Source organism: Arachis duranensis, chromosome 2 (genome assembly GCF_000817695.3).
Source record: "Arachis duranensis cultivar V14167 chromosome 2, aradu.V14167.gnm2.J7QH, whole genome shotgun sequence".
In the NCBI taxonomy this organism is placed as follows: Eukaryota; Viridiplantae; Streptophyta; class Magnoliopsida; order Fabales; family Fabaceae; genus Arachis; species Arachis duranensis.
This window is the reverse complement of record NC_029773.3, coordinates 27900981-27965061: the sequence shown is the minus strand read 5'-3', so window position 1 is coordinate 27965061 and position 64081 is coordinate 27900981. Positions and strand designations below refer to the sequence as shown.

At 36.2% G+C, this 64081-nt stretch overlaps 4 protein-coding genes, 1 long non-coding RNA gene and 1 other non-coding gene across 7 annotated transcripts; 1 reads left to right on the top strand and 5 right to left on the bottom strand.

Moving 5' to 3' along the window:
- Positions 1–29916: 29916 nt before the first annotated feature.
- On the bottom strand, positions 29917–30024 carry LOC127745398 (small nucleolar RNA R71). Its single transcript, XR_008006587.1, has one exon. It is a non-coding gene; the product is annotated as a small nucleolar RNA R71 (small nucleolar RNA).
- A 4172-nt stretch (positions 30025–34196) lies between these two features.
- On the bottom strand, positions 34197–35874 carry LOC107474115 (uncharacterized). The gene is made up of 4 exons (XM_052257794.1): positions 35864–35874; positions 35522–35702; positions 35367–35420; positions 34197–34474 (listed from the first exon to the last, which is right to left on the bottom strand). Exons 1-4 carry the CDS (start codon positions 35872–35874, stop codon positions 34355–34357), a joined length of 366 nt encoding a protein of 121 aa, XP_052113754.1. The 3' UTR covers positions 34197–34354.
- Positions 35875–38879: 3005 nt separating this feature from the next.
- LOC127744923 (uncharacterized) lies at positions 38880–40074 on the bottom strand. The gene is made up of 2 exons (XM_052257793.1): positions 38992–40074; positions 38880–38906 (listed from the first exon to the last, which is right to left on the bottom strand). The coding sequence occupies exons 1-2, from the start codon at positions 40072–40074 to the stop codon at positions 38880–38882; spliced, it is 1110 nt and encodes a 369-aa protein (XP_052113753.1).
- Positions 40075–40920: 846 nt separating this feature from the next.
- On the bottom strand, positions 40921–43316 carry LOC107474127 (uncharacterized). Its single transcript, XR_001589185.3, has 4 exons — positions 43145–43316; positions 42990–43043; positions 42765–42902; positions 40921–41110 (listed from the first exon to the last, which is right to left on the bottom strand). It is a non-coding gene; the product is annotated as an uncharacterized LOC107474127 (long non-coding RNA).
- A 2933-nt stretch (positions 43317–46249) lies between these two features.
- On the top strand, positions 46250–49857 carry LOC107474117 (uncharacterized). The gene is made up of 3 exons (XM_016093708.3): positions 46250–46515; positions 47829–47896; positions 47988–49857. Exons 1-3 carry the CDS (start codon positions 46377–46379, stop codon positions 48576–48578), a joined length of 798 nt encoding a protein of 265 aa, XP_015949194.1. The 5' UTR covers positions 46250–46376; the 3' UTR covers positions 48579–49857.
- A 1057-nt stretch (positions 49858–50914) lies between these two features.
- LOC107474116 (ABC transporter G family member 24) lies at positions 50915–61277 on the bottom strand. Of its 2 annotated transcripts, XM_016093705.3 has the most exons (14): positions 60726–61277; positions 59668–59744; positions 59092–59364; positions 58676–58739; positions 58436–58582; positions 57756–57790; positions 57571–57644; positions 56141–57063; positions 55671–55967; positions 54411–54899; positions 54021–54169; positions 52508–52797; positions 52256–52389; positions 50915–51265 (listed from the first exon to the last, which is right to left on the bottom strand). In XM_016093705.3, exons 1-14 carry the CDS (start codon positions 60941–60943, stop codon positions 51109–51111), a joined length of 3327 nt encoding a protein of 1108 aa, XP_015949191.1. In that variant the 5' UTR covers positions 60944–61277; the 3' UTR covers positions 50915–51108. The 2 variants fall into 2 exon arrangements, with proteins under 2 accessions (XP_015949191.1, XP_052113111.1); XM_052257151.1 differs by lacking the exons at positions 50915–51265; positions 52256–52389 and having other exon boundaries at positions 52627–52797; positions 54025–54169.
- Between the last annotated feature and the right edge of the window lie 2804 nt (positions 61278–64081).

Sequence of the window (64081 nt, the reverse complement as noted above, 5' to 3'; positions counted from 1 at the left end):
ATGGACGTCCACTGGCCTCCAATGAGTTCCCCAATGAGGAGCCATGGGAATCTGAGGCTCAAAATGAGACCATAGAGATTCCATTAGACTTACTTATGCCATTCATGAGCTCTGATGAGTATTCTTCCTCTGAAGAGGATGAGTATGTCACTGAAGAGTAAGTTGCTAAATACCTTGGAGCAATCATGAAGATAAATGACAAGTTATTTGGAAATGAGTCTTTGGAGGATGAACCCCCTTGCTCACCAAAGAACTGGATGACTTGTCTAGGCAGAAACTGCCTCAAAAGAGACAGGATCCTGGGAAGTTTTCAATACCTTGTACCATAGGCACCATGACCTCCAAGAAGGCCTTGTGTGACCTAGGGTCAAGTGTAAACCTCATGCCTCTCTCTGTAATGGAGAAGTTAGGGATCTTTGAGGTGCAAGCTACAAAAATCTCACTAGAGATGGCAGATAACTCAAGAAAACAAGCTTATGGACTTGTAGAGGATGTTCTGGTAAAGGTTGAAGACCATTACATCCCTGCTGATTTCATAGTCCTAGAGACTGGGAAGTGCATGGATGAATCCATCATCCTTGGCAGACCCTTCCTAGCCACAGCAAGGGCTGTGATTGATGTTGATAGAGGAGAATTGATCATTGAAGTGAATGAAGAATCCTTTGTGTTTAAGACTCAAGGATATCCCTCTGTCACCATGGAGAGGAAGCATGAAGAGCTTCTCTCAAAACAGAGCCAAACAGAGCCCCCACAATCAAACTCTAAGTTTGGTGTTGGGAGGCCACAACCAACTTCTAAGTTTGGTGTTGAACCCCCACATTCAAACTCTAAGTTTGGTGTTGGGAGGTTCCAACATTGCTCTGAGCATTTGTGAGGCTCCATGAGAGTCCACTGTCAAGCTACTGACATTAAAGAAGCGCTTGTTGGGAGGCAACCCAATGTTATCTTTTATCTATTTTCCTTTGTTATTTTATGTTTTCTGTAGGTTGATGATCATGAGAAGTCACAAAATCAATTGAAAAATCAAAAACAGAATGAAAAATAGAAAGAAAAACAGCACACCCTGGAGGAGAATTTGCTGGCGTTTAAACGCCAGTAAGGGTAGCAGTTGGGCGTTTAACGCCCAGTCTGGCACCATTGTGGGTGTTTAACGCCAGAAAGGGGCACCAGACTGGCATTAAACGCCAGAAAAAGGCAAGCACCTGGCGTTAAACGCCAGAAATGGGCACCAGCCCGGCGTTTAACGCCAGAATTGGCAAAAGGGTGCATTTTTGCACGCCACTTGGTGCAGGGTTGAATTTTCCTTGACACCTCAGGATCTGTGGACCCCACAGGATCCCTACCTACCCCACCACACTCTCTCTCTTCTTCACCCATTCACCAATCACCTCAACACCTCTTCCCCAAAAACCCTTCACCTATCAAATCCCATCTTTCTCTTCACCACTCACATCCATCCTTCATAAAACCCCACCATTCAAATTCAAACCACTTTCCCTCCCAAACCCACCCATACATGACCGAACCTTCACCTTCCCCCACCCCTATATAAACCCATCTTCACTCCTTCATTTTCACACAATCTAAACACTACTTCTCCCCCTTTGGCCGAACTACAAAGCCATTTCCATCTCCTTCATTTCTTCTTCTTCTACTCTCTTCTTTTCTCTTTTGCTCGAGGACGAGCAAACCTTTTAAGTTTGGTGTGGTAAAAGCATTGCTTTTTGTTTTTCCATAACCAATTATGGCATCCAAGGCCGGAGAAACCTCTAGAAAGAGGAAAGGGAAGGCAAAAGCTTCCACCTCCGAGTCATGGCAGATGGAGAGATTCATCTCAAGGGTGCATCAAGACCACTTCTATGAAGTTGTGGCCTTGAAGAAGGTGATCCCCGAGGTCCCTTTCAAGCTCAAAAAGAGTGAATATCTGGAGATCCGACATGAGATCCGAAGAAAATGTTGGGAAGTTCTTACAGATGAGCATCCTTACACTAGAAGGGTCAACTTTGATCAAAGGTTGGACCAAGTCCTCACAGTCATTTGTGAAGAGGGCGCCCAATGAAAGAGAGATTCAAGAGGAAAGCTGGTTCAATTGAGAAGGCATGACCTCAAACCCGTGGCTAGGGGATGGTTGGAGTTTATCCAACGCTCAGTCATTCCCACTATCAACCGGTCCGAAGTTACTATAGACCGGGCCATCATGATCCATAGCATCATGATTGGAGAAGAAATAGAAGTTCATGAGGTGATATCACAAGAACTTTATAAGGTGGCGGACAAGTCCTCTACCTTGGCAAGGTTAGCCTTTCCTCATCTCATTTGTCACCTCTGTTATTCAGTGGGAGTTGACATAGAGGGAGACATCCCCATTGATGAGGATAAGCCCATCACTAAGAAGAGGATGGAGCAAATAAGAGACCCCTCTCATCATCAAGTCCCTGAGATGCCTCAAGGGATGCACTTTCCTCCACAAAACTATTAGGAGCAACTAAACACCTCCCTAGGAGAATTGAGTTCCAACATGGGACAACTAAGGGTGGAGCACCAAGAACATTCTATTCTCCTCCATGAAATTAGAGAAGATCAAAGAATCATGAGAGAGGAGCAACAAAGACAAGGAAGAGACATTGAGGAGCTCAAGCACTCCATAGGATCTTCAAGAGGAAAAACAAGCCGCCATCACTAAGGTGGACTCGTTCTTTAATTTCCTTGTTCTTTATTTTTCTGTTTTTCGAAAATTGTGCTTATGTTTATCTATGTTTGTGTCTTGTGATCATTAGTGTCTTAGTGTCTATGTCTTAAAGTTATGAATGTCCTATGAATCCATCACCTCTCTTAAATGGAAAAAAAATGTTCTTAATTGAAAAAGAGAAGAATTGCATGAATTTTGAATTTTATAACAGTTTAATTACTTTGATGTGGTGGCGATACTTTTGTTTTCTGAATGTATGCTTAAACAGTGCATATGTATCTTGAAGTTGTGGTTCATGAATGTTGGCTCTTGAAAGAATGATGAAAAAGGAGACATGTTACTGAGGATCTGAAAAATCATAAAAATGATTCTTGAAGCAAGAAAAAGCAGTGAATACAAAAAAAAGAAGGAGAAAAACAAAAAAAAGGAGAAGAGAAAACGAAAAAAAAAAGAAAAGAAAAGAAAGAAATAAAGTTGTGATCCAAGGCAAAAAGAGTGTGCTTAAGAACCCTGGATACCTCTAATTGGGGACTCTAGCAAAGCTAAGTCACAATCTGAAAAGGTTCACCCAATTAAGTGTCTGTGGCATGTATGTATCCGGTGGTAATACTGGAAGACAGAGTGCTTTGGGCCACGGCCAAGACTCATAAAGTAGCTGTGTTCAAGAATCATCATACTTAACTAGGAGAATCAATGACACTATCTGGATTCTGAGTTCCTAAAGAAGCCAATCATTCTGAATTTCAAAGGATAGAGTGAGATGCCAAAACTGTTCAGAGGCAAAAAGCTAAAAGCCCCGCTCATCTAATTAATGCTGATCTTCATAGATGTTTTTGGAATTCATTGCATATTCTCTTCTTTTTATCTTATTTCATTTTCAGTTGCTTGAGGACAAGCAACAATTTAAGATTGGTGTTGTGATGAGCGGATAATTTGTACGCTTTTTGGCATTGTTTTTAGTATGTTTTTAGTGTGATCTAGTCAGTTTTTAGTATATTTTTATTAGTTTTTAGTTACAATTCACTTTTCTGGACTTTACTATAAGTTTGTGTTTTTTTCTGTGATTTCAGGTATTTTCTGGCTGAAATTGAGGGACCTGAGCAAAAATCTTATTCAGAGACTAAAAAGGACTGCAGATGCTGTTGGATTCTGACCTCCCTGCACTCGAAGTGGATTTTCTGGAGCTACAAAAGGCCAATTGGCGCGCTCTCAACGTCGTTGGAAAGTAGACATTCTGGACTTTCCAGCAATATATGATAGTCCATACTTTGCTCGAGATTTGATGGCCCAAACCGGCGTTCAAAGTCACCATCAGAATTCCCAGCGTTAAACGCCGGAACTGGCACAAGGATGGGAGTTAAATGCCCAAACTGGCATAAAAGCTGGCGTTTAACTCTAAAAAGAGTCTCTACACGAAAATTACTTCAATACTCAGCCCAAGCACACACCAAGTGGGCCTGGAAGTGGATTTTTATGTCATTTACTCATTTCTGTAAACCCTAGGCTACTAGTTCTCTATAAGTAGGACCTTTTACTATTGTATTATCATCTTGGTAGCTATCTTTATTCTTATGCTATCTTAGATCATTGGGAGGCTGGCCTCACGGCCATGCCTAGACCTTGTTCTTATGTATTTTCAACGGTGGAGTTTCTACACACCATAGATTAAGGTGTGGAGCTCTGCTGTACCTCGAGTATTAATGCAATTACTATTATTCTTCTATTCAATTCAGCTTGTTCTTGTTCCAAGATATCACTTGTTCTTCAACTTGATGAATGTGATGATCCGTGACACTCATCATCATTCTCACCTATGAACGTGTGACTGACAACCACCTCCGTTCTACCTTAGATTGGGTGAATATCTCTTGGATTCCTGATGCACGACGCATGGTTGATCGCCTGACAACCGAGCGCTCGCCTGACAACCGAGCCAGCCATTCCGTGAGATCAGAGTCTTCGTGGTATAGGCTAGAACTGATGGCGGCATTCAAGAGAATCCGGAAGGTCTAAACCTTGTCTGTGGTATTCTGAGTAGGATTCAATGATTGAATGACTGTGACGAGCTTCAAACTCGCGATTGTGGGGCGTTAGTGACAGACGCAAAAGAATCACTGGATTCTATTCCGACACGATCGAGAACCGACAGCTGGATAGCCGTGCCGTGACAGGGTGCGTTGAACATTTCCAATGAGAGGATGGGAGGTAGCCACTAACAACGGTGAAACCCTTGCATACAGCTTGCCATGGAAAGGAGTAAGAAGGATTGGATGAAGACAGTAGGAAAGCAGAGAGACAGAAGGGACCAAGCATCTTCATACGCTTATCTGAAATTCCCACCAATGAATTACATAAGTATCTCTATCTTTATCTTTATGTTTTAATCATCATATATACCCATTTGAGTCTGCCTGACTAAGATTTACAAGGTGACCATAGCTTGCTTCATACCAACAATCTATGTGGGATCGACCCTTACTCGCGTAAGGTTTATTACTTGGACGACCCAGTACACTTGCTGGTTAGTTGTGCGAAGTTGTGTTTATGCCATGGTATTGAACACCAAGTTTTGGGATTCATTATCGGAGATTATTTGAGTTGTGAAAAGTATTGATCACAATTTCGTGCACCATGTATATATAATGGTTAGTGAATTTGAAGTTGTTGTTGTTGGTACTATATTGGTGGTGAAGTTGATATTGTATTTGATATAAATAATTGATGAAATAATTATTTGAATGAATATTAATGATATTTGATGAGTGAATATGAGATTGAAATAAGTGTGATGCTGATGATTGAAATTGGTGGATATGTATGAGGGTTAGTAATGTTGCGATGTGTATTAATGTATGTGAAGGGTTGAACCATGTATTGATAAGTATATTGTGTTGAACTATTGTGAAATAGTTGAGTTCGTGAATAATGGCATGAGAAAGTTGATGACGGTGGGTAAACTCTGTGTGTGTGTGTGTGTGTGTGTGTGTGTGTGTGTGTGTGTGTGTAGAAGTGGATGACTATGTATGATGTTGTTTGGATATTAAATATTGCGTGAAGTGATTATAATTGTGAATTGGTTTTTCGTGGAATAATTAAGGGGTGTTCAGAAATTTTGGGACTTGGTTTGATGTGGTTTGGTAATTTTTAAAAAGGGTTGGAATTGAATTGCTGTGAAAATTGAGGTTTAGCAATCTTTGAGGATTTTTGTGAAAATCTTATTTTTGTCCGAATAATCGGCTTCCGGATCTCCAAATTCTTTCAAACTTATCTCATATGAAAATTGGATCCGTGAAGTTTACACCGTTCGATTGAGTGTATGTGTGTGTGTGTGTGTGTGTGTGTGTGTGTATGTGTGTGTGATGTTGTTTGGATATGAAATATTGCATGAAGTGATTATAATTGTGAATTGGTTTTTCGTGGAGTAATTAAGGGGTGTTGAAAAATTTTGGGACTTGGTTTGATGTGGTTTGGTAATTTTTAAAAAGGGTTGGAATTGAATTGTTGTGAAAATTGAGGTTTAGCAATATTTGAAGATTTTTGTGAAAATCTGATTTTTGCCCGAATTTCGACGAGCCATAACTCGGCTTTCGGATCCCTAAATTCTTTCAAACTTATCTCATATGAAAATTGGGTCCGTGAAGTTTACACTGTTCGAAGAACAGATGAAAAATGTTTTAAAACGAGAAATTTTCAAGTTGGTCACATCGTATGCAGGTGGTCACGTACGGGAACAAGGAAAAAACTCACCCACGCATACGTGTGACCCTGTTTTCAACAAAATTGTATTTCTACAATCTTAACATGCTTTTGAATCTCTAAACCTCTAATTTTACTTCTTTAAACCCTAAATATTAGTTTTAAGTATAGTGAGGAGATTAAGTCATAATAAGAGAGTACTTGGAGGTGAGGAAAAGCTTGTGACATGTTGAATTATGAATGGGAAGTGTAGGAATAGGGTATTATGAGGTATTTTAGCCTTAATGAAATCGAATGAATGAATGTAAGTAAAGATGAATAAAGAAGTATTACTGAAATATGATTGATGATTAAATGATTATGATAAATTGAGGAAGCGTGAAAATGTGGCGAGTATGCCAGAGATGCATATATAAGTAATGAATGAATGTAGTAAATGAATCATGAATAGAAAATGCTGGATGTGAGTATACTTGTATTTTCCTTCTATTTGTAAGGGTGACAGGGCACAGATACCATCTAATGGTGACAGGGCACAGATATCCTCTAATGGTGACAGGGCACATATACCCTCTAATGGTGACAGGGCACGGATCCCCTCTAATGGTATTTATGTGCAACAGAGAAACTGTGCCCAGGTTAGCTACCGGACATGTCGGGTTCGCTTGATAATCAACAGATGATATCATCAGCTATAGGGCAGGCATGCATCATATGCATCTATGTGTTTGTTTGGTGTACTTTATTTGGAATGCCTAACAGATTGCATAAACTACTTGCTACCTGTTTATCTGTTGTATCTATAATAATTGTGATTTCCTTACATGTAATAATTATGTTTGAAACAAATGAATCCTGTGAAGGTTGGGAGGTTCGAAAGAGTTGAAAAGGGGAGTATTAGATAGAACGAAGATCCTTAGTTAGTTGCCTTACTTATGTTTGGTTTAGTTATGTTTTTATAAGATTAAATCATATGCCGGAAGTTCTAGAATTGCCTTTGACTTTTCCGAGACATTATATGTTAGAGATGTGGGCATTGTTGCCATGCTGAAAACCTTTTATTCTCACCCCATACATATTTTGTGGTTTTCAAATGCAAGACGTGAGGCACCTCGCTGAGGCATTCTGGGAGCTCCTTATAGCGAAGATATTTTGCATTTTGGGACTTTATATTGGTTATGTTTATATATGTAGATACTTATTATCTCCACTACTTATGTATATATATATATATATATATATATACTTATGTGCTCTAACCGGTTTATCTTCTCAAGCTGAGTCTTGAGCAACTCTTTAGTATATAACCATGTTTAGCTTACTCTTATCTTGTTTCGGTTACGCTATCATTGACGTGAGTGTTGCGTCTTTTTTATTTAACGCTTTTGTCTTGAACTTTTCTTTAAAGGCTCCTAGATATATATCTCTTTTTCAACTATATTATATATATAATCTTACTTTTAGAGGTTGTAATACCTCTCCACCTCCATCTTATGACTTAAGAATAAGATTCTGTGTGGTAGGGTATTACAATCTCTAGCTCACTTTTTTCTATTTTTTAATCAAAAACAACTTTTAAACCAAGATATATATGGTGACCGAGTCTTCATCACAAGTTTGGAAAGGAATTTCTCACCTTTTTCAAGTGAAAATGGATGGATTCTTGCTCCCTCTTAAACAGGAGTTTCTAAGCAAGAACATAAAAAATATCAAATTTTTCTATGGTTTTAGCATGGCTGAACCATCAAGAGGAGCATACAACAGAAATATTTCAACTCACCTCGATAAATCTCATATGGGTGTGAAGAAGTAGAAGAGATGAATATTTTAATCAATTTATAATTTTTATCGAAGTTTTAGAACCAAAAGGGTCGAACCTTGAAAGCTTGGCGATTATGAAGTCTTTTCAACTTTTTCCTCTTATTCTTCTCTCTCAAAGTCATATACGGAAAAAAGAAAGTAGGAGATAGTTCTCAAGGTCAAGTATGAAGAAGAGAAAAGAAGTAGGAGGTGGCTGGAATCAAGGCTGGCCGAATTTCGAGGGTGGTTAGTCACCAAAATTCATTAATAAAATATCATTAAGGAGATAATTACTAAAACTAGATATATTAGATCATAAGTAATTATACTCCTAGAGTAAATATATGAGCTATTAATATAAATGATTCTAGTAACATGATTATCTCAAATATAAAAGATCTATGATGATACATTTACATAGTTAGGCTCATCAAAAAATGCTAGCATTAATTCATGTCGGTAGATTTGGGCTCAATTATTATATTATAAAACTTATATCCAGTTTAATTAAAGCAGGTAAAATAATAATGTAATAATATTGTTATTCTTATTTTTGTTCTCTTGAGATTCGGATTTGGCTCGTCGAAATGAGTCTCACCACGAAAATCAAAATTTTAAAATTTCTAGTTGAAGTGGCTCGTAAACGCAATCTTTGCTAGTTTAGTAGCTGATTACGCAGCGAGGTGCTTGCTTTACTGTAATTTCAAAAAATTCCGTTTCTTCATAAAAAGGTTCTATTTTGCCAAAAAATAAGCCGTTACAAATCACCATTGATTTTGCCACTTTTCATGAAATGTGTATCCCATTGTCTTAATTAAAGAATGATTAACTCCTCACTTTACCACTTTACCAACTTTTTCACTTTAGAAGATTTTGATCTTGAAATTTAGGATTGTGAAGAGTAGAAAGGGCAATTGAGTCGGGTTGGGCACATTCTATATTTATTTTTTTAGTTCTACTAGGGAACTAACAAGAGGTGTCAATTGCAGCTAACTATCAATTTTTTTTCTTTTGAACTTTTTTAGAAGGAACGTGAATTTAAATTATTATGAGAAACATCTAAAATTTCATGAAAAAATTCAAAAAGTAAAAAAAAATTATCTAAATTCTAATAATAACAAACATAAAAAATCATTATAAAATAATTTTTGAAATTTGTTTTAAATATTTCAAAATCATTTTGAAAAATCTAAAATTTGTTTTAAACATTCAAAATTATTTTAGAAATTCCAAAATTCATTTAAGAATTCCAAAATTATTTTCAAAACCATTTTTAAAATTCCAAATTTTATTTTAAAATTTTAAAATCATCTTACAAATTTCAAAATTTATTTTAAAAAAATCTAATAAAAAAATCCAAAACGTAACAAAAAGAAGCACCCAAAATCTAACAAAAAAAGATATCCAAAATTAATTTTAAAATTCCAAAATCTAATAAAACAAGACATCTAAAAATACTAAAAAAAGAATATCCAAAAACTAAGAAAAGATCATCTAAACTATTAATGAAAGGTTTAATTACTATATTGGTCACTATAGTTTCGCGAAATTTTTAATTAGATCCCTATACTTTTTTTTATTGAATTCTTGCGCCAAATTTTTTTTTAATTGGGTTCCTACAATTTTTTTTTTTTATTTAGGTCTCTATACCAATTCTTTTTTTTTTAGTTGGGTCCTTATAAAATTAAGTCAATTACTACTAAGAGGGACTTAATTGAAAAAAAATTTAGTGCATAGACCCAATTAATAAGAAAAAAAGTATAGGGACCTAATTAAAAATTTTACGAAATTATAGAGACCAACAGAATAATTAAACCTTAAAGAAATCATTCAAAAACTAATAAAACATCCAAGAACATAACAAAAAGAAACTTTCAAAATTTAGGAAAAACAACCTCCAAAACCAAACAAAAGAAGGAGGAGGAGGAGTGGAGGAGGGAAGCTTTGCACGTCGTGACAGAGGGATATGCGACATTGCGCGACGCGAGGAGAGAGTCGCGGTGGTCGGTTGGGCTGCGTGACGCAAGGGAGGGAGCAGTAGTGGTCAAAGCGGGAGCCGATTAGTGCAACGAAGGTGACACAATGGAGATACGACAGTGGGTCGATGACACGGGAGAAGGCAGACGTCGAAGGTATTGTAGGAGAGAGAGAGAGAGAGAGTACAAGAGTGAGGAATAGTTTGTAGCTTAAAGTTGTACAACGCATATATAGAGAGCGCATTGTGCTGAGTCTTTGTGTATTCTATAGTTCAACAAAAAACTATAGGTGTGCAACCACCGACCTTGCCCGTCTCAATTCCGACAAAGCCCGCAGATAAAATGGTGTGCGTTAAACATGCATTTTTTTGCGGTCCCAAATGTTTAATCTATTCTGTATTTTTTAGTGAGTTAACTCTCGGTTGTTTGCTACCCTTAGATTTCATCAGTGCAAATTATGAATTTGATGATAGATTTTTTGGTGGTTTTATTTGTGAGTTTGTGAAAATTTAATTTCTAGATTTATGGTGAACTTTTGAAGAGGGTATACTTCCAATAAAGGAACTATATTAATTAAATCACAGTATTCCTTGTTTCCGTAATGGGGTAAGTAATGGTTATCACCGTATCACCAACTATCACAGTGCTACTTTCGAAGGTTTGAAGTGCAAAATCACCATATACAGTATTTCGGCAACCCTTCTCTTAACTAATATGCCACTATAAAGAACAACTAAGCTTTTGGCAGATATACACACATTAGTTACATTTCCGAATCAAAACTCCTTTGTTTTTGCAAGTCATGTACTTAATTTATTTTATTATATTTATGTATGATTTGTGTATAAAAAGATCAATATATATTTATTTAGTATACAAATAAATTAAGTGATTAATTTCTTTTGTTATATTAATATTTAATCTGATTAAAAAATCTATATATATATATAAATTGGCGTGGTTAATCTTTTTTAATATTTTAGTTTATACTAATTTGTATATTTTTAAGAAATTCTTTTTTCAATTGGAAAATGTTTGAAGCACATTTTAACTAAATTTATAAAAAAATAAATAGATAAATTTAGAGTTAAGTACGATTTTGGTCCTTAAGGTAAGGGCTGAAAATTTTTTTCGTCTCCAAATTTTTTTTGCTTACAAAATCATTTCTAAGGTTTAATTTAATTTTAAAATTGTTGTTCGAACGAAAATACCCTTTCCATTTCTTTCCTAAAATCAACCAGATACAGAACCAGAAGCTGAAGCTGAAAAAAAAAGCAAAAGCAGAAACAACACTACCAATGAAATAACAACAACCAGAAGCAGAAGAACAACAACAATGGATAATGAAATCAGAAGAACAACATTAGAAAATCGTCATCATCATCATCATCATCATCATCATCATCATCATCATCATCATCATCATCATCATCATCATCATCATCATCATCATCATCATCATCATCATCATCATCAAAAAACAATAACTCAGAATTCAGAAAAACAATAACCCAAAACTTAGAAAAATAAGAAAATAATCATCATCATCGTCGTCGAAACTAAGAACCATTAACAAAATTCAGAACTAAAATTCTTCCTCTTTCATTAACAACAAAACAAAAAATTTATTCATTTATTAAAATCATGACCTTCACATTTAACATGATTTATTAGCATCTTAACAGAAATTACATAGCTTGTTGCTTAACTGAAATTGATTGAAAATAAAGTTATAAAAATAATCTATAGTTTTTTGGTCTGTAAATACATAAGTTCATGGAAACAAAAAGTCAAAGAATTGTCTTCAACCTTCTATTACTTTTATAAGTCTAATAACATATACAAACCTATAACTTGTCTTTGGTGTGACCTACAAATACATATTATCAATCAAACCTAAGCATAACATACATATTAGTATATTACTATCTAAATACCTAAACTTCTAAGTTATCATTTCGTAGTTCATGCTTTTAGGCTAAATTTATTTTAATTAGAATGACTCAATTTCAGAGTAATAATACTACTACTTAGTATAATAAAACAATAAAACTCAAAACACTTAAAAAATAATAACAACAAAGAACACACAATGTTCCTAAAAATCAAAAGTAAAATAAACACACATTCATGAAGTAAGATAAGCAAAAAGTATTTATCTAAGACCCTCACTAACAAAGTGAGAAATATAGGAGATTACCCTACATACTGTCTGCTTTTCTATCATTGAAGAAGCAAGTTTTCATTTCTTAAATTTGGTCATCTTATTCATTTGCTAGAATTTTTGTACTCCTATTACAGCAAATGTTGTGGCTTCAGCTCGTTTTACTTTCTCCATTTTATTATTATTATTATTATTATTATTATTATTATTATCATTATTATTATTATTATTATTATTATTATTATTATTATTTATCTTTTATGTACCATAATCTTTTATTTTTGTGCCATTGCCTGATTTATTTTTGTCTATCAGCATATGAAGGTTATAACGTTTTATATTAAGTGATAGACATAACACAAGTAATACCAAAGTTTTGTTTCCTATATGATTCACTACAAGAAAATAAAATATTTGTAACAAAAATTTTGTATCAATTTTTAAATTATTACAAATTGTTATTTTTTTAACAAAAATTAATTATAGTTACAAAATAAAAAATTTTTGTAACAACATGACAATTTGTTACAAAATGTTTAATATTTTGTAATAACATAATTTATTTTGTTATAAATTGCGTTGGTTCTTATTACAAAATAGTATTTTGTTGCAAAAATTTAAAATATTTTATAACAAAAAATTAATTTGTCAAAAAATTTAATATTAAAAGATTTTTTGTAACTAAAAAAGATTTTGTTACAAAATTTAAAATTTTTTTGTAACTAAAAAAGATTTTGTTTCGAGATGTTGAAACCTTTAGTGTTGGAAAAAATTTATTTATATAATTTATTGCATGATAATTTTTTTTTCAAAACTTTAGTTTTTCTAAAAAATTGATTTTGATAATTAAGTATTTTTATAAAATATTAAAAACTAAATTATTAATTTTAAAAAATTGTAAAAATTATTTTTTAATCTTTTAAAAGAAATTAATATATTTAATCCTTATTAATAATCAATTTTTTAAAAAATTAATATATCTAATATCTATTAGGAATCAACTTTGAATTCTTATTAGAAATTGATTTCTCAAATAAAAAATATTTAAAAGTAAAATATATTTGTTGATAATTTTATTTACAGAAAATTATTTTTTTAAAAGTAATTAAATTGAATTTTATGATATTTTGAGTTCAAAATTTATTAGGATTTATAAAATTTTTTAAATAATTGAGTATTTTTATATTAGGAATTTAAAGTTTTAGTAATTAAAAATAATGAGAGTTTTATACAATTTAAATTGAATAATTGGAAGTTTTGATTAATTTTATGAACTAAAAAGAATTTATTTATTTATCTCTAATTTTAAATTAAAATATTTAATTAAAAATAATTTGTAAATTTAAAAAATAAATACTATTTTTAAAATTAATTATATTAAATTAAATTTAATTTTTAATTAATACTTTAACCAAACCCTAGTCCCCAAATTAAAATCCTAATTTTATCTCATCTTAACAACCCTCACATCTCTTCTTTCCACAACCCCCACACACACACACGGAAATAACAAAGAAAGAAAGGGAAGAGAGTGAACTGCGACAGAAGAGAAGAGGGGAGGCGGCTGTCCCGCGTCGGCGTAGCGCCTCACTGTTCGAAGCCAAGCGTCTTTGTCTCACTGCCGCCGTGCCCGTCGAGGAGACAGAGAGCAAGCACGAGGAGGGAGCTGTCATTGCGTTGCGCCATCACCGCCGCTGAAAGTCCGTTGCCATCGCCGTTCATTTCAGCCATCATCGCTGCCGTTCGTGCCTCTATTTCAGGTCGTTGTGACTCCCATCACCGCCGGATCTGTTACTATCGTTGGACCTGTCGCCGTCGCCATGCGCACCATCCATAACATTCCGAATTTTTAAACATTTGAATGTTTTTTAATTTTTAACACAAACACAAACCTCAATTAGCTCCTCAAGAACACTAAAATCCAGTGATATGGTATTTTCATAATAGAATCTGCTTCTGAGAAAAATTTTGTGATGTAAACATTTCTATCAGTATCAAACACCAAACCTATAAATCAAAATAAGTATAGATCAAATAAGACAATTATCAGAGGCCAAAATCCAAATATGAAATTTTGATTCAGCATAATTTAGTTGGCTATCACCTAGTGAAAGAAATTTTCAGCTTCAATTATATTTTTAAAACAAAGTAAAATAAATAGAAAATAAAAAATAAAACAATGAATATCAGAAAAATAAAATAAATTATTAATTATATCATCCTGAAAAGAAACCAAAAATAATAACAAAAAGCTAACTTAAAATAGCAATACCATTTCAAACAAAAATTAAGACATTGACTAAGTGATGCCAGGGCATCTTAGGCTAGTTTCACTAGCCTTTTTCTTTGTTTTTAATAGGTTTTATATACTTTCTTGAGTTATAAGTAAGCAAATTGGGTAGAAATTCATGCATACCTAGATTCATTCAATCATGATTAATTTGATGTAATTTCATGAGAATTATGCTATAATTACGTGTATGCTAAGAATGATGAGAATTCTCATGACTTAAGCAAGGCTTTGATGCATGTATTAGTTGATGATAGGTGAAGAAAATTATGGAGGAAGGTTGAAGAAGGAACCTAGAAAAGATTAAGAGGAAGCAACGTTGGTGGCCAAGTTGGCCCACCAACGTTGGCTCAAATGTTGGAAGAAAGGCATAGCAGTCCTCTGCATGTGTGCTGGTGTTCACGTTTGAGGGAGCGTTGGACATCCAACGTTACCCCCAACGTTGTAATGAAAAACTCAATTCTGGAGCTAAATAAATTTTGAGTGACGTGTACGCGTAGCAAAACTTCTTTATCCACGTGCAAGCATGCGTCACGCGCACGCGTGGAATGGCAAAAATGACCATCCACGCGTATGCGTGGATCACGCGTACGCGTCACAAAGCGAATGTTGGAGGTCCAACGTTGCCTCAAATGTTCCCTCCAATGTCCGCGATGCCAAGCCCAGAATTTGGAATTGAAAAACTTGAATCCATGCGTACGCGACAATGACGCGTACGCGTCGATAAGAAAAAGGGCAACTGACGCGAAAGCATAGTGTACGCGCACGTGTAAAGAAGCAAAATCTCAGCTTTCACGCGTGAGCGTGATGCACGCGTACGCGTGAACAAGCAAAATTTTAGATTTCACGCCTTAGCGTAAAGCACATGTACGCGTGGGTAATCAGAACGTTGGCCCTCCAACGTTGAGTCAAACGCCAGTGACAGCAAGCTTTCTGGTTTTTCTGGTTTTGTTCTAAATGGCATTTGAGTCAACATTGGCCATCAAACGTTGACTCCAACGTGAAGTACCAGAACGCACAATTCAAACAGATCTCTTCTCAATAGCAATTGAAACCAATTGGAGCCACTCTCAACCCAATTCCAACAAGGCCAAAATCCTATTTCAGAGATTGAAGATTGATAAACTCATATTTTGTGATATAATTTGTGCTGAATCTGAGTGTTTTATTCAATCCTTTACCCACTTATGCATGTGAAACTGTATGCTTTTACTTTCCCTTTCTTATTATGTGATGTATGTGAAAAACATATTTTATAGACTTTAAAAATATTAATTTTAATTATCTTTTATTGCCATTTGATGCCATGATTTGTGTGTTGAGTAATTTCAGATATTCTAAGGCAGGAATGGCTTAAAGGATGGAAAGGAAACATACAAAAATGGAAGGAAATCATAAAACGGAGTTTGTGAAGAAACTGGCAGCGACGCGACCGCATGGACGATGCGGCCGTATGCCAAGCACGAAGAAGCAGCGACGCGGCCGCATGACTGATGCGACCGCGCGCCTAAAAAAGAACACCTATGACGCGGCCGCATGACTGACGCGACCACGCGACAAGGAAAACTCCAATTGACGCGACCGCATGACCCACGCGGACGCATGACAGAGGCCACGCACCATAAATTGCAGAAAACGCTCATAGCAAATTCTGAAGCCCTTTTTGGCCCAAATCCAAGTCCAGAAGGCATAGACCAGAGGTTATGAAGTGAGGGAATGCATCCATTCGAAGGAGAGTCTCCAATTTTAGTCACTTTCCATGATTTAAGTTTAGTTGGAGAGAGGTTCTCTCCTCTCTCTTTAGGATTAGGATTTAGATTTAGGATTTTATTTGCTTTAAGGATTATCTTTTTATTAGGTTCAATATTCCTTTTTCATTACTTGCTTTCTCAATTTAGTTTATGAATTCTTCTATGTTACAGATTACTCTTTCGAATTAATGTTATTTGAGGTATTTCAGTTTATTGTTGCTTTCTTTTATTTATGTTACTGTTGCTTCCCATATGAAGGCATTTTTATTCCAATAGATTTACTTTTCCCCTTTTTGGTCTTGGTTAAGAAATCAGTAACTCAGAAGTTATCAAACTCAAACATGCTTGATAATTGTTATCTTTGCTAATTGAATTGTTCTTTAATAATCTCAATCTTTTCTCCGGAAATAAATAGGATCCGAAGATCAGACTAATTAATTCCTTGACCTTCTTTTGCCTTAGTAAGGGTTAACAAAGTGGAATTAAGATTCAATTTTCATCATTATTGATAAGGATAACTAAGACTGGACTTCCAATTTCTCATACCTTGCCAAAAGTCTATTTTACAGTTATTTATTTATTTTAATTGCCATTTAATTTACTCGTCATTAAATTACTTGTTCCTCATTCTTGAAACCCCAAATTTACAATCTCCATAACCAATAATAAGAACATACTTCCCTGCAGTTCCATGAGAAGACGACCCGAGGTTTGAATACTTTGGTTATTAATTTATTTAGGGGTTTGTTACTTGTGACAACCAAAACGTTTGCAAGAAAGGTTGATTGCTTGGTTTAGTAACTATACTTGCAACGAGAGTTTACCATAACTTTTAAACCATCAATCTTCCGTTCTTCAAAATGTCGCCGTTGCCGGGGAATTGCAAACGTGTGCCTTATTATTGGTTATTGTAAATATTTTTCAAAAAAAATATATTTTTCTTTTACTTGTTTATTTGTTCTTTCCCTTCCCTCTTATTTCTGATAGCTACTATGAATTCTCACCCCTCTCGTTTTGAGTTTGGTTCTAATTTTGTTGCAAGGAATGGAAACTATAATAGGACTATGCATCAAGGTCTAAGCAATCAAAGATGGATGGAGCCACGAGGATCTGATCAACCCTTTTAGGCAACAACATCCTCCTAGATATCATGGACAAAGACCATTTTACAATGCATGCCCAATTGATAGATTTGGTGGACCACCTTGTAGCTACCAACAAGCCCCACCCTGTGCTCAGAGACCATCCCTTCAACACAACCTCAATCCACCATACTCACAAGCTTCTTTTCACCATTCACTACCACATGATCCTTATCCACCCCAACGCCAATCCAATTACTCCCAAGAACCACCACTCCCCTATACACCATGTCCATGTCCATCAAGCCCAGAATCACAGGTTCACCTCGAAGAATCAGTAAAACAATTTAATGCAACCCTTCATCAACTGGAGCAAGCAATAAATCAATTATCTTCCAGACGTTTGGACACTCAACAAACTCCCATGGCTTCATGTGGAGAATCTAACGAAGAATGTATTGTGAAGAAGACACAAGAAACTCCAATGGACAGCATAGAGCAAAACTTCGTACTGGAACAAACAGAGGAAGCTGTCATTGTAGAAGAAGAAGAGTTGGTTGAAGATTTAAGAGATGCCGAACCGCCACCTGAATCCAGAATTGTGGAGAATTCCGTCAAGGAGAGTTGCGCTGAAGCGACGCTGGAATTGTGCGTTTCGCACGATTTCCAGCGACGCGATCGCGTCGCCTACGCGATCGCGCCATTCATTATTTACCAAACCCATGCGATCGCGTCAGCCAAGCAATCGCGTCAACCCCCATTTCACCCCGGCCATGCGACCGCATGCCCCACGCAATCGCGTGGATTCAAATTTACTAAACCCCCAGTCACGCGAACCCGCCAGATGCCACCACCACTATCCCCCAATCACCTCTCTGCCCCACTCTCCTTAATTCGCCTACCAGGTTCCGACGAACGCCACCCATCTATCATTCATAGTTAATTTCATATTTTTCTATTTATATTCATCATTAGGTTAGTTAGATATGCATGTGATAGTGGATTTTAGGTTGTTAGGTAGCCTAGGATGTGGTTAGTGGATTTAGGCCTGATAATTGCGCTGTTCGTGTTTCTTGCTTTATGATTTTCGCAATTCTGATGTTTCTGTGATGTTGCTATTGCTCATATGCTGTACTTTCTTGTTTCATGCTGTTTTTTACATTGCCTTTTCATGTTCATACTCCTTATATGTGATTGCAGCTATGTTTTAATTTTCATTCATATGAACTGTTTTGTTGCTGTTTATTTTCCGAGACAATCCAATTTTAGCTGGAATGCTGTCCAAATTTCTATAAAATATTTCCATTCTTGTCTTGGTTTTGGCATTTTCAACTGTGCTTTCCTTAGATTACCCCAAACCAATTCATGAATTCCAGGGCACGCATTTTTATTCTCTTTGATCTCCTGGTTCATAAATTGCATTTTTGATGTTTGATTCTAATTTTTGCTATTTCTATATCTATCTGAATCAACATCAACCTGTTTTCCTTGTTTGGTTATGAGTTACCTGTAGCTTCTAATTATGAATGCTTGTTACTTAGAAACTTATCCTTATGCCACTTACCTTAACCCATTTTTCACTAACTCACTAATTTTAACTTCCTAAACACTTTTTCAATTCTAACCAAACTAACCTTTTAAAATATTTCTTCTGGTTTTTCACTTTCTTTTAACCTTCTAACCATGGCATACTGATAGTTTTTCCTAATTAACATGCCTTCTATTACATTTTGGATTGTCAAATATTCCTTTCGAACTTTTAACTCCTATACAATCCTTAATGCACATTTACTTAACTCATTTTCCTCATTCTATTTCTCCTTTGCCACTTTATGTTTCTTTTGACTATTTGCCTATTTGTTTTCCTGTTTCTATTATATCCTGGTTTTCTATTTTTCAGGATGTCTGCCTCCCAGAGAAAGAGAAAAGCAAAGGCAACTACTGGCAAACGTAAAAGAGGAAAACCTTCTATATCTATCATAGATCTCATGCATGATGCCTCCTAGCGGGAGAAACACTTTACCGCGCAGAAGAAGGCTGACTAGCTACTCCTTGCTACTGATCCCATAAAGTTTGCAAACCGATACTGCGAGTTGAAATATTCGGTGTTTGCAACCTCCATGAACCTGTACTTAGAGCGGACTCTGAAAATCCCAAAAGAACTTCAGCAGCACACCTCTGATCAGATCAAAGAAAGATGCTGGTTCTTCCTGGAGAGAAAACTTACAAAGGTCAATACATCTTGGGTAAGGGAATTTTACTGCAATTACTTCAAAACTTCCCTAGATGCAGTGATCCTAAGAGGGAAGCAGATTCTGGTCACTGAAGAGGCCATTGAGGATATTTTGCAGCTTTCGCATAAATCCGATCAGCCTGATGGGTACAAGAAGGCTGAGGAGGACATGCGTTTCATGCAGTTTGATTGGGATGCTGTCAAGGCAAGGATAACCCTTGACCCGACTGTTCCATGGGAAATGGGTCAAGACACCACCATGCCTAAGAGAATCAAGCGGATTTACTTAAATGATGAGGCTCAGCTATGGCATCAGATCTTAAGCAACTATGTTATGCCGAGTACCCATGAGACAGAGATACCGGCCGCTATGATCACCCTCCTTTGGTGTGTGATGGAGGGTAAGGACCTGTACCTCCACGTTTTATCCGGTCCTACATGGCCAGGGTCCACATCTGAGGCACTCTCCCCTTTTCGTATCTGATTACCCAGCTCGGACTTCGAGCTGACATACCGTGGGAGGATGCTGATGAGAGGCCACCTGCTGCAGAATGCAGGAAGATTATCCCTCACAGCAGGAACTTTCTGGCCTTGGGCTACAGACCTAATTTCCTTACTCCTTCAGATGAGACAGCCACACCTTCAGCTGCCCCCTCTTCTTCCACTGCTGCACCTACCCCACCCACTGCTTCTCCAGCTACTCATGAGCCTATTTACCATTTGGTGCATCGACTGTTCGCCCACTTGGACCGTATGGAGCGTCGCAGCAAGCGACGCTATGAGCACCTCAAGTTGATGATCCGGTCCGGCTGCGACATCCCCTCTGAGCCTGACACCCCTTCTGATACATCTGAGGCGAAGGCATTCGATCATGAGGAGCCGGCACCCACACAAGCTGAGCAGGCAGGCCCGGAGCAGGCTATGTCACACACTGAGGTGCCACACCGGATACAGGCCACAGATCCTGAGATTCCTATCCAGTCAGATCCTCCTCTGCGCAAACAGATCCTCATACCCTCATCCAGTCTGCAGATCCTCATACCACCACCACAGAGACTCCGGGTACCCATCCTTCCAGTGATGACACCCCTTCACACCCTGCTTGAGTGAGCATCGAGGACGATGCTTTATTTTAAGTGTGGGGAGGTCGCCATCTCTGGCGTATTTTTTGGTGAACCACTACAAACCCTTCTATTTTATTTTGGCTATTTTTCTGTATTTTTCTCTTTATTTTTATTTTTTTCGGTACTTATACATTACTCTTTTCATGTATTTCTACTCTGTTTCTGCATTTTGCACTTTAGTTCATATTTTTGCCATTTAGTTTAGTTTGCAATTCTAACTTATTAGTTATAGAAATTGTGGATTAATTAATATAGTTTACCCTTTTTAGCATAAGACAGCTTAGTTTAAATTGAAAAATTTAAAAAGGAAGTAAACTAGAGACTTGAACATAACAGAATCAAATCCATACACCTTGTATATATAGCATTACATGTTAGTTACTTAACAACATTTCATCAAGGAGAAACACTAGAACTTTAAAGCCACCTTAAGTTTTACATTGAGAATAATGGGAATTTTTAACTAAACCTGCATGACATATATGAATGATATATGCTTTTTGAGTTAGAGAACACGCAGCCTGTGAGTTTTGAGCTTCATTGTATGGTTACATTTAAGCCATAATATTTTATTCCTGTGTGTTTCGCCCTTCTTATTTATTCTGGTGTTCTTTACTTTGTTTTAATCTATATGTCCGATTATAGAATATAGATACATGCCAAGAAAGTGATTGAGGCCATTGTTTGATTTTAGCTCACTTATCCCAAATAAATCCTACCTTTTACATCACCTTTGTTAGCCCCCTTGAGCCTTTAAATCCCATCTTGTTTTATAAACATATTACTAGCCTTAAGCAGAAAAACAAAATAAAAATCCCAAGTTGAATCCTTGGTTAGCTTAAGATAGAAATTGTGTATTGTTTAAGTGTGGAGAAACCTATTGGGAACATGGATGATGAAAAACAGGGTAGAAAGTTGAAAAGAATAAAGATGTTCCAAATTAAGAATTTTTGGAAAACATGCTCATGTGAAATTAAAGTAATTAAATTACTATGTACATTAAAAAAATATTTATTTTATTTAAAGAAAGGGGATACAAGAGAATTCCCCAATTGCAAAATGAAAACAATGCATAGGATAAAAATTAAAATAAGGCATGAGCATGTAACATCAAAAGTGAAAAAAATATGGGAAAATAGGTGAAGAAGCTTTACTTTAGAAAGTATGTATGTTAGGCGAGATCTTAGACTAATTAAGGATTCACTTATTAGCTCACTTAGCCTTATACATATACCCCTACCTTTACCTTGACCCCATTATGAGAGTAACACAATATCCAGTGAGGGTTCAATAGCTTATTAACATATATCTCTGCTTAAATTATTAATTGTCTTGCAAGTTTATAAAATATTTTTTTCTCCCATCTCAATTGTAAAAGTGCTTTATCATTATCTAATGTTTGGCTATATATATATATTCCTTGAGAATGTGAATTAATTTAACTATATGTAAGCTTTATATACAAGTGAATAACAAATTAGAATTTCATGATACATCATTCATTTAGTTAGTTGCATTTAGATTAAATTGCATTGCATGACATTCCACCACTTTAACTTTACTCTTTATCTTGGATTTAGCATGAGGACATGCTATTGTTTAAGTGTGGGGAGGTTAATAAACCCATATTTTGTGATATAATTTGTGCTGAATCTGAGTGTTTTATTCAATCCTTTACCCACTTATGCATGTGAAACTGTATGTTTTTACTTTTCCTTCCTTATTATGTGATGTATGTGAAAAACATGTTTTCTAGACTTTAAAAATATTAATTTTAATTATCTTTTACTGCCATTCGATACCGTGATTTGTGTGTTGAGTAATTTCAGATATTCTAAGGCAGGAGTGGCTTAAAGGATGGAAAGAAAACATACAAAAATGGAAGGAAAGCATAAAACGGAATTTGTGAAGAAACTGGCAGCGACGCGACCGCATGGACGATACGGCCACATGCCAAGCGCGAAGAAGCAGCGACACGGCCGCATGACTGACGCGACCGCGTGCCTAAAGAAAAACATCTATGATGCGGCCGCATGACTGACGTGACCGCGCGACAAGCAAAACTCCAATTGACACGACCGCGTGACCCACGCGGACGCGTGACAGAGGCCACACACCAGAAATTGCAGAAAATGCTCATAGCGAATTCTGAAGCCCTTTTTGGCCCAAATCCAAGTCCAGAAGGCATAGACCAGAGGTTATGAAGTGAGGAAATGCATCCATTCGAAGGAGAGTCTCCAATTTTAGTCATTTTCCATTATTTAGATTTAGTTGGAGAGAGGTTCTCTCCTCTCTCTTTAGGATTAGGATTTAGATTTAGGATTTTATTTGCTTTAAGGATTATCTTTTTATTAGGTTCAATATTCCTTTTTCATTACTTGCTTTCTCAATTTAGTTTATGAATTCTTCTATGTTACAGATTATTCTTTCGAATTAATGTTATTTGAGGTATTTCAGTTTATTGTTGCTTTCTTTTATTTATGTTACTGTTGCTTCCCATCTGAAGGCATTTTTATTCCAGTAGATTTACTTTTCCCCTTTTTGGTCTTGGTTAAGAAATCAGTAACTCAGAAGTTATCAAACTCAAACATGCTTGATAATTGTTATCTTTGCTAATTGAATTGTTCTTCAATAATCCCAATCTTTTCTCCGGAAATAAATAGGATCCGAAGATCAGACTAATTAATCCCTTGACCTTTCTTTGCCTTTGTAAGGGTTAACAAAGTGGAATTAAGATTCAATTTTCATCATCATTGATGAGGATAACTAAGACTGGACTTCCAATTTCTCATACCTTGCCAAAAGTCTATTTGGCAAAATTGTGTATGAGAGTGTATGATGTGAATGTAAAATAATAATATGTAGTTTGGTATGTTTTGATGTTGTTTGAAACTAGGAGTGCAGGTTTGAGTTGGAAAATGTGGTAAAAATAGAGGTTGGTATTTTATATGAAAAACTTGATTTTAACGAACTTGGCTATCCATAACTGGAGCCTCGAATTTTGGATTGGAATGAAATTTGTTTCAAATTAAAGATATACATTTATATACCAAATTTCAATACCGAAACACGTATAAACAAGGGATTTACTAGGGGTTTGAGGGTCCTTACCTTAACCATACCTCAAGCTAATAAAAATCCACTAATTCCTCAAGCTATTCGGATCCTATAACATCAAAAATCAAAGATCTCAACACCTCACAACATTGAATTTTTGAAATTGGGGAGGAGAAGATTGAAAATAAAATTGTGACTTTCTTATCAAATTGAGTACCGGACTTTGTAGAGCTCAACACTGCAGTCGCATGGCCATAAACGATGTGGCGATCGGAACTCAGAGTTGAAAGAGATGTGGATTTGAATGGGAAATAAGGGTTTGGGAACTTTTCTTCTCTTCCTTTATGTGTTCCAATGTGAAACAGCAAGGAAGGAGGAAGGAATGAGCTAGCTCATTCGGTTAAGTGAACTAGCTGGGCCTTTGGGCCCGTTGTGGGTTCGGTCAACCGGTTCGGCTTACTTGGTCCAATCTCGAGTCAAATTTTTTCAAATTAGTGTCAAAATTCGTATTTTAATTAATTCTTCCTCATTAAACTATAAAATTCTATTTTCTAATTTTTTTATTAATATTTAATTTATTGACTAATTATTTGTTAATTATGCGGGATTTACACACAACAAATATTATATTCAAAGAAATTTTTTCAAACCTAAAATGATATGCTATTTTTTATTACTACTATTTGTTATTTTTCTCATTTATTGTTTTTTATTCTACATTACAATTAAACATTTTAGATATTTTTATTATTTTTTATTATAGTTAATATTGGTCTAAATATACCCGTAATTTTTCACAGACAAAAATACTAGTAATAACTATATCTAAAAGGCCATTACATTATAAATGTTATTATTTATATATCTAAATTTCTAAGATATTTGATACCAAATAAATTTAGAAAAATATTTCTATGATAAAAAAATCTATTTTATATCGCTAACTGTGGTAGCCCAAGTAACCTCGACTACTATAGTATGTTGTGTAATATTATAACCATTGAGTTTCAAAAGTTTTTAAAAAATATGAATAGAATACTTGGATTTGTTAAGATATTTTTTCTTATTACAAAACAAATACATTAAAAATTTAATTTTTTGTTTTTCTAATAAAAAATTTTTAATTTTGTAATCTTAACATGTGCCCTTAAACCCTGTAAGCTGCAAAGTATTAGAGGCTGTACAATGAAATTTTGTAAATGATCCACGTTAACTTTGTGGTTGACCATGATTTCCAAATTTGACTTTATAAATAACTTGATTCGCATTATATACAATTTCTAAAATGTTGCATTCATAAAAATTTACACAAATATTGTTAATTGTTTATGTGAAAAATTTTATATCAAACAAAAATTTTTGTATTTCTTCAAACAAGTTTGGATGATTTTTTTCTTCATTATTAAAGAATGATCATTGAATATAATATTTATAAATTAAAATAAATTAGATTAAATTAATATTTTGCATGGTCAAAAATCAAATATAAGTAATAGGACTGGTAATTGGTAGGGTAGGGTACCCTAATCTTATTTGCGGGTTGAAAATTTTATTAAAATTCTATCATATTCTACTCGCAGGTTGAGAATCTCTCAACCCTAACCCTATCCGTACTCTAAAGTTTTAAACCCTACCTTACCTTATTCTATCCGCAAAAATATCAAATTTAAAGTAAATATAAAATTCAATCATTCCGAATTTCATACATATTAATAAATGCTTTAAATTACTAAATTAACTTACTAGTTTAGTAGCTGCTCACTTATTGTAAGTCATTACATACTCGGACTGATTTCTATCCAATCCGCAACGAATTGGGTGCCAGTAGATAGAGTATGTATTGTCAACTTTAATAAGTTTCTTTATTTTAAGTTAGTTAATACATAAAAAATATTAATTTAGAAATTATTTTAAAAATTTTTTGTATATATAAATAATAAAATTTGAGATAAATAAGCTGCAAACAACCCTCACATCTTTTCTTTCCACAACCCCCACACACACACACGGAAATAACAAAGAAAGAAAGGGAAGAGAGTGAACTGCGACAGAAGAGAAGAGGGGAGGCGGCTGTCCCGCGTCGGCGTAGCGCCTCACTGTTCGTGAAGCCAAGCATCTTCGTCTCACCGCCGCCGTGCCCGTCGAGGAGACAGAGAGCAAGCACGGGGAGGGAGCTGTCATTATGTTGCGCCATCACCGCCGCTGAAAGTCCGTTGCCATCGCCGTTCATTTCAGCCATCATCGCTGCCGTTCGTGCCTCTGTTTTGGGTCGCTGTGACTCCCATCACCGCCAGATCTGTTACTATCGTTGGACCTGTCGCCGTCACCATCCGTACCGTCTACAACATTCCGAATTTTTAAAAATTAAATAATTAGCTATTTATAAGTTATTATATTAAAGATAAAAGAAAGATGAATTACCATGTAAATTGGAGCTTCACGTTAATAGTAAAAGTCATTGCAATGAGAATATCTATTTTAATAGGCCATAAATCAAATTTCTATATATCAATGATAGATTAGATGACTAAAACTTACATAAAATATCTTGTACGGACAGCAAAAAATGCAACAAATACAATAAGACATGACCTAATTCGCATTTCCTGTAAAATGCAAAAATATTCATATATATATATATATAAACATTTGAATGTTTTTTAATTTTCAACACAAACACAAACTTCAATTAGCTCCTCAAGAACACTAAATTCTAGTGATATGGCATTTTCATAATAGAATCTGCTTCTGAGAAAAATTTTGTCATGTAAACATTTCTATTAGTATCAAACACCAAACCTATAAATCAAAATAAGTATAGATCAAATAAGACAATTATCAGAGGCCAAAATCCAAATATGAAATTTTGATTCAGCATAATTTAGTTGGCTATCACCTAGTGAAAGAAATTTTCAGCTTCAATTATATTTTTAAAACAAAGTAAAATAAATAGAAAATAAAAAATAAGACAATGAATATTAGCAAAATAAAATAAATTATTAATTATATCATCCTGAAAACAAACCAAAAATAATAACAAAAAGCTAACTTAAAATAGCAATACCATTTCAAACAAAAATTAAGACATTGACTAAGTGATGCCAGGGCATCTTAGGCTAGTTTCACTAGCCTTTTTCTTTGTTTTTAATAGGTTTTATGTACTTTCTTGAGTTATAAGTAAGCAAATTGGGTAGAAATTCATGCATACCTAGATTCATTCAATCATGATTAATTTGATGTAATTTCATGAGAATTATGCTATAATTACGTGTATGCTAAGAATGATGAGAATTATCATGACTTAAGCAAGGCTTTGATGCATGTATTAGTTGATGATAGGTGAAGAAAAGCATGGAGGAAGGTTGAAGAAGGAGCCTGGAAAAGATGAAGAGGAAGCAACGTTGGTGGCCAAGTTGGCCCACCAACGTTGGAAGAAAGGCATAGCAGTCCTCTGCATGTGTGCTGGTGTTCACGTTTGAGGGAGCGTTGGACATTCAACGTTACCCCCAACGTTGTAATGAAAAATTCAATTCTGGAGCTAAATAAATTTTGAGTGACGCGTACGCATAGCAAAACTTCTTTATCCACGCGCAAGCGTGCGTCGCGCGCACGCGTGGAATGGCAAAAATGACCATCCACGCGTATGCGTGGATCACACGTACGCGTCACAAAGTGAATGTTGGAGGTCCAACGTTGCCTCAAATGTTCCCTCCAACATCCGCAATGCCAAGCTCAGAATTTGGAATTGAAAAACTTGAATCCATGCGTACGCGACAATGACGCGTACGCGTCGATAAGAAAAAGGGCAACTGACGCGAAAGCATGGTGTACGTGCACGTGTAAAGAAGCAAAATCTCAACCTTCACGCATGAGTGTGGTGCACGCGTATGCGTGAACAAGCAAAATTTTAGATTTCACGCCTTAGCGTAAAGCACACGTACACGTGGGTAAGCAGAACGTTGGCCCTCCAACGTTGAGTCAAACGCCAGTGACAGCAAGCTTTCTGGTTTTTCTGGTTTTGTTCTAAATGGCATTTGAGTCAACGTTGGCTATCAAATGTTGACTCCAACGTGAAGTACCGGAACTCACAATTTAAACAGATCTCTTCTCAATAGCAATTGAAACCAATTGGAGCCACTCTCAACCCAATTCCAACAAGGCCAAAATCCTATTTCAGAGATTGAAGATCAATGGAAAAAAGTGTATAAATAGCTTAGAATTTGAGTTAGAAAAGACCCTTTTCTGATTTTTTTCAATCTTTACACTTACTGCACTTTCGTTTTTCGGAATTCAGAATGTATCTTTTAATTCCAATTTCTATTTTGAGAGCTATGAACAACTAAACCCCTTTCATTGGGTTAGGGAGCTCTATTGTAATTCAATGGATCAATAGTAGTTTTCAACTTCTTCTTCTTTCTTTTCTCTTGATTTTTGTTAGAAAGCTTTCGGTCTTAATGCAATTGGATAGTTGTCTTAAGAAAGAAGCTACCCATAATTGGAATTCTTCGGATCCTTGAGAGAGGGATGAAGAATTCATGCTAGAATTGCTTTCTCACGTTGGATTAGATTGGGGGTTGGATGGATATAGTGACATGTAATCCTACCAATACTTTGATCTATGAATTTGTGTGGTATAATCAGTGACCGAACTTCAACTCTTCTCATGAGCAATTAAATCAAGACATTGGGCATTTGTTCATGCTTAGAGAGATTGGTATGCCAAGACATTGGGATCCATTCATCTAAGATTGCCAAGCAATGTCAATGAATGCATTGATTGAGGAAGAGGCGAAAATGATTTGATCCGGAGAATTCAATATCTCCTGAAACCCAATGAATCTCTATCTTTGATCTTACCCATTCTATTTACATTCTACTTCTTTAATTTTCATGCTAATTCTTCATTCCCATTTAATTTCTTGCAATTTAAGCTTCTGTCATTTAATTTCCAGCAATTTAATTTCTATTCATTTACTTTCTTGCAATTTAAGTTTCCCACAAATTTTACTTTCGTCATATTTCAATTCAATTCCTATTTTGCTCAACTAGAACAATTCACCAATTATAATTGATCGATCTACCAATCCATGTGGGATTCGACCTCACTCTATTGTGAGTTTTTACTTGACGACGAACCAGTGCACTTACCGATAGGAAATTTGTTGAGAGGCAAATTTTAGCGTATCAAGTTTATAGCGTCGTTGCCAGGGATTGGTTTTGTATTGATAATTACTAAATTGAAGGATAACTAGATTGAGCACTTTTCTTTTCTTTTGATTAATTGAGTTTTAATTTCAGTTGTTCATTTTAATTTTTCTGCAATTTTATTTGTTTTTCTTTAATTTCTTCATTCTCTTTTACTTTCCAGGAAGCTAACCCACTAACTATTTGATAAATTACTCTAACCAAGCTAACTATACTCTGTTTTAGTGGACTCTGCATTTGCTGTTTCTTGTACTTGTTCATTATATGATAGGTAGAAGAGTGGCCTCAATCTCATTTGATAGTGAACCAGAAAGAACCTTCTTGAGATTAAGGAAGGAAGCAAGAGAAAAGAGGGCTGTTAGTGCAGAAGAAGAGGAGAAAGATTTGGATATAACCATAGAGGATGATATGGAAAACCATTATAAAGGAGAGGTGAATAACCATGCCAGAAGAGGTGGAGCCAACCCTGCTGGACAAGAGAGGAGAGTTATGGAATCATACATCAATCCAAACCTAGGAAACTGTGTTAGCAGCATTCAAAGGCCAACTATCAATGTCAATAACTTCAAATTGAAACCCCAGCTCATAACTCTTGTCCAAAAGAACTGCTTTTTTGGAGGGAGTGCCCAAGAGGATCCTAATAAGCATCTCACTAAATTCCAAAGGATATGTGACACTGTTAAATCTAATGGTGTTCATCCTGACACCAATAGATTGCTACTATTTCTATTTTCCTTGAGGGACAAAGCATCAAAATGGCTGGAATCATTTCCCAAGGAAAGCTTGACCACCTGGGAAGATGTAATGAGCAGATTCTTGACAAGGTTCTACACTCCACAAAAAGTAAACAGGCTGAGAACGGAACTACAAACATTCAGACAGCAGAATGGTGAGACTCTTTATGAAGCTTGGAAGAGATTCAAGGATTTGACAAGGAAATGCCCCCCTAATATGTTTAATGAGTGGGTGCAAATTCATATCTTCTATGAAGGGCTAAATCATGAATTGTAGAAAGCTGTAGACCACTCATCTGGAGGTTCCCTCAACAAAAAGAAGACCATTGTAGAAGCCATTGATGTGATAGAAACAGTGGCTGATAACGAGTACTTTTATGCCTCAGACAAAGCAACAACCGGAGAGTCCTAGAATTAAACCAAATGGATGTAATCCTGGCTCAGAACAAGATGATCACCATGCAATTAGCTGAATTGACCAAGCAAATGGAGAAGAATCAGGCCGCAGCAATCCCCACTCAACCATCACCTCAAGAAGAGTTGGAGACAGAAGAAGAAGTTAACTGGGAGGAAGCTAATTACCTTGGAAATTCATCTAGGCAAGCTAATGATCCATATTCTAAAACTTATAACTCTGGTTGGAGAAACCATCCAAATTTTGGGTGGAGGAACCAACAAAGCCAAGGCAAAGACCACAAACCTCAAAACCCAACCCAGTATAACAACTCTACTCACCAAAACTCCAACCAAAGACCATACCATGCCACACAAAACACTTATCCATAGCCACCATACCAAAACCATAATAACCACCTTCAACATCCTAATCACAACCAAACATCACCACATGATGAAGACATATTGGCCAGAATGGAAGCTATGATTGCTAATCTCTGCAAAGATTCTGAAGCCATGAAAAAATTCAGGGAAGAAGTAACATCAAATATGCAAAATTAAGATGCTGCTTGAAGCACAAGTTGAATACCTATCCAAACAAGCCTCTGGCTATAGTTCCAGTAATGCCACCAAGACAACTTCAAGAGAGGAATGCAAAGCTATTACCTTCAGATGTGGAAGGGAATTGAAAGAGAAGTCAAGGGAGACTAAAGAGGAGAAAGAGGAGGATAGTTCAAATGACAAGAAAGAAGTACAAACACCTACTTCAAGTTCATCAGAAGAAAAAGAAGTCCTAAAGCCATATATCCCACATGCTCCTTACCCTCAATGCCTAATGAAGAATGCAAAGGATGGCCAATTCTCAAAATTTTTGGAGATTTTCAAGAAACTTCAGATCAACATTCCCTTTGCAGAAGCACTAGAACAAATGCCACTTTATGCTAAGTTTATGAAGGAATTGATGACCAAAAAGAGAAGCTGGAGGAATGAGAAAACTGTGGTATTAACTGAGGAATGTAGTGCTATCATCTAACACAAGCTGCCTCAAAAGTTGAAGGACCCAGGAAGCTTCCAAATTCCCTGTATTATAGGGGAAATAAAAGTTGAAAAAGCCTTATGTGACTTGAGAGCTAGTATAAATTTGATGTCCTTAACAATGATGAAAAGAATGAAGATTGAAGAAGCCAAACCAACAAGAATGGCCCTCTAATTAGCAGATCGGTCATTCAAATTTTCTCATGGAATAGTAGAGGACTTGTTAGTGAAAGTGGAGGACTTCATCTTCCCTGCTGACTTTGTGATCTTGGATATGGAGGAAGAAGCTAAGGCTTCAATAATTTTGGGGAGGCCATTTTTAGTTACCGCTGGAGCCATCATTGATGTTCAAAAGGGTGAACTTACCGTTAGGCTACATGATGAGAAAATGGTGTTCAATGTATTCAAAGCCATGAGCTATCCACCAGAGTCACTAAGAGAGTATATGAGGCTAGATGCAGTGGAAACTGTGGTGCAAGAAACCTTTGAAGAAGCACTTGAAAGATTGACAGAGGGTGAGTCCATGTTAAATGTTGAGGTTGCTAATGTTAATTCAGTTGAAATGCCTATTCTAAGCACATTGGAGGAGAGGAAAAAGGCAAAAGAAGCACCCAAACTGGAGCTGAAAGCATTGCCTCCTACTCTCAAATATGCGTACTTGGGAAGCGATGGAAGTTACCCAGTGATCATCAACTTTTCCCTTAGTCAAGAGTAGGAAGATGAATTAATCAAGGTGTTGCAAAAGCACCAAGATGCCATTGGATGGACCCTTGCTGACTTAAAAGGGATAAGCTTATCCATATGCATGCATAAGATCTTGTTGGAAGATGATGCCATGCCCTCCATTCAAGCCCAAAAAAGATTGAATTCAGTCATGAAAGAAGTGGTTCAAAAAGAAATTAATAAGCTATGGCAGGCAGGAGTGATCTACCCCATTTCCGACAGCACATGGGTGAGCCCTGTCCATGTGGTTCCAAAGAAAGGAGGGATCACAGTTGCACCTAATGAGAAGAACGAACACATCCCCACAAGAACAGTAATAGGTTGGAGGATGTGCATTGACTATAGGAAACTCAATGAGGCAACTAGAAAAGATCATTTCCCACTGCCTTTTATGGACTAGATGCTGGAGAGATTGGCAGGACATACATATTACTGTTTTCTTGATGGATATTCGGGTTATAATCAAATAGTGGTTGATCCAAGAGATTAAGAAAAGACGTCATTTACCTGTCCATATGGAGTTTTTGCTTACAGGCGCATGCCTTTTGGATTGTGCAATGCCCCTGCAACTTTCCAAATATGCATGTTGTCTATTTTCTCAAACATGATTGAAAAATTCATTGAAGTCTTCATGGATGTTTTTTCAGTTTTTGGAGATTCCTTTCCTAATTGCCTTAATCAACTTGCCTTAGTGTTAAATAGGTGCCAAGAGACAAACCTAGTTCTAAACTGGTGATGAGCGGATAATTTATACGCTTTTTGGCATTATTTTTAGGAAGTTTTTAATACATTTTAGTTACTTTTTATTATATTTTTATTAGTTTCTATGCAAAAATCACATTTCTGGACTTTACTATGAGTTGGTGTTTTTTCGATAATTTCAAGTATTTTCTGGCTGAAATTGAGGAACCTGAGCAAAAATCTTATTCAGAGGCTGAGAAAGGACTGCCGATGCTGTTGGATTCTGACCCTCTTGAACTCGAAGTGCATTTTCTGGAGCTACAGAAGCCCAATTGGAGCGATCTTAATTGCGTTGGAAAGTAGACATCTTGGGCTTTCCAGCAATCTCTAATAGTTCATACTTTGTCAGAGACCCTTTTCTGGCGTAAAACGCCAGAACTGGCACCAAAACTGGAGTTAAACGCCCAAACTGGCACCCAAGATGGCGTTTAACTCCAAGAATGGTCTATGCACGTAAAATCTTCAAATCTCAGCCTAAACACTCACCAAGTGGACCTTAGAAGTGGATTTCTGCACTATCTGCACTTAGTTACTCATTTTCTGTAAAACTAGGTTACTAGTTTAGTATAAAAACTACTTTTAGAGATTTATTTTGTAACTCATGACATTTTACATCTCATATTGTATCTTCTACGGCATGAGTCTCTAAACCCCATAGGTGGGGGTGAGGAGCTCTGTTGTGTCTCAATGGATTAATGCAATTACTATTGTTTTCTATTCAATCACGCTTGATTCTATTCTAAGATACTCAATCGTACTTCAAAATAGAGAATATGATGATCCGTGACACTCATCATTATCCTCAACTTTATGAACGCATGACTGACAACCACTCCCAATCTATCTAAGTTCAACGTAGTCATTAGGCGACAGCTTGAGTGTGTATCTCTTGGGTCTCTGATCCATGGACCGAGTCCGTGAGATTACAACCTTCGTGGTAGAGGCTAGCACTAATTGGCAGCATTCCTGAGATCTGAAAAGTCTAAACTTTGTCTGTGGTATTTTGAGTAGGATTTGGAAGGAGATGACTGTGACGAGTTTCAAACTTACGAATGTTGGGCGCAGTGACAGTGTGCAAAAGGATAGAGAGATCCTATTTTGACACAAGTAAGAACCGACAGATGATTAGCCGTGCGGTAGCTATGCCTTGTATTTTTGGTGTTGAAGGCTTGTGACCTTATCAATTTGGGTATTTTTGGCTTAGGAAAGAAATCGGCTAAGGCATGGTTTTGGTTTCTCGTATGTAATATGTAACACCCTACTACACAGTGTTTTACGCTTAAGTCATAGAACAGAGGTAGTGTGGTATTACAGACCTCTAATAGTAAAGATATACATATAATACTGAAAAAAAATATACTAGGAGCCTTGAAACAAAGTGGGTAAATAAGAATCGCAAAACAAAAAGCGCAACGCTCAAGGAATAGGATTACTTGTGTGCCGAGAAACCTAATAGGAACATGATAAAACAATAAACGAAGGGATAAAGAAAAGTCAAGGAACAACATAACTAGCCTCTGACTCAGCCTGCGAAGCTAAGGCTGGCCGGAGGATACATATATACATATAAACATACATAAGTGTCCCCAAAATATACCAAAATACCAAAGTAAACTCCTATCTCTCCCTCAACCTCTAAGAGGAGCAGCATACATAAGTTACTTGGAGAGTGAGCTACATATATATATACATATATACAAATAGAAACCAAAATACACCCAAGAACTACTTCGCTTTCCAGAATCCAGACGCCTAGCGAGGAGCCTCTCGACCTGCATCTGAAAAACAACAAAACAATACGGAATGAGAACCGGAGGTTCTCAGCATGGTAAAAGTGCCACGCGCATAAGAAATACGGTCCTGAGAATGCTGTCCTATGGCTGATGGGGCCCATCTGTCGGTTATCCAGCCAACCCGACAAGTCCGAAAACCTTAGACTGTCCCTCGTCGTGCATCCCCAAGAGTCTATGCATAGAGTTCACATTCAATTATCATATCATCGCTCAATGGGGATATCCATACCCGGGAATTTATACGTGCCCGGTCACCCTTACGACGTAGGGTCAACAGAGTATCGAGATTCAACCTGGAACACGTGGGTTCACACACAATATTCCATCAACATATTACCAATCCATTAATGCCATCATCAACTCTCATACATGCGTTAAACCATCAATTCACATAACAATTTTTCAAGAACAAACATCAACCATAATCATCAATCTATACCAACACCAACACAATGCTTCATAAGCAAGTCCAAGGGCATAAAATTAATAACCTCAAGGCCTCCTATTCCCAATATATGTTCACCAAAAATTATACTAACAACAATACCAAGCTACTCATTAATGTCATTAACAATTCAACTTATCCTATGGTTCTTCTAACCTAAGTTTTCATAATACTGTAAATATTAAACGTGCGAAACTTAAACCATACCTTGGCCGATCACTTAGTTCACCCAAGGCAGCCTCACAACTCAAAATTACAGCCCCTCCAAACTCAATCAAACAGCCCCAAACCAAGCTTGATCACCAACAAGCCTCCAACAAGTATCAACATCCACATACACATTACCTAAACCACAATTAACATATCCAACATAACAACTCAATACCCAAATGCCTAAATTCAGAAATTTTATTAGGGTTTGAGATCTCTTACCTTTACCCACTGATCCTTGGGCAATACCCACAAGAAATCAAGTCTAGTGAACCCCTAAAACATAAAAAAATCATAAAGGGATTGAGTTTCTCAAACCTTAAACTCGAAATTCATATACCAGCAGAAATGAAGCTAGGAAAAACCGATTCACTTACTGTTTTGTTTGGATAAAATTGAAAAGCTCGACAAGCCCGACGCGTGGCCGCAAACGGTGCGGCGATCGGAGCCCGGATGAGAAAGTTATGGTAGTTGGAAGGAATGGTGAGGGTTTGTGAATCTCCTCTCCCTCCCTTGCTGTAATGGCGTCGCAGCAGCTTGTGAGGAAGAAAAGAGCTGCTGCCTCATTTAAGTGTTTGGGTCCGGTTGGACCCACGGGCCGGTTTGGGCCCCGGTTCAACCGGTTTGGCCCTTTCGGTCCGTTTTTGGGCCAAATTTTCGAAATTGGTATCAAAATTTTCGTTTCGACGAGCCCTATCCTATTTTGATATTAGTTTTGCATTTTTAGCATTCCTAACTAAAATTCAATTTATTAACTAATAATTTACCGATTTTAGCGGGGTTTACATCCTACCCACCTAATTAGGAATTTTGTCCTCAAAATTTAGAGGGAATTACCTGAAAAGAGGTGTGGGTAGTCCTTTCGCATCTCTGATTCAAGCTCCCAGGTATGTTCTTCAATACCAGCCCGACTCCAAGCTACTTTCACCAAATAAACTTCCTTTCCGCGGAGACGTTTGGTGCTGGTATCATCAATCCTAACCGGAGTTACTGGAAGCGTCAGGTCTTCTCTCACTTGGACTGATTCCGGCTCTAGGACATGACTAGGATCAAAAGTGTATTTACGAAGCTGCGATACGTGGAACACGTCATGCAGGTTCGAAAGATGTGGTGGTAACGCGATCTTATATGCCACTGGTCCAATTCTCTTCAGGATTTCGAATGGCCCAATGTAGCGGGGATTTAACTTCTTGGTTTTGATGGACCTCCCTATTCCAGTGGTCGGAGTAACTTTCAAGAAAACGTGTTCTCCTTCCTCGAATTCTAAGGGCTTTCGTCTTCGGTCAGCATAGCTCTTCTGACGGTTTTGAGCTTCAAGCATTCGACTCCGAATTCTCTTTATTTGTTCAGTGGTTTCACTTACCATTTCCGGTCCTATCAAGCTCTTTTCTCTTGCTTCGTACCAACATAATGGAGACTGGCATTTTCTTCCATACAAAGCCTCATATGGAGCCATTCCAATACTCGCATGATAGCTATTGTTATAAGCAAATTCTACTAGAGGCATATATCGATCCCAGCTCATCGGTTGATCCAAAACACAAGCTCTTAACATGTCTTCCAAGGTTTGTATTGTTCTTTTTGATTGGCCATCCGTCTGAGGATGATAGGCAGTGCTTAGGCTTAATTGGGTGCCAAAAGCTCGCTGAAAAGCACTCCAGAACCGTGATGTAAAGCGAGGATCTCTATCCGATACAATGGTGGAAGGTACGCCATGTAACCTCACAATTTCCTTTATATATAAGCGTGCTAACTCCTCCATAGAACAATTTATCCGAATAGGTAGAAAATGAGCTGACTTGGTCAGTCGGTCTATAACCACCCAAATAGCATCACAACCGGTCCGAGTTCTTGGTAAGCCCAATACAAAATCCATAGCAATGCTCTCCCATTTCCACTGTGGAATCTCCAAAGGTTGAAGGGTTCCTGCTGGCTTTTGGTGTTCAATCTTAACTTTCTGACAAGTTAGGCATTTAGAAACATGTAACGCCACATCATTTTTCATTCCTGGCCACCAGAACATCGTTTTTAAGTCTTGGTACATCTTAGTGCTTCCAGGATGAATGGAGAACCCGCTCTTATGTGCTTCCTCCAATATGTTCTGTCGCAAATCCCCGATATCTGGCACAATTATTCGGCCCTTGAACCTCCACAACCCATCTTTATCTTCTGACACTCTCCATTGCTTGCCTTTCTCAATCGCCGGCAAAATCTTATACAATTCTTGGTTATTCTGATGAGCCTTTATCAGTTCAGCCTTGAAGTCACTTGAGATCTGTAACTGGCTTAGGCATAAAGTCCCAAACTCCTCTCTGATTCCCAGTTTCAATCCTTGGAAGGCTCTCAACAACTCTTCCTCTCTTAGCATCATCCAAGCAGCACATAGGGATTTCCTACTCAAGGCATCCGCCACTACATTCGCCTTTCCTGGATGATAGTTTAGCTCGAAGTCATAATCCTTTAGAAGTTCCATCCACCTCCTCTGACGCATATTCAATTCTTTTTGCTCAAACAGATACTTTAGACTCTTATGGTCAGAGAAGACTTGAAATTTCACTCCATAGAGATAATGCCTCCAAATCTTCAAGGCAAAGACAATGGCCGCAAGTTCCAGATCATGAGTTGGATAGTTTCTTTCATGAGGTCTTAATTGACGTGAGGCATAAGCTACAACCTTATGATGTTGCATGAACACGCATCCTAAACCTTTCAAGGACGCATCACAGTACACCTCGAATGGTTCTCTCGGGTCAGGCAACACTAATACAGGGGCGGTAGTCAATCTCTGCTTTAAGGCAAGGAAACTCTCCTCGCACTCAGGAGTCCACACAAAAGGAACATCCTTCCTGGTTAGCTTAGTCAAGGGTAAAGCGAGCTGTGAAAATCCTTTAATGAACCTCCGATAATAACCCGCCAAACCTAAGAAACTCCTGATTTCCGTCACTGAAGTTGGTCGCTCCCAATTCATCACCGCCTCAACCTTAGCAGGATCTACTGCTATTCCATGCTTACTCACCACATGACCAAGGAACTTCACTTCAGACTTCCAGAACTCACACTTGGATAGCTTGGCATACAACTTCCTATCCTTCAGAATTTGTAGCACTGTTCGCAAGTGTTCTGCATGTTCATCCTCGGTCTTAGAATAGATAAGAATGTCGTCAATAAACACAACAACAAATTTATCCAGATATGGATGGAAAATTCTGTTCATATAATCCATGAATATAGCCGGAGCGTTAGTTAGTCCGAAGGACATAACGGTATATTCATAGTGACCATAGCGCGTTCTGAAGGCAGTTTTGGGAATGTCCTCATCTCTGACCCTTATCTGGTGGTATCCGGATCGTAGATCAATTTTAGAGAACACACCGGCTCCTTGTAATTGGTCCATCAAGTCATCAATCCTTGGCAACGGATATTTATTCTTCACTGTAACTTTATTTAGCTGCCTATAGTCAACACATAAGCGCATGCTTCCATCTTTCTTTTTCACCAGTAATACTGGCGCACCCCACGGAGATACACTTGGTTGGATAAAATTTTTACCCAACAGATCCTCCAGTTGAGATTTTAATTCGGCCATCTCCAGAGGCGACATCCTGTAAGGAGCACTCGAGATTGGTCCGGCCCCAGGTACTAAATCAATAGCAAACTCAACTTCCCGTTTCGGTGGAAATTCATCAATATCATCAGGGAACACCTCCGGAAACTCACATACAACTGGGATTTGTTCTAAGTCTTGATCATCACCCGAAACACCTGCAGCTAGAAACAATATCCCCTGACATTCAGCCCCAGAACAGTTCACCATCATGGAATTCAAATAGTAATTATTCACTATAACCGGCCCTTCAGTGTCTTCAGGCATAAAATACATTGTTTTCGCCGAGCAATCTAATAGAACGCGATTCTTGGATAACCAGTCCAATCCCAGAATGAGATCAAGACCAGTCATCGGCAAACAAATTAAGTTATGCACGAAATCACGCCCTTGTACTCGAAAAGGAACTTGGGGGCACCCTAATCTAGTCACCATAGCCTCGTGGGTAGCATTATATACCTTTAAATCATACCCCAGTATTACTATTTTCAGTCCTAGCTCATCAGCCTTCTCAAATGCTATAAAAGTATGTGAAGCTCCAGAATCAAACAAAGCATTCAAAGTTTTACCCACCATCTCACATTTACCTCGGATCAATGCCTCTGACCCTTCAGCGCCTATAGAAGAAGTAGTGTATACCCTTCCTGGTTGCTGCACCCTGCCTGTCTCATACCCCTTCTTCTCGGGGCAACTACTAGCCAAGTGTCCCGGCTGCCCACAAGAGTAACAGACTCCAGTCCCAAACCTGCATGGTCCTGAGTGATACTTCCCACATCTGTGGCAACTCATATCCTGCTGTGGCTGCTTTCCCTGTCTCCTTCCCTGATTAGCACTGGTATTAGACTTCCTGGAGCTGCCTTGCCCCTGATTGTTCTGAGGAACAAAGCCACCACGCTTGAACTGTCTGCCTCTGGGTGCAAAGTTTCTCCCTGTGGTCCTCTGGAATGGCGTCCTCAGACTCCCTCTTTCTGCTGCAGCTCTTCTGACACATTCCTCCGCCACCCTGCTCCTATTCACCAGCTCAGAAAACACCCAAATCTGCATAGGCGCCACAAAGCTCTGAACGTCACTCCTAAGGCCTCCTTCATACTTTATACATTTCCACTCGGCAAAGTCCTCAGGAGCTCCCTGACAGATGCGTGAGAAGCGGCACAATTCCTCAAATTTACTGGTATATTCAGTGATAGTCATCTGCCCCTGTTTAAGCTGAAGCAGTTCAAGTTCTCTGGCATTTCTAACTGAAGTAGGGAAATATTTTTTATAGAATTCATCTCGGAACAACTCCCAAGATATCACAATCCCATCAGGTTGCAGAATGCGCCTCATGCCCTGCCACCAGTGCTGAGCTTCACCATGCAACTGGTAGGTCCCAAACTCAACCCATTGCTCATCCGGAACCTGTTGAGCCTGTAATGCTCGCTCAATGGCCTGTATCCAATTATCAGCATCGGTCGGATTCGAGGTCCCTCAGAAAGGGGTCTCTGATCCATGGACCGAGTCCGTGAGATTACAACCTTCGTGGTAGAGGCTAGCACTAATTGGCAGCATTCCTGAGATCTGAAAAGTCTAAACTTTGTCTGTGGTATTTTGAGTAGGATTTGGAAGGAGATGACTGTGACGAGTTTCAAACTTACGAATGTTGGGCGCAGTGACAGTGTGCAAAAGGATAGAGAGATCCTATTTTGACACAAGTAAGAACCGACAGATGATTAGCCGTGCGGTAGCTATGCCTTGTATTTTTGGTGTTGAAGGCTTGTGACCTTATCAATTTGGGTATTTTTGGCTTAGGAAAGAAATCGGCTAAGGCATGGTTTTGGTTTCTCGTATGTAATATGTAACACCCTACTACACAGTGTTTTACGCTTAAGTCATAGAACAGAGGTAGTGTGGTATTACAGACCTCTAATAGTAAAGATATACATATAATACTGAAAAAAAAATATACTAGGAGCCTTGAAACAAAGTGGGTAAATAAGAATCGCAAAACAAAAAGCGCAACGCTCAAGGAATAGGATTACTTGCGTGCGAAACCTAATCAGAAATGATAAAGATAAGCAGAAGAGTAAAGGAAAGCCAAGGAAATAGCATAACTAGCTCCTGACTCAATTTGTGAAGTTAAGGCTGGCCGGAGGATATATATATATATACATATAAACATACATAAGTATCCCCAAAATATACCAAAATACCAAAGTAAACTCCTATCTCTCCCTCAACCTCTAAGAGGAGCAGCATACATAAGTTACTTGGAGAGTGAGCTACATATATATATACATATATACAAATAGAAACCAAAATACACCCAAGAACTACTTCGCTTTCCAGAATCCAGACGCCTAGCGAGGAGCCTCTCGACCTGCATCTGAAAAACAACAAAACAATACATAATAAATAAGGTCATGAGAATGCCATAGGCAATCCTAGAACTCCGTTATTTAGTTATCCAACTTAATTACTAAATAGAAACCATAAACAGGGGTAGGTATTCTAAATCTACTTAACTTAATACCTAACTTACTCAATTTCTAACCTAACCTAACACCAAAGCATTTCACTTTTTCCTCTACCCCTCCATCATCTACAATGCAGCAAAGACAAGCAACCAAACAAGTTCACGCACAAGTAATGAGCAGATAGTGCAAGTAGCAAATATAACAGGTAGCAGATGATATATATCAATTAGGCATACCCAGGAAATGCATAGCAATCAATACAAACAAATGCATATGATGCATGCCTGTCCTACGGCTGATGGGGCCCATCTGTCGGTTATCCAGCCAACCCGACAAGTCCGAAAACCTTAGACTGTCCCTCGTCGCGCATCCCCAAGAGTCTATGCATAGAGTTCACATTCAATTATCATATCATCGCTCAATGGGGGTATCCATACCCGGGAATTTATACGTGCCCGGTCACCCTTACGACGTAGGGTCAACAGAGTATCGAGATTCAACCTGGAACACGTGGTGGCGAGCCACGGTTCTTACCCAAGGAAACTCGTATCTCAGATATCATTATTCATAAGCCATGGCAATTATCATCAATACATCATCAAGTATCAAACTTTAACATTAAACTTCATTAACATCCTTATTTTCTTCATAAAAGCCACTATTTACAACTTTCTTCACCTTCAAGTTATTTTGTTTTCCTAGCTTCTTTTATCTACTGGACCTAGAATCATAGTTTAAGCCTTAAAGGGAAGAAAATAGAGGTTTAGAAATGGAAAATTGGTTTAAAAATAGTCAAAACCGGTTTGGTCACCTTGAACTCAGATTTAAACACTAAACTTGCAACGTCCATAACTTTCTCCACAAAATTCCATTTCCCACAAAGTTGATATCAATCAAAAGGTTTTAAAACCATCTATTATTTGCAACAAATCACAACTCAAACAAGAATTTGTGGAATAAATTATGGACCTTCAAAGTTCACCCAAAATCATTTTTACAAAAGCACTTTCAAAACCTCATTTTCACCACATTCACAATTCCTTACCTATAACACATACATTTGCTAACACTTCCATTTCTACCTCACCAACAGCCGTTTCAAGCTATTTTTAAACAATCCAATAAGCCATAATCTTAGATTGCGTTTAGTATAAATCATATGTGAATATATATGAACAACCCTTCACAATTACCATTCCACTTATGCAATATCAACAGTTCACACACAATATTCCATCAACATATTACCAATCCATTAATGCCATCATCAACTCTCATACATGCGTTAAACCATCAATTCACATAACAATTTTTCAAGAACAAACATCAACCATAATCATCAATCTATACCAACACCAATACAATCCATCATAAGCAAGTCCAAGGGCATAAAATTAATAACCTCAAGGCCTCCTATTCCCAATATATGTTCACCAAAAATTATACTAACAACAATACCAAGCTACTCATTAATGTCATTAACAATTCAACTTATCCTATGGTTCTTCTAACCTAAGTTTTCATAATACTGTAAATATTAAACGTGCGAAACTTAAACCATACCTTGGCCGATCACTTAGTTCACCCAAGGCAGCCTCACAACTCAAAATTACAGCCCCTCCAAACTCAATCAAACAGCCCCAAACCAAGCTTGATCACCAACAAGCCTCCAACAAGTATCAACATCCACATACACACTACCTAAACCACAATTAACATATCCAACATAACAACTCAATACCCAAATGCCTAAATTCAGAAATTTTATTAGGGTTTGAGATCTCTTACCTTTACCCACTGATCCTTGGGCAATACCCACAAGAAATCAAGTCTAGTGAACCCCTAAAACATAAAAAAATCATAAAGGGATTGAGTTTCTCAAACCTTAAACTCGAAATTCATATACCAGCAGAAATGAAGCTAGGAAAAACCGATTCACTTACTGTTTTGTTTGGATAAAATTGAAGAGCTCGACGAGCCCGACGCGTGGCCGCGAACGGTGCGGCGATCGGAGCCCGGATGAGAAAGTTATGGTAGTTGGAAGGAATGGTGAGGGTTTGTGAATCTCCTCTCCCTCCCTTGCTGTAATGGCGTCGCAGCAGCTTGTGAGGAAGAAAAGAGCTGCTGCCTCATTTAAGTGTTTGGGTCCGGTTGGACCCACGGGCCCGGTTTGGGCCCCGGTTCAACCGGTTTGGCCCTTTCGGTCCGTTTTTGGGCCAAATTTTCGAAATTGGTATCAAAATTTTCGTTTCGACGAGCCCTATCCTATTTTGATATTAGTTTTGCATTTTTAGCATTCCTAACTAAAATTCAATTTATTAACTAATAATTTACCGATTTTAGCGGGGTTTACATAATATATAATATCTTGTGAAAACTTAGGCTAGACGACCAAATGATAAGATGAATCATATGTTGGTGTACATGTGGTAGTTTTGATTATTGAATTATGTGTTGTTTGATGTGGGTATTACGTATGTTGTTGTTAAATGAATGTGGTGGATGGTTGATGAAATAGTGCTTATTATGAATAACAATGATATATTGATGATTGAGTATAAATGTGGTGTTGAATGTGAATGGTTGGGGTTGGAATTGGCAAAATTGTGTATGAGAGTGTATGATGTGAATGTAAAATAATAATATGTAGTTTGGTATGTTTTGATGTTGTTTGAAACTTGGAGTGCAGGTTTGAGTTGGAAAATGTGGTAAAAATAGAGGTTGGTATTTTATATGAAAAACTTGATTTTAACGAACTTGGCTATCCATAACTGGAGCCTCGAATTTTGGATTGGAATGAAATTTGTTTCAAATTAAAGATATACATTTATATACCAAATTTCAATACCGAAACACGTATAAACAAGGGATTTACTAGGGGTTTGAGGGTCCTTACCTTAACCATACCTCAAGCTAATAAAAATCCACTAATTCCTCAAGCTATTCGGATCCTATAACATCAAAAATCAAAGATCTCAACACCTCACAACATTGAATTTTTGAAATTGGGGAGGAGAAGATTGAAAATAAAATTGTGACTTTCTTATCAAATTGAGTACCGGACTTTGTAGAGCTCAACACTGCAGTCGCATGGCCGTAAACGATGTGGCGATCGGAACTCAGAGTTGAAAGAGATGTGGATTTGAATGGGAAATAAGGGTTTGGGAACTTTTCTTCTCTTCCTTTATGTGTTCCAATGTGAAACAGCAAGGAAGGAGGAAGGAATGAGCTAGCTCATTCGGTTAAGTGAACTAGCTGGGCCTTTGGGCCCGTTGTGGGTTCGGTCAACCGGTTCGGCTTACTTGGTCCAATCTCGAGTCAAATTTTTTCAAATTAGTGTCAAAATTCGTATTTTAATTAATTCTTCCTCATTAAACTATAAAATTCTATTTTCTAATTTTTTTATTAATATTTAATTTATTGACTAATTATTTGTTAATTATGCGGGATTTACACACAACAAATATTATATTCAAAGAAATTTTTTCAAACCTAAAATGATATGCTATTTTTTATTACTACTATTTGTTATTTTTCTCATTTATTGTTTTTTATTCTACATTACAATTAAACATTTTAGATATTTTTATTATTTTTTATTATAGTTAATATTGGTCTAAATATACCCGTAATTTTTCACAGACAAAAATACTAGTAATAACTATATCTAAAAGGCCATTACATTATAAATGTTATTATTTATATATCTAAATTTCTAAGATATTTGATACCAAATAAATTTAGAAAAATATTTCTATGTTAAAAAAATCTATTTTATATTGCTAACTGTGGTAGCCCAAGTAACCTCGACTACTATAGTATGTTGTGTAATATTATAACCATTGAGTTTTAAAAGTTTTTAAAAAATATGAATAGAATACTTGGATTTGTTAAGATATTTTTTCTTACTACAAAATAAATACATTAAAAATTTAATTTTTTGTTTTTCTAATAAAAAATTTTTAATTTTGTAATCTTAACATGTGCCCTTAAACCCTGTAAGCTGCAAAGTATTAGAGGCTGTACAATGAAATTTTGTAAATGATCCACGTTAACTTTGTGGTTGACCATGATTTCCAAATTTGACTTTATAAATAACTTGATTCGCATTATATACAAGTTCTAAAATGTTGCATTCATAAAAATTTACACAAATATTGTTAATTGTTTATGTGAAAAATTTTATATCAAACAAAAATTTTTGTATTTCTTCAAACAAGTTTGGATGATTTTTTTTTTCATTATTAAAGAATGATCATTGAATATAATATTTATAAATTAAAATAAATAAGATTAAATTAATATTTTGCATGATCAAAAATCAAATATAAGTAATAGGACTGGTAATTAGTAGGATAGGGTACCCTAATCCTATTTGCGGGTTGAAAATTTTATTAAAATTCTATCATATTCTACTTGCAGGTTGAGAATCTCTCAACCCTAACCCTACCCGTACCCTAAAGTTTTAAACCTTACCTTACCTTATTCTATCCGCAGAAATATCAAATTTAAAGTTATTATAAAATTCAATCATTTCGAATTTCATACATATTAATAAATACTTTAAATTACTAAATTAACTTACTAGTTTAGTAGTTGCTCACTTATTGTAAGTCATTAGATACTCGGACTGATTTTTATCCAATCTGCAACGAATTAGATACTAGTAGATAGAGTATGTGTTGTCAATTTTAATAAGTTTTTTTATTTTTAGTTAGTTAATACATAAAAAATATTAATTTAGAAATTATTTTAGAAATTTTTTGTATATATAAATAATAAAATTTGAGATAAATAAACTGCAAACACATATATTTAGTTTAGACGGTGTAAACGAAATAAGATAACGTAATTTCGTAATAATTTTTTAAATTATTTATTTCAATAAATAAAATATTTATTTAATTTATATAAAATAAAATATCCCTAAAGTGACTAGTTTTAAAAATGTCAAGCACTGTTTTTGTAATTATGATTCCGGTTCTTATGTTTTCTCGACTTGAGCCAATCTGAAGCTGAACCATCTCCGACATAAATACTTGTGAGAAAACAATAAGGAAAATACAAAGACACGTAGCATCCTTACCTCACATGCCAGCATAGCAGGGATTCTCGCGCGCTCTCTTCCATTGCTTCCCCTTCACCACTCAACCAGCTCCTCCGAGCGACTCAATAATGGACCCTCCGATTCGTGACTCGGAGTCCAACCCTAAACCCCTCTGTGAAAACAACGACGTCGTCTACATCGACACCAACCTCGACACTCACTTGGCCGTCCTCGTCTCCGATCACGATACCGTCTCCGACCTCAAAGGTCTTCCTTTCACACTTTTACTTTTTCTTTCTTCATTCTTCAGAGATTTTTTTATTTTTCAAATGCAGACTTTGTTTTCCCTCTCCAGTACAGTGTTCTGAATGTTTATGACTTTGTGCAACTGTTACGACGTTCTGCATTAGCACCCTCAATGTTTGAGAAAATAGCAAGCTTCGTTTTCTAGGTTGTGTGTCCCCAAAGATGCTTGCTTTGTCTTTTTGTTTTTGTGTGTAGGAAACGAACTAAAATAAGTGTGTGTAGTAGCTTGCAGCCCTAATTATATATATTTAGAGTACAACTGTTCCTACAAGTACAATGCATGTTTTGGTTTTATTGTTCCTTGGATTATGCATATTGAATAGTTTTGGGAAATTTTGTATCGCCCAATTTTGAGAGTAGCCATGGCGTGCTGCATGAGGTGTTCCAAAAAGGATTAAGATAGCTGCGGTGTCACTGCTGCTATTGTGATTTTGTTGGTGGTGATCCTGGTGATCTTGATCTTCACTGTCTTCAAGTAGAAAGACCCTATCATTACCTTGCAGTCGGTTAAGGTTAAAGAGGCGAGTTTGGTTCCCGATTGGGGCAATAAATGTGTCCTTGGGCATATTGCTCACGGTTGAGAACCCCAACCGTAGAAGCTTTAGTTACCACAACAGCACGGCGTATCTTAATTATTGTGGGAAGCTTTTGGCTACTGCCCCATTGATGGTCTTGTCATGAGGACACACTTCCAGCTCAAATATCTCTGAACATCAGCACTACTTTGAATTTCTATGCAGATGACATAATGAAAGTTCTGGATTTAGTGGCTGATTTTGTTAAAGGTGTTATAAATTTTACTTCAACAACCACCTTGGAAGGGCGTGTCAAGGTGCTGAACCTCTTCAAGAAGAAAGCCACTAGTTCCTCCTTTGGTGATCTCTTTGTATTCGTACATGACATGAGTGTTAATTCTACTTGTAAAATAGATATCAAACTTTGACTAATATTGGGTCGAGGCAGACAGCTCAAGTATTGTATTGTTCAAGTAGTTAGTGTCTAAGCAACCCTTAGTTTCTATCCCCTTTGCAGTGGATTTGATATTGTCTGTGTGACTTTTTCTTGTAAGATTGTTTTTGAAACCTCAAGTGCATAAAGGCAGGCTTCTCTAGTATATGCTTCATAATCTTTGTTATATTTAAAATCTCTTAGCATTTATAACTCACTATTGTCTTCTCTACTATTCTTTTCTAATCATTGCTTAAATATGCACATAATTATTTCAGAGTTCTAACATTCTGTGTACATGGCATATGTATGAATTTTATATGCAGAGCGAATTTTGTCAGGACACCAATCATGCTTTCCCAAACTTGGGCGGATACAGATTCATGCAATGAAGGTATATTGTAGTTGATCTTGTTTACTCTTGTTTGCTATCCAAGCCATGGTTGTATTCCTATTCATTATAACATTATTTTGCTAATTTGCAGGTAAAGCGCAAAGGGTACTTTTATCACCTATCTGATTCCATGTTTGTAAAAAGTGCCTTCTATGGTTTCAACAAGAGCTGGTTTCTTAGTGTGGATGTTTCTCCATTGAGCAATTGTGGTCAAAATGATTGTTCTTCTGATTCTCCTAACCAACTGGTACTTCTTGGCAATTCAGATAATGCCTTGACTAGTTTGATTAATGATAAGAAAGAAGAACATGATTTTGTGAATGCATCTGAAAAAGCTGTTAAGGATGATAACGTCGTTTGCGAAGATGAAATGTCAAAATCTGTGTCTAGTGCAAAGGAAAAACAGATGAGTACATGGAAAGAAGATGAAGATAAAGAAAAGAAGTCAGAACTTGAAACAAAATTACAACCTTTGGGTGTAAAGGAGCCAAAGGAACCCAAGCAGTTGAATGAAGATAATTTGAATATTGTTCTTGACCAGTGCAATGAAACTGAGGTTGGTTTGACTGATAGAGCTGAAGGAAGAAGAGAAGTATTACAAGATGATCCTAAGCCAATGCAGTTGGAAGAATGCACACCATCTGAACAGAATAATAACACTGAAGCAAATATCAAGGAATGAAATGTGACTCCGAAAGCTGTTTATATGAATGAGATGGGTGAACCTGTAAAATCTGAGAAAAAGAAGAGAAGGAAGAGAAAAGATAAGGATTTGGACGAAAGAACAACTACAAAAGAAGAGTGCACACCATCTGAACAGAATAATACAGATGCTAATGTCAGTGAATTAAATGTGACTTCAAAAGTTGCTGTTTCAAAAGTTGTTGTGCTTGGACTCGGTGCAGTAGAAAAATTATGGAAGAAGAAAACAAAGACAAGAAAAAGATAAGGATTCAGATGTAGGAACAACGAGGACTACAATATTTTGAGGTAATTATAATCTCTTATTGGACTCAGTGTCCTTGATGATTCTTGTGCCAATTTCACTCACTTAGAAATAGTATTACAATAAAATTATTTGTATTAATTATTTAATAATTTTTTTATGTATAACAATAACATAGTGTTACCAATTTCATTTAAATACACATACATAATAGCCTTTTCACGTATAAGTGAAATCTACTAATATAAACTAAAAAAAAAGGGATTATTTAGGCTATTGAAAGTAAGGAATAGAACAGTATTTTACCCTATACTATTAATTTTTATGCATAAAAAATTTTCAAAATAAAAATAACAACTATTAGTATCAATGAGTATGTCTCAACTAATTTTTATATTTGATCATTTAACCCTCGCGTAGTGCGGGTCTTACCCTAGGTAATTAGGGTGAAACACCTATGGTTTGCAATGATGTAAATAATGTGAAAGCGTGGAAGTTCATAATTTCAAACTAACAATTTTAAGCAGCATGATCTTGCCAGCTATTTACAAAAATGCCCCTTATTATTCTTTGTTTCATGATTATTCAGCATCATTTGATTAATCAATCAAATGCCTTTAGATTTCAGTATTATACTCAAAAGTGTAGCTCTATGTTAATATGATATCCATAAATCCATAATCTTCTTTGTCAACTATAAGTTCGGCTTAAAGTCGGTCAAACTTAATACTAGAGTGTCAAGATTCAAGAATCCACACAAGGAAAATAACAAGGTTGCTGCTTATAGCCGGAGAAATACAATTCACTACCTTACCTTCCTTTAAAGTCATTTTGTTCACCACTTTCCAGTCTTTTTCCACCAAGTGAATCTGAAAAAATTTTATTCAACAAGATAATTAGTTCCAAATTTCAGGAAAACACTATTTCTAAGTGAGTGAAATTGGCACAAGAATCATCAAGGACACTGAGTCCAATAAGAGATTATAATTACCTCAGAATATTGTAGTCCTCGTTGTTCCTACATCTGAATCCTTATCTTTTTCTTGTCTTTGTTTTCTTCTTCCATAATTTTTCTACTGCACCGAGTCCAAGCACAACAACTTTTGAAACAGCAACTTTTGAAGTCACATTTAATTCACTGACATTAGCATCTGTATTATTCTGTTCAGATGGTGTGCACTCTTCTTTTGTAGTTGTTCTTTCGTCCAAATCCTTATCTTTTCTCTTCCTTCTCTTCTTTTTCTCAGATTTTACAGGTTCACCCATCTCATTCATATAAACAGCTTTCGGAGTCACATTTCATTCCTTGATATTTGCTTCAGTGTTATTATTCTGTTCAGATGGTGTGCATTCTTCCAACTGCATTGGCTTAGGATTATCTTGTAATACTATGTGACATTCAGTTATATATTTAGATTTGAATCTAACTAACTCGGTGAACGATAAATGTGCTATAAAGTAATCAAAAAACAAATATAAAAGTTGTATTGATGTGTGTCATTTAATACCCCACCAATCGAGCTGAAGTGTACAGTGAAATTTTAATTAGTATATTATAAAATCTTTAGATAGTATCATTGACATAAGTTCCAATATATATTAAAAAAATGTTTTCCAGTGAATATTATTTTGGTGAATTCTACTTATTTTGCTATTAGTGTCAACTGTAAAAATGATATTACTTGAAAAAAGTGCGCATTACGAGATTATATATTATTAGGCCAACTTAATTAGCCTTGATAATTTAACAACAAAATGTGAGTGTTTATATATATATATCATATTAAAAGTATAATTAAATCAGATATTAGTAGAGAATATACATTAAAATAAAAAGTATATATTAAAAATGAGTTAAACTATACATATATTTATACAAAAATATATAGTAGTTAATTTTTAGTGGTTTATTTTGGTATATGTATATATATCATGAAAATACTATTTTATATCAATTAGAGTTTATGAATTATAGAATAGTAATGCCTAATTACTATTTCTGTAAGTGTGATCCATTTTAAAATGTTTGTACTAAACTATTTCAACACTCATTCTCAAGCCGTTGTAAAGAAAAAACTAAAGAGAGATAAAAAAAAAAAAGCCTTATGAGCATTTTCTATCAAACACAAATTATGAACAATAATATTAACCGTAAATTGCCATAATTTAATAGGGGAATTATTCCCCCGTAGATTAACTCTAGTGAATGTATCTAACAACTGGTCAACGAGACAACGAGAGAACTGTGGCAGCAATAATGTTGACCTCACTTCTTTTGAAAGGTAAGCATAGAGAATAAAGCTATTGCCCGAGCGGTTACACCCATAAGAATTAGGATGGAAACACACAAACTCCAATCATGAATATTATAGTCACTTCTCTTTAGTGAACCACAACGACTTATGATCCACACTCCATGGTACCTGCATTTTATGCATTATTGATCAGTACCTTCTGGTGTTCCTTCATGTTATATTTTCTTTTAATTTTTCAAATATCACATATAAATTGCCTTATCATTTTCAGTTCTTGGAAACAGCTATCTTGATCAGTACCTTTAAAATGCTTTACTTATATTTCATTTGTTCTAATAGTTATTTTTGCAAAGTGGATCTGTATTCCTCCTGTGAGTTTGCATTGTTCCTCTTCATGTTACTAAAGTTCTTTTATCAAAAATTAAATCAAATAAAACAAGAGGAAAGAAAGAAAGAAGAGAGCATAACCATTTTGACGCGCTAAAAGTTATGCTTTTGACAAAATAAACTCCAAAAGATGTAAATGACAAACCCCCTAAATATATGCTCAAACTGAACAAATGTTTAGGCCATTTACTTATATACTTATACAGATTTGGTTCATTTTTGTCAAGTTGAACATATCTTTTGGGGTTCGTTTTATCATTTGCTTATTTTGAGATCTATTTTATCAAAATTGTAATCTTTCGGGTGCAAAATGACTATTTACTCAAGAAGAAAAAGGGTGATGCTCACTTTGGTCAATGCAGGTTCATGTCCAAGTTATTTTGGTCTGTATAGATTTCAATAGGTCAACATAGTCCTGTGAGTCAAATTACTCAAGAAACTAATTTGACTCGTTTACTGACTACAAAATAACTCATTGCTCCATCTATAGGGACTAAAGTTACTATTAACCCAAAGAGAAATTTCTTAGCTACTACAGTTTTTACTTTTTTATTCTTTTATTTTCACTGCATTTAGGCCGCGCATGCGAATTTAAGTTTGAGAAAGTACACGGCCGTAAAACTTGATTAGTTTGCACAATATCAAGGGAAACATGGAGATGCAGGCTCTAGCTGGCTTCTCTCTATATGCAGCAATTCATGAGTTGCTTTTGGATATATTAAACAAGCACATATGTAGTCTAATCAACAACCATTATTAACCATAACATACCTTTCAGCATTTGCGATTACGAATGCTTCTAAAGCCCACTTAGGGTAACATAAATTTGCTACAACCTTCAAAAATTTACTGTCTTTAGCTTGTGTTGCAACAAGGGTTAAAACAACTGGAAGAAGCACTGACCACTGCAACAAACAATCACATGTTGGACCGGATGGGGCAAAATAATGATGAGCAGATGTTTTTCAGTTTGTTGATAAAAGTTTTATATTATAAATCTAAATCTAATGCAGTGATACTTACTAGCTGTGCCGCGCCAGGTTTGAATACTATTGCCAATGTATATGCTATTCCAGTCACACAGTATACTAGACAGAGCAGCACAATGTAATTATCTGCAAAAGTTGATCTTGGATAGGTGAAGAAATAGAACATAGAGAGGTACACCACAGGCTTGACCAGAGTATTAAAATGATCCACTGTATCTCTAGAAAGAAAGTAAGCCAAGCTGCTCATCCCAGAATCCCTCTCCCTCCAGTAGTGCAATTTATCCAGAGAAAATGATCTCAAGGCCGCAATTTTACATAAAAGAGCTGAAATTAGGAATGAACAACAACAATGAGGGAAATAGAAGCAATGACCATTTGAATTAAGCTGAACTGTTTTAAATATTATTAAATTTATTTTCTATTCTAGAATGAAAATCATGTTAATACTCATGTTATGCCCCCATGGATCCTACAAGTCAAGTATATGATACTTATTTTCATATTGGATGTTACCAATGCAATTAATATCATTTCACATTTCTCTATCTAAAACGCACTTTTTTGGGGGGTTATATAAGGTAACAATCTTAGCTTGCAGCCATATTTGATTGCAGCAAACAGCAATACAGATTATTTAGATATAAAGAGGAAAAATAAAATTGGATTGACACTTATTTTTGAGAAACTAGTTTATTACTCCCTCCTTCTCAAATTAAGTATCTCTTTTACCTTTTAGATTCATTGAAAAAATAATGCATTTGGCAATCTTTTTGTCAAGATTCATTAATTTTTCAATGAACATAAAATGTACAAGTGACACTTACTTTGATAAGAGAATACTTACACTCAGAAGTATATTATCAAATTATAAGATGATGTGAATTCTTCACTTCTGCATAGTTTAATATCCATTCCTTAAATTACTCAAACTTATTTTGTTAATTCTAATAAATATAATAATATATGAGATTAATTTTCATCAGACCTTGTCCTAATATGCAGTATCCTATATATTTATTATCCCCCATTGAGTTTAACATGTCATATATGGAAATATACATGCTAACGCAACTCCTGACTAGTTAACAACATAACATGAGGGACCTATTAAATTAATTATAAAAGGTCAGAGTGGTATATCAAATTTCACCCATTATTCAAATTGGTCTTCCCGATTTTTATTAAATCCTCAAATTTTCAACGTCAATCATGCTCATCCCTACCCAGTTTTGTGTCCATACTCTGTTATTTTTGCTCACCGGCGGTGTTTTTTCCTTTCCAGGTTGTAGCGGTTTCAAATTCCTACTAACAGGAAAGCATGACTATCACAATTTATCAACATTTTTCTGTTGATTCACCTCCCACAAATGAGTGAAACAACGGAGTGTGAACTGAAATTAGGTAGAAACAAACGTGATTGACGTTGGAAAATTTGGAGAACTAATTTGATTGAGTAAAATTAGGAGGACCAATTTGACTAATGAGTGAAATTTGAAGGACCATGTTGATCATTTGCACATTAAACTAACTATAGGAAGTTAACTTACATACACAAATCACTGTATAGATGTATCCAACTCCACCAAACTTCTGATCATTTCCTCTACTCAGCGCTCCTAAGCAAGCTCCAGCAAGTAATAATATTAGATAATCTATAGCTTGGATTTTGGACTCCCTTAGTCGCTGCTTCACAATCCTAAAATAACATTGGCATGAGTAAGGTAACAAACAGATAACAAAAAGATATGTAGACACAAAATCTTATAGACATGCTCATCATTAGATATTTATATGCTATGTGTTGTTCAATCAGCATTCAGAACTAGAAATTGTGATGCTTCTGGGAGAAACTAATCCATATTATGGAAAATTTCAACAAGGCATTGAAATTTTAGACATCAAAGTGAACAAAATACTGAAGTCATTGCATGGTTTACCGTATAAGGAAGTACTTGTATTGCTTGAATATCCCAGGAGTTTTCCGGTTAGATAAATCCTGGGATTTCAAAAAGTTGAATAGTATCTTCTCCCCCTCCAATTCCACGACGTGTCTAACATCATGCAATAGTTCTCCGGCAAAGCTTCTGTCGTCATGTTCAGAGCCATTGGGATCAGTTTCGTTAGCTGGATTTGGAGTTAAGTTACCAAATTTCGCTGCATTCTTCTGCATATCAAGAGGTACTGGGTATCCATTATGAAGCATCCATCTAACTGGCAGGTCTTTATAACTGACTCCCGAGCTTCCACCAGGTTCTACTAAGCCCTCCAAAATGTCGATAAAGTAATCAGGAGGATTGATCCGCTCCGGAATACAGATCCCAAGTCCTAGAAAGTATTCTTCAACTTTCTTGACAGGTCCATGATACACAGTAAGACCTCCTTTCGCCAGAAGTATCAAGTCATCAAACATATTGAACAATGCATAGCTACAGTGAAAAGATCAGTCATCAATTAAACAAAGGGAGAGTTATATTGTTTTTAACAAGTTCAAACTAAAAGCATAGGGTATAAAACAGATCAGTCTTCAAAATGGTTTCTTATTTGGAGTGCACATGCAGCGATCAACAACGCTAGAAGGACAACAGAAACTAGATTATAAACACAATCAATAGATAAAGGAATTGTAAATACCCGCTCTTGTGCTTTTAAAGTGAAATCACATCAGTAAGGTCTTGTAAATATATATATATAAGTAATAGGATTCTCAAATAAATAAATAAATAAATAAAACTCCAAAATAAAATGGGATAACCCAGCCATTCAAGACACTTGGTGATCCCATACCAATTCCCTTATTCTTTTTGTATCCTCATAGCCTTCCGTTCTCTCTTGACCTTACCACCAAAGTGACCAAACAATAACATATATTGGAATCTAATGGATTGGTGGCTAAATGGAGATTACTTACAGTTAATGTAGGGTAAATAGGAGAAAGAACTCATTGCATTTTCATTTCATCCAAAGAGAGGTGCACATATAGATATCTATCAACTACATTCATAAAAGCTAAGCTACTAACAACCAACTACATGCTGCTGCTGCTTGAATCCAATATATCTTTAATTCAATTCATTTACAGGGGGACCCTTCTTATTTGTCTTGCTTTTTTATTATTAATCAAAGGTTCTCAGTGTCAAAAGGTTTATGCAGCCTATCAGATTTTAACAAAATGAAACAATCATGAAATTAAAAGTCACCTTGGTTGGTGAACCACCATGCATATGTTCACTCCTTGAAGAGCTTCCCGTCTTAATGCTCTAAGAAGTAGCTGACATGATGCACTGTCCAAACCAGATGTGGGTTCATCTAACAATAAAAGTGAAGGTTCCATGACCATTTCCAGTCCAACATTTACACGCTTCCTTTGGCCACCGGAAATCCCTCGTTTTTCTACAGTTCCAACCAAAGAATTCCGCACAGATTGAAGGCCCAAGAATTCAATAACTCTTTCTACAACCAGAACTTTGTCTGCTTTCGGCAAGTCAGCAGATAGCCTATTAACAGAACAACAAAATTCATTTCTTAACCAGATATTCAAACATATAAGAGCTATCACAGAAACAATATAGGCACAACTGCCATAACAAGAGAAAGGGAACTGAGGTTACATTTAGACAAGGGAAAATTATATGGTTTGCAAAAATCTGTCACATTCCATGTTATTTACCTGCACTGTGCACTGAACCATAAATTCTCTTCTACTGTCAGATTTCCATGAACTATGTCATCTTGTGGCACAAAACCAATAATTTTCTTATAGGAATGGATTGATTCAGTCTTTCCATTTATAAGAACTGAACCAGTCATCTTGCATCCAAATGCTTTTCCAGCTACTGCTGAAAGAAATGTTGTCTTACCGGCCCCTGATGGACCCATGACAGCAGTAATGCGCCCAGGTTTAATTTTCCCCGTTACACATCTCAATATAAGTTTGTTTTGCACCTTCAAAATGAGAGTTAGATCTTTGAAAGAAATTTCCATTAACAGCCGTTTCCTTGGTTCACCTTTGGTAGCCATGTTAACTACTCCTGAGAAAGTAAGATTCTTGTTTTCTTGTTGCTGTGCCTTCTCCTTCTCCAATTGAGCATATGCATACTTAAAAATCTGGCTATGAGTTTCAGGTTGCTTTTCCTTAGAAGCTTTGCCTTGAACACTTTTATCTCTAGTTTTAGTTTCTAAGTGAAGGTTATCGCCATTTTCAATTTCATGCATCATCTGCATTGGATCAATGGATTCTTTAGCCTTTTCTTTTTGCACAGCTGATGAGCTGGGAGCAATGTTTGGAGTAATAGGGTGTGAATGTGAAAGCAATTCTATATCAGTTTCTGCAGTTGCTTGACCCAACATCTTAACTTTTTCTGGATCTGCCACGTCCTTCTTACGCGAAAATGTTCGTGATAGTTGAGCTTGTAGTCCACTTGCACTCTTTTTAGCAACGTCTTTTGCAGTTTTCCATCTTTGTCGTGCATTTGAAGTCTTCCTTACAGATCTAGCTGCTGCTTCTCTGGACTTCGCCATTCTCCTTTCCCTAGTACTGAGAACTTGATCAGAACAGCTGTAAATGATAAGCAGCAATGTACTCAAAGCAGCCTGCATTAGTAGTTGAAGAGTGTTAACTAACTTCTACGATCATGGTCTGTATCACAGATTATAACTTCTATGTTTCTATATGTGACATGGTGTTAAGCATCAACCATATCACCTATGTAGATAAAGAAAATTAAGAAATAAAAAAGACCATAAAATATCTTATCTCTTTTCATTTCTTAATTTTTTGCTGAACATATATCCAATATGGCTACTTTTGTTACAAGATATGGCTTATAGGTACAAATTCCTCATTGAACAATTGCAAATAATTGAAACTGAATGAAAGATCAAACATTGAAGATATAACATATAAATGAGAAGAAAAGGAGAAACAAAACAGCAAGAAAAAGGAATATTAGAAAGCAAACAAACTTCTAAAAGCACCAAGTAGGTCCCAAGTCATCAAAACAAAAATCATGATGTCCAAATAAAAAGGGAACCTAAATAAATATATGAATAGGCACTATTATTACTAATCCATAATCAGGTTAATGTATAGAAACTTACAATGAGCATAATTCCGTACACACCCATGTTTTGGGTCTCAGCTTTCGATTTACATGAAGTCAACTTGAAGCATCCTACAAGAGAATCAGTAAATGGTAATATGTCTCAGCACGGGTCAGAAACAGTTGAGGAAAATAATGACACAAGTTTGTTGCTATAGTAATTCACAATTCATGTGATCTTACTCGTCTGAGATATAGAACCCATCCTACAGTAATGCCTGAAATTCCAAGAGAGAACATTAAAAGTATTTAGAGTAACAAATTTTGAAGACATAAGTATTATTATATCTGTTTTTATAGGATTCAATAGCTGATTCTTTGGGGAATACTTTGTTTGGTGTCTTCCAAGAATCTTGGTTGTGCCTGACATCCTTGGATCAGTTTTTATTGACTAAGTTCACAGGGGTTGTGGTAGCAGAAAAGAGGCAAAACCTTTGTACCATTATGCAGTATATGCCAACTCTTTGGAGTACATGGCATAGCACAATTAATGCAACTTAATGATACGTTTTCAGATAAACAAGTTTTATGGCATACATTTAGGCGTTTCAACTCTGTACGATGTAAAGCTCATGATCTCTTTTGAGGACTTTCCTTCTCGGACATGTTGAGAGATCATAAACATCACTTCACTAATGTTTTGTTCTATTTATTCTTTTTGTGGGAGGATCTATTTTCCTCTGCTCCTTGTATCATCCATTTTCCCATCTTAATGCTATTCTTCTTTCATCACAAAAATAAATAAATAAATAAAACACAAATAATAATTAAAAAAAGGTATGGACATTAAAATGCTACTATAAAATGCTATTTTATTATATATTAGCAGTTGATAAGGAGTAAACCAATGAATAATGTAATACCCACTACTGCAAGGAATACGTTTTGTAGTTGTTGGGCAATACCATCCTGCTGGACAGAATGTCTCACTACTGCTATCAACATCAGCCCAGATATTTGCACCTCCACAGGTATGGTTTGGCCGCATTGGAGGCAATTGATAACGATATCTTCAAAAATGTGTCAAAGGATTAGTTTATAAATAAAGCATGCAAGCGATTATTTATAAATAAAAAGAGAAAGATTTGAAAATCAGAACTCACGGTTCACATACACCAGTTGTGTTATTGAGTTTTGCAAGAGGACAATAGGATCCAAGAGGGCAAGCTTCCAGAACAAATATTTCAAATACCATGAAAAGATAAAAGCATTAGAGATATCTTTTAGCATCAAAATTGGCAACAAATATCACCATTACATGGATTTTCCTTTATGTTTCAACCATCCAACGTATTGCTGAAATAACCACCGAGCGAAATATACTACCTTCTTGTCTAGAATAACATCACATCTATATCCAGAAACATATGAAAAACAACAACAAATTTTCTAGACGAGGTCGACTGGTCTACATGAGTCAACTGAGCTTGCACTAAGCTGTTTAAATCAAAGGAAAACTACACTAAGCTATTTAAATCAGTGACGAAAAAACCATCTCAGACGTTCTTGATGTACTTACGTATCATGCATGTGATACCATGAGGGCAAAAGAAACCTTCACAACATGGTTCACAGTCAGTAGTTCTTGAAGGCATATCCTGTGAATTTTGGAATTCAGCCTGCTCGGTCGAGGGAGCACTACAGGCCCATCCTGGCTCACAACCAGATACCCATGAGGTTAAATTGCAGTTCTTGTTAGGCTTCAAATAGTTAATACCATTAGATCTATCCAATAAACTTTTTGAGTAAAACTTTATTTCTGCTTCATTACATATGCGTTGCTTTATGTCCCCTGTTAATACATCAAAACCACCAGAATCCAAAAGCATTAAGAGTCATATTAGAAGTAAAACAGGTTTCTGGTAAATAACAGAAAATTATTGAATGGAATGATAGTTGAAAAGGCACAATATTGGTATGAACAGAATAGAAATAGTCAGCATGAATAGATGGTATGTAGATTCATAACATCTAGCACAATGAAGATGAAAACATCCAGATTTTCCAAACCAACATGTTTATATTCTGCTGGATAAAACCTGTGCCATTTCTTTTTGTCTAATTCTTATCACAATATATGATGTTAGTTTCTTACCTTTCGTCGTTTGAATGCAAGAAGTCAAGAAGCCCAAGTCGGATGAAAAGTTAAATGCATTATTCCAATCAGCATTCCTAGAATAAGAAAATCGAGCCTAATATCAAAATAAGTTTCTAAATGATTTTATAAGGTGCCGTTGGCTAAGAAAAAGTTATTTATAATTTCAAGTAAACAATGCACCTCACCAACAGCAAGCCAGCTTGTGTTATCAGATAGTGTAACCATTCAATGAATCAGATCACATAATAGTTTTAAAAATCTTTAATTTCAACAGTGGCATTTTAACCACTGCCTTACTATTCAAGGATAAACTTTCCTCATTTGATTCTTTAACCAATGCCATAATAATAGAAGAAGTTAATTACTCAGACAACTGCTCTGGCTAAGAAAAGAAATATTGCGCAAGCTCATTTAAGGGCACTAACATAAGCAGTCAAAACAGGATTAAATTGGAAGAGAAAGGAAATAAAATAAATACACACGCATCATTAGTTTCTTTAAATAAACTTAAAAAATGATCTCAATTGAAAATTTGAAGCACAATGCTTAAAACTAAGAACTGATTCAAATAAGTTGCTTTAACAATTAACATCAACTGCAGTTTCTCATCAACACTAGTAATATTCAGTAAAATGAAACTTCATGAAACTATAAACTTTAAGCTTCTTTTAACCATAAAAAAGAGTCATGACTTTTCCAATACAATTATAAATTGATGTATTCGGATGCTATTTGTATACAACACAAATTCATTGATTTATGATTGCGCCAATAAAGCAAATTCAGATTGAGGTGAAATGAAACTGTTTCGCTGACACTGATTAAACAGGATTAAATTAGAAGGGGAATAAAACGAAGGAAACAGATGCACATGCATCATTAATTGCTTTAAACAAACTCCAAAAATGATTTCAGTTTTCAAAATTTAATGCAGTGTTTAAAACTAGTCATGGAAGTTAACGAAACTACAAACTTAAGCTTCTTTTGAGCATAAAAAAGTGTTCCCTTACTAAAACAATTATTCTAAAACCAAAATTGAGTACAAATAAACTTACAGATCTTCGACGCAGAAACTGGAGCGGTTGCTAATTTCGTGACTGAGGAAAGAGGTGACGTTGGAGACTTGGCTGTAAACAAGCTGTGTCAAAACAGAGAGAACAGCAGGGTTGTCAAGGTCACTCGTTTGCTGGCACTTCACCCCATTCAATAAGCTCGAGACCGTAACTGCCAAAGCAAGAACTACTAACAAATCCTTGGTGCTCCAGCTGGGCATATTGTTGGAATGTGAAAAGAATGGAACCAAACAGGCGTTTGGGAATTGGAAATGCGGAGAACGCCTGGGGGTCCTTATTTCTATTCGGTGGATGGAGTCAATGATGGTTGAGATTTGGAGCCATTTGGAAGGAGAACAGGGGGAGTGTTTTGAAATTGCAAGAAGCTGCTTTAAACGTTAGTACTGCAGGCTGGGGCATGTGGAAATTGGAAGATGGTGATTTGTGAGTGGGACTTGCGAGGATGGGAGACCCGGACCGCGTCCAACTTGGGGCAAGTAGACCATCTCCCCAATGTTGCAGACAAAATATATCAATCACGCAGTCTTCGGTTCTGACACAACTTTTGCCACTAGTCGAGACTTTGAGAGTTGAGAATGTCTCTATGGTCAAAAAATGTTTTTTTTTAATAAATAAAATAAAAAATAAATTTACGCCTATAAACACGTACGAGTAAATTAACGTTTATACATCTTATTATATATTTCGTCCTAGCAAAGACAAGATTATTACGAACGTATTTTATCTTTGTCATAAATAAGATATGTTAAAAATTATTGACAATATTTTTAGTTCGTAGAAGAGATAAAACAGTGTGATCCTTTTGAATGTATCTGATCGTCTATAACAGAAACGAGATACATTCATAACAATTTCAATTTTGCTGAGGATAAAATACATATTTAAAAAAATAGTTATATGTGCAAACGTAATACACATGCGATAATAATTTTTAATTATATAAAGAGCTCATTTAATTTATTATAATTCTAATATATCTTCTCTTCAATTTTTTTTACATATTTTTTTAAAATGTCTAATACGAAGCACATTGTTGTGAATATTTATGTAAATAATTGTATTAGAGATAACAACAAAAGAGTTGTGCTTGATTGTCTGGATCGGTCTTATTTTCAACCCTTAGACTTGGCACTCTATAGGATTTGAAGAATTTGATATTGATGAAGATGGAAATTTAAGATCAGAGAAAGATTATTAGAATTAGGCACAAGTTTCTCATTCCTTTGGAAAATAGAGGCTTCAAGTTTAAGCTTTTCTAAGTCGTAGGCGATGAACAAGTGCATGCAATGTTTGAGGCCCATGTGAAAATCTTAGCACACCGAGTCATGCAATTATATGCCGAGGTTGTTGATATTGTCAATGGAGAATTGGCTCATCGTCTACATCCATACCCTTGGGCCACCAATTTCTGCATGTTCATTACATTACGCACACCAGAAGATCACTTGCACAATGACTCTAAGTTAGATGAAAAGTATATTGTTGAGTTCAAGGGTTCATCCGGTAGCTCAGAAGAAGATGAGTTTGTAGTGGATACTCCGTTGGGACGAAGATTTCTCTTACCCGTACTGCTTGTTGTGCCTGACCTATGCAGAGTGCCTAGCCACTTTTAGACACTATATCTTGATGCAGTGGAGGAGGGTCCATTATGTGGTGTCAATGTGTTAGGTGATGATTACAATTTTGACGGGGCATTGAGTTTCGGGTGCGCAAGTTGATCAGGAGCAAGGAAGCTATTCACCTGGAGGTGAAGAATTATAGTATTTGGCGGGATGCGGAGTATAGAGTGGTTGAGTATGATTATATGAAATACTATTGTCGATGCAAGCAAAGTTCAGCTTGGTGTTCGTGGAGCATATGCATGTCACTTAGACAAAATCTTGGTTATTGGTAAGTAATTAATCACCATCTATATTTTAAGTAATTTATAGTTTTTGCTCTTTAGTCATGAGTTACATGTTTGGTGTGATGTTGTATTTTAGGGAAGTTCATAAGTTTAGTGGACCTCATACCTATTGGCACCAACGATGTCTGTTGACCATGGGCAGCTAGACAACACGGTGATTAATGGTGTCATCTGGCTTATCATCCAATCCAATCCTTCAGTATCCATCCTGATGTTATAGAGTGTCGTGCAACAGAGTTATCACTTCAAACCTTCGTATCGAAAAGTGTGGGTGGGTAAATAGAAAGCAACTGCAAAGATATATAGTGATTAGAAGCACTCTAACAGTGCCTCTCGAGGACCATTGCTGACCTCCAAGCTATGTTATACTACGTTGATGAATTGCTTGACAAGAAGTCCAGTCAGTGTGACAAAGTATTCTGGTCATTTTCGTCGTGCATTGAGGCTTTTAGGTATTGTAAGCCATTTGTTTTTGTAGACGGTAGTCATTCATAAGGGAAGTACGCGAGTGTACTGCTCATGGTTGTAACACAAGATGGTAACTCAGACGTTAGTACTGCAGGCTGGCGCATGTGGAAATTGGAAGATGGTGATTTGTGAGTGGGACTTGCGAGGATGGGAGATCCGAACCGCGTCCAACTTGGGGCAAGTATACCATCTCCCCAATGCAGTAGACAAAATATATCAAATCACGTAGTCTTCAGTTCTGACACAACTCTTGCCACTAGTCGTCTAGTCGAGACTTGAGAATGTCTTAGTTTATGATCAATAAAAAGTTTTTTTAATAAATAAAATAAATATTAAATTTACGCCCATAAACACCTACGAGTAAACTAAGACTAAATCCCTGTTTCGGTCCATGAGATTCACGCGATTATCTATTTTGATCTTCGAAATTCAATTACCTATATTGATCCTCCAAATTCAGATCCGGGCACCAATGTGGTCCCTCGACTCTTTTTGACGATGACTAGGCAAACAGAGTACTGAGATGGCACCCTCCCTACCACGCTGGATACTGTAACGGCTAGCTGACATAGCGAGGGTTGTATTTGTACCCAATTTAGTCTTTGAAACCCTAATTATCTTATTATTTATCTGAGTTAGATTCCTTTTTAACCTCATCCTCCTTCCTCTTGTCTTTTTATTCCTCTTTATTTTCTTGTTGTTGTTACTCTTCTCCTTGTTAAAGATTTGTCATTCATCGCTATTAGTTGAGGCACCATGACGGGTGGTTGCACCGCATCTGGAAGATCAATTCGCTCTCCTTCGAATGGTAACTGGGTCAGGTTGCAAAGCCGGAATAGAAGTGCAAAGATACCGGAATGGTGTGGGTGCGGTAGTCATCCAGTTCTGCAATGGTCTGGAACAAAATCAAATCTAAACAAGCCATTTTTTGGATGTCCCAATTATAATGTAAGTTAAACATATG

Excerpts from the sequence above, each read along its gene's own strand:
- LOC107474115 (XM_052257794.1), bottom strand. Across the intron at positions 35,421-35,521 it reads AATTTTATCCAAACAAAACA|GGGTTCACTAGACTTGATTT; the intron begins GTAAGTGAATCG and ends TTTATGTTTTAG. Across the intron at positions 34,475-35,366 it reads CCAAGGATCAGTGGGTAAAG|ATGCAGGTCGAGAGGCTCCT; the intron begins GTAAGAGATCTC and ends GTTGTTTTTCAG.
- LOC127744923 (XM_052257793.1), bottom strand. The coding sequence starts at position 40,074 with ATGAGGCGCATTCTGCAACCTGATGGGATTGTGATATCTTGGGAGTTG. Across the intron at positions 38,907-38,991 it reads CTGAAGACACTGAAGGGCCG|GTGTTTCGGGTGATGATCAA; the intron begins GTTATAGTGAAT and ends TTCTAGCTGCAG.
- LOC107474117 (XM_016093708.3), top strand. The coding sequence starts at position 46,377 with ATGGACCCTCCGATTCGTGACTCGGAGTCCAACCCTAAACCCCTCTGT. Across the intron at positions 46,516-47,828 it reads TACCGTCTCCGACCTCAAAG|AGCGAATTTTGTCAGGACAC; the intron begins GTCTTCCTTTCA and ends TTTTATATGCAG. Across the intron at positions 47,897-47,987 it reads TACAGATTCATGCAATGAAG|GTAAAGCGCAAAGGGTACTT; the intron begins GTATATTGTAGT and ends GCTAATTTGCAG.
- LOC107474116 (XM_016093705.3), bottom strand. The coding sequence starts at position 60,943 with ATGCCCAGCTGGAGCACCAAGGATTTGTTAGTAGTTCTTGCTTTGGCA. Across the intron at positions 57,645-57,755 it reads GGGTTCTATATCTCAGACGA|GATGCTTCAAGTTGACTTCA; the intron begins GTAAGATCACAT and ends ATTCTCTTGTAG. Across the intron at positions 52,390-52,507 it reads AACCTGGCGCGGCACAGCTA|TGGTCAGTGCTTCTTCCAGT; the intron begins GTAAGTATCACT and ends TGTTTGTTGCAG.